General features: G+C 33.1%; 2 protein-coding genes across 2 annotated transcripts; one reads left to right on the top strand and one right to left on the bottom strand.

Annotated features, from left to right (window-relative positions):
* Positions 1-8666: 8666 nt before the first annotated feature.
* LOC140444937 (uncharacterized) lies at positions 8667-27808 on the bottom strand. Its single transcript, XM_072536644.1, has 6 exons — positions 27655-27808; positions 27401-27521; positions 25915-26212; positions 20036-20494; positions 11822-12218; positions 8667-8937 (listed from the first exon to the last, which is right to left on the bottom strand). Exons 3-6 carry the CDS (start codon positions 26011-26013, stop codon positions 8858-8860), a joined length of 1035 nt encoding a protein of 344 aa, XP_072392745.1. The 5' UTR covers positions 26014-26212; positions 27401-27521; positions 27655-27808; the 3' UTR covers positions 8667-8857.
* Positions 27809-28137: 329 nt separating this feature from the next.
* On the top strand, positions 28138-55432 carry LOC140446174 (WSCD family member CG9164). The gene is made up of 5 exons (XM_072538707.1): positions 28138-28350; positions 37852-38090; positions 46393-46600; positions 51136-51387; positions 54654-55432. The coding sequence occupies exons 2-5, from the start codon at positions 37980-37982 to the stop codon at positions 54989-54991; spliced, it is 909 nt and encodes a 302-aa protein (XP_072394808.1). The 5' UTR covers positions 28138-28350; positions 37852-37979; the 3' UTR covers positions 54992-55432.
* The last annotated feature ends 877 nt before the right edge of the window (positions 55433-56309 follow it).

Raw genomic sequence — 56309 nt, 5'->3', positions numbered from 1 at the left:
AGTTGGACTTTAGATATAATTTTTCTATGATAGACGTTCGTCGAATATCATACAAAGAAAATTTATATGTGAAGTAAAGGTTAGTTTCTGGTTAAGTTTTATTCATAAGTGGGTTTTTAACAGCAATATTTTAAACAAAATATCAACCATTTTATTTTTGCAGACGAAACATGGAAATTTTCAAAATGAAGGAGATTTGGCAAAAAGGTCAAATTAAAATTTTCTTGCTAAAAACAAAGAAGCTGAATACCATGATATCATGAATAAAACTGTATAAAAACAATTATTCTGTGCTTCTACTAAATAACTTCCGTTATTGTTTTTGATAATTCTCAACATCATTCAGGACAAATTAACAAAATGTTCACAATTAATTTAATATAATTAATAAGGATTGAAGCATTTGTAAAAACTGTTGTAACAGTATAAAAATATGATGAGTATTACTATATCACTTCAGGATATATTTGAATGAACGGTATATCTTATTTCGTTTTTCAATTATAGAATACGTAAAATTATTTATGCGATTCACCTACTAAACAAACAAAACTAGGTCAAATGAATATGCATGCAATTTTTCAAAAGGCTAATTATCAAGAGCCATTATTGATAATAAGTTTGTAATAAAAAAATTAAATTCCAATTTTTGATAAACATTTATTGTCACACGCAATTAAAAATTACAAAAATGCATTTACAGATTTAATTTATTTTTGAATCATACTATAGTAAAATTCATTAACCGATGCAGGAAGATGTAAACATTACCACGTGTAGGCCTGCAACAGGGCCGCATTTGGGATTATCTTTTTGTTTAGTCAGAATATATATTATTTTATAAAATACGAAATTTATATTTTAATTTTGCAAAAGTGCTCGACAAAGAACCTGATTGTTTTAGTCGATATCCGATAATAGGAACCATTTATACAGGGCGAAAAACCCAAGAATTTATTTTTTTTTGTCAACAATTTTATGTACAGAGTGCCTGCAAAAAATATAAGTTTTATTTCTAATTTTTACTATACTTAGTTGTTTGTACAATTCTAAAAAGTTTCATAATAATAATAACAAAAAAAAAATATTCATTACTGAATTATGTTGAAATAATATATATACATATATATATATATATATATATATATATATATATATATATATATATATATATATATATTATATATATATATATATATATATATATATATATATATATATATATATATTATATATATATATATATATATATATATATATATATATTTATATATATATATATATATATATTTATATATATATATATATATATATATATATATATATACATAATTATATATAATTATTAATATGTCGTGACTCACTGTTAAATTATCTAAATCTGAAAATTTTGGGGAATGCATATGTAGGTACTATAAATATGTCATCAGAACAAAACGTAAAGTCTATAAGCTCTCATCTTTTGAAGATATTCTCTTCGCCACATCACAATGTCGTCTCTATCTAGTAAAAGAGCGTTTCTTCCCCTACGTTTGTATTGAAAATTGGGTTTTTCAATATTCGGTAAAATGTGGTTTTCGAAAAATTTGGCAAATCAGGGTCATAGTTCACCTTCTTTAAAACCTTATCAACGGTGGGTATTTCGTTGGTCATAAAAAAATTATGAACCAGTCTTCTAATTTTGGCATTTTTGTCAAAATCATCAATTTTGTCAAACTTCTTTTTCCGGGTCAGATATACTTTTGGTCCAGCGAACTGATGATTCGTTTTGTATTCCTTTATCACCGTAAACACACTTCTATCACAAACTCCAACTTTATTAGCCACTTTTTTCACAATATCTTCAACCACTAACCCAGGATTTTCTTGTCTTTCACATTTAAAATTATTTCTTTTACTTCAACGCTAAGAGGGCTTCTTTTACTTCGTTTTCGAGGAGGACTCCATATATTTTCAACCAACTCATCAGCAGAATCAGTGAATAACATTTTTGGTTTAAATATCAGTTATTGAAATACGTGGTTATTGTTAAAGTAATCACAATTACGTATAGATAGGGTCGTTATACAAATAAAAATATATACTTAAATAGTTTTAAATTGCACAACAAATAATTGCTAATTCAACATTAACAGCATAAAAAAATTGATTGTCCTTTGACCATCAAGATGACTAAAAATATACTCACAAATCGATTCAAATTACAAAATTTCAATACCGAAATATAATACCTACTTAAATCGTGTCCGAACCTGTATGAGTTCCGATGACGTCGGCAGTAACGAAATAAAGATGGACATTTCGGTTAGTTTTTAAATATTCTTGAAGAACTGTTACTTGCATGTATGCATAAAACATTCAATAATTTTATAAATCGGATTATTTTTTTACTTACTATGTATTCAGTGATAAAAATAATTTATATACTATGCAATAAATACTAATAGTTGGGAAAATAAAAAAAATAATAAAGTGTCATAAGTATACTGTTACTTATCGGAACGAGTAGACTCATTTGGAACATCTTTAACAATCATCTGTTAAATTTATCTTTGTTTATACGCCCTGCATCGCTTAATGAAAGTAGGTATAGTAATGCATGCCCTAAAAGCTTTGGCATAAAATTCATTGGCTTTAATATTAACAAAAACAAAATAATATCAAGTTGCCTTTGGAAACAAAAGTTTGTTTACTTTGTTCACTCTCACTTGAGATTTATTTATTTTGAAGTTTTCGCTTTAAGATGTACCTATTAGAGATAAAGTATCGACAAGTTGATTGGGCGGGTACTCAAAAGCGGACATGTGTCGAATATTCCAGAATAAAAACCATTTATAGTACAATAACCGAATGCGAACAGGAAATATTAGTTGTTAGGAACAGGAGGAACAGGAAAGCAGTTGTTAGATACCTACATCAACGAGTCTGGGAAAATCTTTAGTTCCCTGGTCAGGGCAACAACACCATTTTTTGTAAAAGTTGCTTCATCTGCCCAATGAATTCTCAAAGGAACATAAAATGGAAAATAATAATCTCCATTAAGTAATTCTTCTCGTAATCATTGTTATCTTTTATCTCGTAATAATAAAAACAATCGCTGGACTTTTTTAACACATATATTTTTTAAACAACTGTACAAAAATCTTATCAACTACCTAGATATTTTCATAAAAAACTAACTTTTCACTGAAAAAATATATTTTATTTAATGTAACAAAAACGTTCATAAAACAATACATGAATAAAACAACTTTCACATGTATATACTATAAATATGATAAATCCAATGTTTATAAAATGTAGTCATTTTAAAAATTTAGTTTGTTTTCGATCCAATCGTTTTTGGAGAACTGTATTATACAAAAAGCATAATATGTACGAGCCCCTTCCCTTATCAGTTGGCTCACCTATGGAATTTGCAGTTTAAGTCGATTACTGGATTACCATAAACAAATTATACTCTGCATGTTTTTGTAAGTTCCCATATTAATTAATATGGCATTTTTATTAATATTTATTAAAAACATTACTCTTATGGTTTTTTATTTATTTTTAACAATAAAAAAAAATTCACTAAACCCTGGCCATGCATTCGATTATGTCAACATTCGTTGATTTTTTCATAATTACGTTAAATCCAGAGGTAGCTATGGAAAAATGACATCAAAACAATAATATTGTCAGTTGTATTTTGTAGTATTGTAAAGCTGTCAACATGTCACCGAGAGGCCCACAAATTAGGATTTGGTACTTACAAAGTAAGTTTCATAATTGAAAAAAATTGTACGAATTGTTTTTAATAAATGTCATTTTCTTTTAGGCTAAGGAAAAGCCACTTTTAACATTACAACAAAAGAAAAATACACTAAGATGGTTAAAAGAGCATAAAGATTGGACTCAGTCGCAATGTGATTCAATACAATGGAGTGCTGAGTCCAAATTTGAAGTGTGTTGGAGACAGTAGGAGTTGTGTCATTCGCAGGAAAAATGAAGCTTTTCATTCCGACTGTCTTAAGAGAAAAGTCAAATTTTCTGCATCTGTCATGATCTGGGGCAGCATGTCGTCTAAAGATGTGAGAAAGTTACATTTTATCCTTTAATCGATGGGATTATATACACGGACAAATATTTTATTATTTTAGAAGAATCTCTTTTACCGATTAAGGAACACCTAATAATATCAGCGGAAGATTTTGTCTTCTAACAGGACGCCGCAGGTTGTCATATGTCAAAAAAGAGTTTAAAATGGATTGCAGACCATGGCATACCACTTCTGGAATGGGCTTCTAACAGTCCCGTTTGTCCCCGATAGAGACTTTGTAACGCGAAATGAAAAAAGCTTTGAGAAAACATCCTGCCAGGTCAGTCAACGAATTGAAGGAATCATTGCAAGAAATTTGGGATTTGTTTACATTAGAATCTTGTCAGAGCTTGGTAAAAACTATGCCTCGAAGAGTTGTGGATGTCATTAAAAAGGAAATTCAAAAATGTTCGATGCATTAAAACTTCTAAAATTTACGCTGCGCTTTTATTTTTGTTCTCTAAAATTTAATTTTCTTATCAATCTAACGTTGGGCCAACTGATATGGGAAGGGGCTCGTATGAGTAGAGTCTATATGGGCGAAAGTGCGTTTTAGAGTGATGTTTGATAGACATATTAAAATCAAATTTTTGTGTAGATAAACCTCAAAATCTACAGAAGTTGTAGGACTGAATTAGAAAGAAAGTTAATAGAATTACCCCGGAAGTTATTGATAATGTGTAAAGATGAATATGAATTAAAGGGAACACTAACGAACGAACGAATTTGTATGTGTTCGCTTGGTCATTCCGTCCGCAATATCGGATACAGATGAAGATGTAATCATTAGCGCTGCCAGTTTTATAGTTATTGCAGGACTTTTCGAAAAAAAAAAAAAAACGAAGAAGGGAGTGTGATGTTCAATTTTTGTACAAAAGAGAGAAAAAAAGAGGAGATGATGCCTTGTTAATTGATTTAACACTGACAATTTAGGTCCAGTGATGCCAGAAGCGAAGGAATCTTTTACTTCAGAGACATAACAATTCATATCAGTAGGAATTTTGTTCCAGGCATCAGTTTTTTTGTTTATTTTATACAATTTCGACTTCGTTTCTATATAATTTGATTATTTGAAGGACCTTTTCATTCGTATATTCCATATTGCAAAATTATTTACGCAAACAAGTTCTCAGGACTACACAACAAATAACACTCCCAAACTAATTTGTGAATAAATTAGTATTAAAAACAGTACTTCCCAACGAATTCGTTCGCTACGTTCTATTCACTGTTCACACTGAACACCGATTCCTTTTAATGATTCTCTGATTTACCGAAATCGATTGGGACATGTCCGAACTCGAATGACTTCGTTCGGTTGTGTTTGAATCGCTGTTTAAATACAATAATTTTAACGAACGAGTTTGAGAACCTTGTTGATAGACATGTTTCCTAAGAATAAAAATCCAATCATGTAGTCATAAAATATGCCAGGATAATAATATATTCTTCATAACAACTCATAGTCTAGGCGGGATCTGTTTTGAATTGGACATTTTCCATAGGAAGCTATTTTTTTGCTGGAATCCCTTCAGGATGTGCCCAATATCGATAATCACGATATGCGCCAGTCGCAAACCCTGTGCTAAATTTTTTATTTAACAAAATCTGAAAACAATTGAAAATTTCTCATTTTTTTACTCCTATTTTCGTTTATAATTCGGAAAATATTGATCCCAGAGAAAAAATTATAAGAAGTTAAAAGTTTTGTTATTCAATTTTACACAATATTTCGTTAGCTAGAAATTGAAAATTTAATGTTTATTGTTGAAAACATAGCAATAATTGGAAAAAAAATTACAAAAAAATGAAGTTAATTCTTTAAATGTTTTCGACTTTCTAAACTTGACTTACAAGCTCCATATTCCGCCTAAAAAAACCTTTTAATATGTTTAAAACGTGTGCTAAATTTTGTTAAGATCGGTCGGATAGGTTTTTGCATAAAAATTTTGCAATCCAGCCTACTGGAAAAAAATCACAAATTTTCAAATTTATAGTAGGCCCTAAATAAGGCCCTCAGATAGTTGCAAATTTTTTTACACATAAAGGAAGGCTCAAACTTTCAAACGCTTTTTGTAAAATTCAAAACGGTTCACTAGGAGAGCCTAGAAATTTTTTTAAAGTTTTAAACATATTTAAACATATTTTAAATATATTAGGCTTATAAACAAATTGAATAACTTTACGAGCTTTAAACATATCAATTTCAAAATTTACACATTTAAAGAAAATGAAAAGAAGCTTCTTAAAAAAAAGATACATTCGGCTTACTGGTTGCCGAGATATTGAAGGTCAAAGTTGGCATACATTTGCCGTGTAACCATAAGTGATAGAGGGCTCGTTTTTAAACAAATACCCTCGTCTTGTCAAGTACTTTTTATATGAAAAGTTTTACGTAATGCGCTTCGTGCCAACATTCATAAAAAAGACAAATAAAAAACCGTTTTCGCGTAAACTGTCGCTCGGAATGCATGAGAGGTGGTGGTGGGGGACATTCACTCGAAATGTGAATCGGCGAGTTCAAAATCATAGCGCGCGCTAAAAATTGCATTATCTTGGCTTCTTGTTAACCAATTTTGCTCTTTTTTTTTGAATTGATGTCTCGGACGACAAGGATTTCAAATATCATATTTTCAAATAACATTTTTAATTGCAAATTGCGAAATTTGCAATAAACACTTATATGTTAAACAAGTAATTGCATTTTTTCTTCATGCATTTTTTTTGAGCTTGCAATTTATACATTGAAGTAAATTGTTACTTTTAGTAAACAAATATGTATTTATAAATTGTTAATAAATAATTTAAGTTGTTAAAACAAAGGCGAACGAAAAAAAAATAAACTTTTTTTTTTCATAAATATACTTTATTTTGACTAAATCTTCAATAATTTTTTTTAGTCTTTTTCTTTTTTTGGAAGGATATGTTTAAAGCTATAAAGTTATTCAATTTGTTTATAAGCCTAAAAAATATTTAGAACTTTAAAAAATTTTCTAGGCTCTCCTAGTGAACCGATTTGAATTTTACAAAAAGCGTTTGAAAGTTTGAGCCTTCCTTTATATGTAAAAAAATTTGCAACTATCTGAGAGCCTTATTTAGGGCCTACTATAAATTTGCGATTTTTTTCCAGTAGGCTGGATTGCAAAATTATTATGCAAAACCTATCCGACCGATCTTAACAAAATTTAGCACACGTTTTAAACATATTAAAAAGTTTTTCTAGGCGGTATATGGAGCTGGTAAGCCAAGTTTAGAAAGTCGAAAACATTTAAAGGATTAACTTCATTTTTTGTACTTTTTTTTTCCAATAATTGCTATTTTTTCAACAATAAACATTAAATTTTCAATTTCTAGCTAACGAAATATTGTGTAAAATTGAATAACGAAACTTTTAACTTCTTATAATTTTTTCTCTGGGATCAATATTTTCCGAATTATAAACGAAAATAGGAGCAAAAAAACGAGAAATTTTCAATTGTTTTCAGATTTTGTTAAATAAAAAATTTAGCACAGGGTTTGCGACTGGCGCATATCGTGATTATCGATATTGGGCACATCCTGAAGGGATTTCGGCAAAAAAATAGCTTCCTATGGAAAATGTCCATTATGGTCTGAATTTCTACAGATCCCGCCTAATCTATCAGCAGTTTGTATAAACTAACGTGTTTTTAATGTGTATTAAGTAATTACTTACTGACGCAGGTTACTGATGTTACTGACGCAGTTCAAAGGATTACAACATTGAAATGGAACTGGGCGGGGCATGTTGCCAGATTAAAAATGGAAGGTGGACGAAGAAAATTCTGGAATGGAGACCTAGACACGATGCTTATCGTAATCGAGGACGTCCTCGAACAAGGTGGTCAGATGACATCAACGCATTCAGCACAACTGGATTCAGGGTGCTCAAGATAGAATGCATTGGAATTATTTACGGGAGGCCTATGTCCAGCAGTGGACTCAAAACAACTGATGATGATTAAGTAATTAGTATTATTATATCATTGAAAACACAAATGCGCCCTATATTAGAAATGTTACTAAAAGTCCATGCAAAAAAAGGGTGTACATTAGGACTGGTTCAAAATAAATTAGGTTATACAGATTATGGCAAATCAAGTTTATAAAAAGTCTTACCAAAACTGCTGCTACACACACACTCGTGGTATTTCCAGGCTTTCACTTGCGGTTGTTTTTCGTACGGGGAAGCTGTCTTACCGGTTCCTAAACGGTTAGCCGCAGTCAAGCCGCGGGAGATAACGGATGATGTGCGTACCGCAACACAGGTACTACGGGGAGGGTGGAGCCCCGTGTTACTTTATGTAATCACGCCACCCTCAAACGGTGTCAGACTCGTAGGGGTAATGGTTAGCTAACGGTCGTATGCCGAAAGGCCAGGTAGACCAGGGTCCACCTGATGTTTAGTCATTAGAGGGTGCACGAATTCGTCCATGTCTGTATTTCTAATGGAGTGGGGTTGAAATGTGAATAGGAAGGGTCGGAGAATGCGAAATAATTGTAAAATTGTGGTAGAATGATGAAAATAAAAAGCTTTTATCTCACAACATTGATAATAAATGCAAAATTTGATTAAGAAAATAGTTTTTATTAATATAATTCGGTACAAAATAAAGATAACAACTATAACGTTATAAGATTATCTGGGATATAATACAAAAAAAAGTTCAACATTTAAAACAAAATTATTTATATGGTAATTTAAATAATTTAAAGACCACATACAAAAATTGAGAGAAAGATAATATGCCTGATACCTTAACAGTTGGTTGAATCAGTACTGGAATTTGACTCTGCTACTTTAGGACTATCTTCTTTTGTATGAAGGATTTCTTCTGCTGTTAAAAAAATTATAAAATTAATGAATTTGTTTGGCAGTTGCATTAACAGTTTAAATTACAATATATAATATCACAGTTAGGATTCAAAACTTGAAATTACTTATAATATACAATCAATATATATATATATATATATATATATATATATATATATCCAATGGGTTGTGAATACCATAGGTTGTTCTGTGGAAAGGAATATTGAAAACATTGTGGTAAAACATTGTAGTGCTTGATGGGGAACATTAAAGTTAATCTAGCTTAACAGGTTTGGACAATCAATAAATCCATGTATAATCCTATATATAAATATAGCTCCCGACATATCACGACGGTTCTTGAGTGAGGGTAAAGATAATTAATATCTCAAAAATTTATGCTGGACTCTTTCTATGGTATCAATATTGTTCTGAAAATAGGGTGACCAAATAACTGAACAGTATTTCAAAATAGTTCTACTAAGCAACAATACACTAATCTTGTTGAATAAATGTAGAAATACTTGCAATTCCTAGTAACGAAACGATGAAGTTTAGATGCCTTTATTGAAATAGAGTTTATGTAGTCACAGAAAGTAAGCTTCTCATCGAAAATAACACCCAAATCCCGAATAGAAACATAGGCAAGAAACATAGAAGAAACATAATTCAGTGGCTGATTATTATTAGTATAGTTTGTTCCAATTCTATTGACTTTACGAAAAAAACTTATAAAACAACATTTTTTTACATTTAAGTGTTGTGATTGCACCAATTTTGTAGTCTGTCTAAGTCATTTTGTAGCAAGCCTTGATATTTTAAGCTATTTATAACTTTCCAAATTTTAAGTCATCTGCCAACATTAGACATTTGCTATTTAGGAAACAGGAAGTGATGTCGTTAACGAAGATATTAAAAATAAAAGGAGAAGTGTGTCCTCCTTAAGGAACTCCAGATGTTACTGAGGTACTATCAGACAGATGACAATATATCTTGACCCTTTGACTTCTCCCAGATGTAGAGTTTTTAATCCATTCAACAAACCTGACATGAAAGCCTACATTAATTAATTTACCAAAAAGTATTTGGTTATCTACACGATCAAATGCTTTGGAAAATCTGTGTATACTGCATCCACCTGTTTACGGTCTTTCGTATTCAGATATCAGATTTATAGCAAACCAAATTTGTTGCAGTGGATGTTCTGCTATGAAAACCATGTTTTGAGAGATTTATTAAACAATATCACAAATGACATTACAAGGGTACAGACACACTTTTTTAATAAAAATTTCGACACTCCACCTGGGCTAGCAGTAAGCTTATTGGGCAGCTCATTTATGCAATTAAAAATGTCAGTCATGGTAATCTTAGAAGGACAAATATTTGTACTAAAGTTGCTATTTAATGGATGGATAGGCACGTAAAGGTTGTTGTTATTTGGTGAATACACAGTTTGGAAGAAGTTCATAAATAAATTAGCTATGTCTTGATCATTTGTTACAGATTGGACTTAATAAAATAAGGAATTATAAAAGGTTATGACTAGATCGCTTATCATTGATGTACTTCCAAAATGACTGGATCATTTCTTAGGCCAGTATCTATACCTTTAATATAGCTGCTGAAGCAAATTTCAGGCAGTTGTTTACATTCAGCTCTTAGGTGGGAAAATCTAATATAGTCATCATCAGAACGATTATTAACATAAATATAGTGAGCATGTTTTTTCTCCAGAGTCAGTCTTCTAAGATCAGTATAGAACCACTTGGGAAAAGTTGAAGTTCTATAGTTCTTCAATGGCACAAAGTAAGCAATTCCTATAGAGAGAACTTCATAGAATAATTTTGTAGCAACATTAACCAAACATACCTGCCAGTCTATGGAAGCAAGGAAGTTGTTAAGCGCAATGTAATCCCCATTCCGAAAATCATAAAACAACTAATCATAAACCAACTTTTTGCTATTTGCTTCTTTCACATCGAGGTTTAAGCAACATTCATAATCCACATAATGGATGCTAGGATCTACAAGGGGATCACTTGCTTTTAAGATATTTAACTCCCTAGCATTAGAAAAAACTGAATCGGTGAGCCCAAAAAAGTACAGTAAAAAAGTGATAGAGGAAATGTGCCAAATATGGAATATGTCCTCATTATGGTAATATCCAAAAATTAAACAAACTAAAAGTGATAACAGCGGACTAGCTAGTTACGTTAATCAAATTAACACTTTAATTTAATTAACGAAAAAAAAAGAAGGCCTGTAAGGTACTACAGTTCTTCTCAGAGCTCTTTCAGTGCGTCACAGTTTTTCGATTTCTTTCTAACGCATTAAGTTGGATATGACAAAAAAAGTCGTAGTTCCGTGATTAAACACAAAAATATTGTAGCAGTATATACATAAGCAGTCTATTTGCAACCTACGTTTGATTCGTTGTTATGCAATCGATTACGCGAATTATGAACATTTGACGTAAAACTTCCATGTTGGTCATCCTTTTGAAGTGTCAAAGAGTGAAGTGATCGTTTTCGTTCAGGTCAGTATTTTGTGTTTTGGATTATTTATTTTTTCATTAATATATTTTAAAAATGCCAAGATATACGAAAAAGAAACAAGTACAGATAATATAATGACTATGAAGAAGTTTAACTTAATGGATATTGTAAAGAAGCATGTATCAGATTGGACAGACTGGCTCTTCAATCTGTTTTACAGGTGAGATAGACTGGCCCTTTAGTTTGATCATCGTGTCTTGAGATGCCTTCATATCATTGGCGTTGACGAATTATCTTAAAACCAGACCTTAAGGTTTTGTTTCCACTGACATTTAATTGGCAGCTTATTACTTAATAGTAATTCAAAAATAAGTAAATAGAAAGTATTTTGATCAAATATATACTTACAACCATAACTGAAACAGTCAGACGGAACATCACAATCGTCGTCCTCAGACATGGTAAAAATAGAAGGACTGCGTGAGGCTTCAGGTTCACCTAGTACTACATTATAATCATAATAATCATCCTCAGACATGGTGTACATAGAAAGACTGCGTGACTCATCAGGATCGTCTAGTTCTACATTATAGTCATATTCATCTTCAGACATGCTGTATATGATGGAAGGACTTTGTGACTCTTCATGTTCATCTACTGGTGGATTAGAGTCTGTTTCTTCTTCGACCTCAAGGTATTCTTCTTCACCGAAGTCGAACTCGTCATTTGAACCTAAATAGTACCCGTCGTCATCGTCGTCGTTCACGTGCCTTACATCAGTTATAATAAATCCAAATTCCCTACCCTGTAATTCAATGTATTGAATCATAAATAAAATGACGATATTAATGAAGCATTTATATTTTACATTGATATATAACACACAAAAACTTAAAACACATTTTGATTGAATTATTGACATGCATCACAGACATGCTCGACAGTTTCGTCTTCTCGTTCGCACTTCCTGCTTAGAAGTATGTCTACTAGACCCAGTGTGTGGAGGTGTTTGTTCAGTTGACAATGACCATTTAAAAAACCAACTGTCAAGTGTAGGTTTTTCCCGATAATTTTTCATTCCCGAGTACTTCCTTGATTTTAACTTTTCAAGGTTCCTTAGTGTTACCCTAGTAAGTCTACATCCTTGCTCTTCTTCGCATCTTTTCACGGTTTGCGTGTGAGTGACATTTGACAATTTCCGCGATGATTGTAGACCAAGCAAAAAGATCACCCGGTCCTAAGAGATTAAGGATGATGTTACCATCTTAGGCTTGAATTAGTGACTTATGACACTCCATTGCTAACCCTGATGTGACACGTTGTCTATATAGGTTAGTAGCGCTTGTCTGCTGACCGTGTAGATTATTATGGTTTTACCGGCTATACCTTTTCGGGTTATCTCTTTTCCGGCTATGAAAATACCAGCCAGTTCTATGCAATACGCATTTGCCACGTTTGACTCCATATGCTGTTTTGTTTCGATTTTGTACGGTCTGTCGAAAACAAACTTAGGTTTAATTGAATCGCAACCTGACTGTAGAAGTGGTAGCGAGCGCATCAAGCTCTCCCCGTTAGAAACGACATCTCAATTGTCGTATTCCTATATCAAAGTTTGCACCCGCTAAGAGCAATCTCATTATTCTCAACAACGCCACCTCCATGCCCGGGTATCTCTTATGGGAGTGACAGTCCTCTAAAATTTGTATTTCGTAAGGACACCAGAGGGCGTAGCATTCGTATTCGTAGCAAAGCTTCGTGACTGCGCAATACCGCAACCAACAAAACAAGTACGCCATTTTTATTGTGGTTTCGACACAGTGTTTCGAGTTGTATTATTTGCGATTAAATAATTGTTTGCTTTTTTGCCATCATATTTAAATATTTATGGTTTTTAACTGTGGCGTTAATGATTGTAATAATTACAATAAGGATGCTCAAATGCATATTTTTCCAAAAGATAGGGCGGTAAGTAGAAAATGCTGATATAAGATTTTATTTATTTTTTAATAATTGCCTTAAAATGTTCGATGTTGTCCCAAACTTCTTTGCTTTCACGTTATGATGTGTATTAGAATTGTTGCCGATATAGAATTAGGTAAAAGTTTTATACAGTGTGACCCATTTAGATTGGAAACACGTCTATAAAATTTGAAGTTGTTAACTGATTTTAATCAAATTTTTTTTTAATGTCATGTAATAAAATGTCTATTGCGGGACAAAATATGAAATATTTAGTTAAATTTTCAGGGCATTCTACGATACTTTTTCTTCGTCGAAAATGGAGAATTTGTATTAGCGATTTTTTTATTAAAAAAATTTCTACGCCACTGGATTTAGAGTGGCTTCAAATAGCTATTACAAAAATTTCATTAATATATATTAATTAATAACAACAATAATTATGACAACTTAAAATTTTAAAACTCACTAAGAAAAAACACTCTGTATTAACGTTAAAAAAAAACACTCTGTATTAACAGAAACATGGAAACATAATTTTAGTTTAAATCCTAGTTGCCTCTACCAATCCACCATCTAATTGGATACATTTGTCGTAGCGTTTATGAATATTTCTAATTACATTTCTTAGTTGTTGGGGAGTAATTTCTGCACATGCCTGTCGAATTCTTGCACGAAGTTCTTTTACGTCTCTTGGACGGGTTTGGTAAACTTTTTGTTTGATAACTCCCCAGAGAAAGAAGTCTAAAATTGTGAGATCTGGAGATCTGGGTGGCCAATCTATCAACGGACTACCCCGGCCTATCCAACGGTTCGGAAAATTTTTATTTAGCCAGTGCTTCACGGTTCTGGCGTAATGAACAGAACAACCATCTAACTGAATATACAAATTTAATCGTTCATTAATTGGGAGCTCATGAATAGCATCCCACAAGTCGGTGTTTAAAAATTCTAAAAAGTTCTGTGAGTTCAAGTTTTCTTCAAAAAAGAAAGGACCAATAACTCGCTCGTTCAGTATACCACACCAGACATTGATTTTTTGAGAACACTGGCTTTTACAGTTTATTACCCAATGGGGATTATCTGCTGTCCAATAGCGACAATTCTGTGATGATACTACTCCATTTGTAGTGAAAGTGGCTTCGTCGGTAAACAACACGTTTTTTAGAAAATTTATATTGTTTAAATATTCCCCTTGGGCCCATAAACAATATTCTAAACGTTTTGCTTCGTCGCCTTCTTGTAATGTGTGTAAGAATTTTGGTTTTAAAGGTTTAATATTATTTACCTTAAGACATCGCCGAGTACTCTCTCGAGGCACATTCAAATATAAACTGGCATTCCTTAAACTGGCATTAGGGTTATTTCTGAAATGATCTAAAATGATTTGATCATTTCCTCTTCTTCTTTGTAACGGGTTATTTTTTAAAATTAGTTTTGATACTGCACCATATTCATTAAATATTCTATTTATTTTGTTTACCGTACCGCAGCTAATATTAGGACGATCCACATGTCTGTCATTAAATATTGTACAAACTTCCCTGGCACTTCTATCGTTATCTCCCAAAAGACGTATAATTTCAATTTTTTCTCTCAAACTTAATCTTGCAGCCATGACACAAAATATTATTAAAAGAATTTGAAGTAAATATTGTTGCAGATATTATGCATACATTTATGCTAGCACTGAAATTTGTATGACACAAATAATGTCAAACAGTAATATCGTTGTCATGGCAACTGAGATTTAAGTTGTAGCATATAAGGTTAATAATAATATAAGTGCGTTACTTAAATTATGTGCATTAAATTTTTATGCTATTTTAAACATTTTTTGGCTAGTAGTGGTTTATTATTAAAATTATTTGAAAAATAATTAGTTTTATGGTTATCTGTTGATACAGGGTGTTCTTTTTTGACTCATAGCTTAGTGAGTTTTAAAATTTTAAGTTGTCATAACTTCGTTATTAATAAATATATTTAAATGAAATTTTTGTCATAACTATTTGAAGCCACTCTAAATCCAGTGGCGTAGAAATTTTTTTAATAAAAAAATCGCTAATACAAATTCTCCATTTTCGACGAAGAAAAAGTATCGTAGAATGCCCTGAAAATTTAACTAAATATTTCATATTTTGTCCCGCAATAGACATTTTATTACATGACATTAAAAAAAAATTTGATTAAAATCAGTTAACAACTTCAAATTTTATAGACGTGTTTCCAATCTAAATGGGTCACACTGTAGGAAGTAAAATTATCGTCATTAAAAATTTGGTTATTCTTCAATGTTTTAAGAACTTTTTCTACAACACTTTTGTTTATTTGTCCTTTTGTAAAGCACCTCTAGAAACATACTGTGTAACATTATTTCACAGAAAATATTAAAAACAAACTATTTATTTTTTAGCTTTATGATATTTGGATTAATAAAATTGGCAGAGAAGACTTGAAGGTGAAGCCTATGGACAGGGTCCGAAAGTCATACCGCATTTGCACAATTCATTTTGGACCAGAAGCCCGCTATGTTGGATCGAGATATAAGTCCACCTTGAAATGTGATGCTATTCCTTCTCTGTTTCCCAATACTGCTTGCAGGAGGGAAGGTGGGTTTTATTAGTTATGTCATAAATTATATCTTCATAGAAATCTGGATGTTTTCATAGTGTTACCAAGAAATGTAAATAATAGGTATTAAGTACATGTTTTTTTACAGCTTCTTCTGCTAAAGTGTATAAGTCCCCTACAGAGAATTCTAGAACGGAGCAAAGAGAATTAAGAGAAACTGAACAGGTTAGCATTGTTATGCCATCAACTTCTCAATCAATATGTGAAGAAATTTTACCACTTTGTTCTACATCTACACCGACGATATTAATAGAAAATTTTTGATAATGTATTAGATATAATTTATAGAAACTACAGAATAGCCACTGTTTAACCAACTACATTTAAATAGATGTAATTAATGTTTATAAAAAAAAAATAAAGTAGAAAAAGAACCAACGTTTGTTTTATTTTTGTAGTCAAACCCTCAAAATTAATCTTTATATTTGAAGAATTACGAGAAGATTTTTTAAAAAGATGTTGCTTTCCTAAGGCCGCCAGATGGCGCATTGTCCAGAAATAACCTACACAGTTTCCTATCTATTCAGTAATATATATTCTTTACGTTATATTTAGCAAGCCATCCGCTGAATATGGTTTAACCTGTTGATCGCTGTTGCCTATAGCACTTTTGGTACCAAAGCAAAAGCAACAGTAGTGCAGATCCAGGCGATCACCCTGGGCGAAAGGCCCCAGGTGCTTCTGACCGTTCGTCGACGCTGCTTATAGGCAATATATGCTCTTTTAGCTCTAACATCTAGAAGAGAGTTCGATGTTAACTTCCTGTCCAGGGTAATACCAAGGTGTTTCACCTCTTCAGAAAAGTTTATATCGTCAGTTTAGAATCCTTGGGTGTATTAAGCCCGAGATTCTTCTTTTTCTGATGATGAGAACTGGGGATGTCTTCTTCAGATTTATAGATAGTGAGTGTTTCTTACACCATGTTTCTATTAGTCTGAGAGCAACTTGTAATCTCTCACATAGTTTGTTCTCAAAGGACGAATAGATTCTTTATTATCCAACGATCTTTCAAATCTTCCCACTATTTGATGCAGTGCAGAATTGGTAGATCTTCTCAAAGTATATGCATGTTGATTTGGGTGAAGTGGGTTATGAACCAGAACTGCATCCTTTATGCACCTCTTGCATAACTTTTCCTTCGTTTTCAAGAAAAACGGTGTTAGGCTAATTGGTCGGAAAGCCTTTGGTAGGGTGTATTCTATCCTATCTGGTATGAACATCTCTCTCCACTTTCTAGGAATATATCTTACAGACAAGGAGGCTCTGAAGATTTCCACAAGGTGCGACAGAAAGATATCAAGTCCCCATCGTAGTAAGGCTGGATATACGCCGTTAGGCTCTGGTGACTTAAAAGGGGTGAAGCTTCATATGGCCCATTTTACCTTTTCCTCACTAATCATTCTTCTGGCGAGATGCCAGTCATTCAGTGAGAGCATGATTGTTTATTCCGTCCAGTTCGGTGCTGTTGAGGCGCTAGAACCGGGGAAGTGTGTTTTCATCAGGACCTCAGCACTTTCACAAAGGTTGGCAGTTATGCTTCCATCTTCCTTCTTTTACATTCCGATGTGAATATTTTGAGAGCGCTTTTTGTAGCTTGGAAACCCACGGATAATCTTCGACTTCCTCACAGTAAGCTCTCCAAGCAGCTCTTTGTTTTTGTCTGCAGACTTTCTTAAACTCTCTGAGGTTTGATTGATAAGAATCGCAAGCATCTTTGAGTTTGGTGCATTTTGCTCTATTAAAAGCTGCTCTTACTGTCTTCCTAAGGTGTTTCAGTTCAGTGCAACACCAAGAGTTGGTTTTGCGACTTTCCTGGACCATATTTATCGGACAAGTTTTTTTATAAGCATAGTTTATGGTTTGGACAGATACTTTGAAGAGTCGGTTATAGAGTTCTAGATCCTTCCTCCTAGCGATGGTCAGACATAGAGATGTCCCTGATACCTGCCAGTTCTGAATTTTATTCAATATTTCAACTGTTGCTAGAGTGATATCTATGACTGTTTGGCTACGAACAATAATAAAGGTAAAATCCGTGTCCTTATTTAAGATATACAAATCTTTTCTAATATAGTCATAAAGAGACTTACCTCGAGCGTCTATACCTCTGATGTACTAGTCTAGATAATGAGAGTTCGAATTGCAGCTGATAATGAGTTCTACCTTGTGACTGAGACAATGGTCTACCAGATCTTCTTTCTTTTCTGTTGGTGGCAGGGTAGCTGCATCTGAGGGGAGGTAGACCGACACTAGTATCAATTCTCTATTTTTGCCCTTTCACCATGGGCATTTAACTTTAACCTCAGTTACGTCTGAGGTGCAAAACTGCGCTATAGGATAGGGTTTGATTTTCCTGGGAACATATATGGCTGTTCCCGGTTGTTAGTTGCTTGGTAAGCTGAAAATTTGACCATTTATTTTGGTCTTACATTATCCAAGGTTCTTAGATTAATGCTATAGGATCGGAAAGGCTGATACAGATGAATGCCGATACTGTGGATACTCCGACACTGTGACACATACGATGTTAGATTGCAGCAGATGGATAGTGGAAAGAAACAGAATGGAGAGAGAGACAGGTGTGAATTTTGTTACAGTGAGAGAAATGATTGAGAGAATAATTGAAAATAAAATAAGTTGGACTAACATACACAGCTATATCCGTGCAGTAATCAAGAAAAAGGAAGGGGAAGAAAGACAGCTGGACCAACGCTAAAGGTAAGAGTGAATGATGCTGAAAGATGAAGCTAGAAAAGTGGGTTACACTGTATGAGTTAGAATGCGTGAGTTAGACTGTGGGGAAGGAGGAAATGCCCATCTGGGAATGATGCCGAACTAGGAGCGATGAGTGTCTTCTACGCGCTACCTGGAACGAGACAGAGAGCCTCCTTGCTGATGAATAGAGTGTGGATGTGTATTAATGGAGAATTAATGAATAAAGGTAGTGCTTCGGAAGTGATGCCGGCCTTACAGCGGCCATTCCGCTTCCGGATCGCTGGATGACAGAGGAGGGTCTGGTTTAGCAGGTAGGCGTTCGGCGTAGACTCGGCGACGAGACGGCATTTTAAAGTAACTCGGGAACTATCGCCGGGAGTACGAAGAACGAATCCTGCACTAAAGTTAGTCAGGCGGCGTTCTGGACTGAGATGTCTTTTTATTTTTAAGATTTCAGACCCCCCTCTACAAAGACGAAAAAAAAAAGATTAATGCTATTGCATCCTCCGTTATATCAACGCGGCGGTATAGTGTCGCCGTTGCCACCTTTTTGTGTTGGAGGTTGCATTGAATAATACGGCTTAGGTGTCGTTCTGCTTCTTTTTAGGCATCCATTGCCTCCTCGGTTGAGGAAGGGACAGCCTTAGCCGTTTCGGTGCCTCCTCTGCAGCGTTCGTCGACCACCATCTGATCGTCTCCCTCCAATGGGACCATGGATGCATCAGTCGCAGTGGCCGACTTCGGCTGCCGACTGTCTGAGGTCCCTGGTTCCGACGAGGAACCCTCCTCTTCGTTGGAGCTTGCTTTTAGAGTCAATGAGGTGAACGCGTAGCTCAGCCTCATTTCTCTTTTCCTAAGGACAGCCATGTCCTCGCCTCCGATTCCGAAGACGAACAGGTGTCCATTAGGATCTCTTTTTACTTTATTGTGGAAGGTGCACCATCTCGCAATTGTCATGTCAGGATTTTGCCCCGTTAGCCTCTGCAGCACTCGTTCTGAGTCATCAGCAGTGGTAGTACCATCCTCCGGGATCCATAGAGAGGCTTTGGTAAGCTTCGGGAGCTTATCCTGACTGACAACTGCCAGTGACGCATCCTCCCACGGTTTGAGTTTAGCAATAACGTTTTGCAGCCATGCAAGCGCCCCATCGTCATCACAGATTACTCTGATGATCTCACCAGAGTAAGTCCACGAGTTAAATGTGGGCGCTTTTACATGGCTGCTGGAGGTGGACAAGATTGTTCTGTCCACTTCCTCCACCAGGCTGCATTTGATAAGGTTTGCCTGGTCAGCAGTGACCTTGCAATATGGGTTTACCTTATCTATAACAGCGACCTCAAGGTGCCTTGAGGCGGCTTCCGCGAAGCTTTGGGAAGGGCTATTCGATTCTTCAGGTTCATCTAGTACTAAGTTATAATCATAATTATCATCCTCAGACAAGGTGTAGATAGAAAGACTGGGTGACTTATTAGGATCATCTATTTCTACAATATAGTCACGTTTATCCTCAGACATCGTGTAGATAGAAATACTGAGTGACTCATTAGGATCATCTACTTCTACAAAAAATTCACATTCATGCTCACACATGCTGTAGATAACGGGAGGACTGTGTGACTCTTCGTGTCCATCTAGTGCTAGATTAGAGTCTGTTTCTTCTTCAACTTCAAAGAATTCTTCTTCCCCGAACTCGTCATTTGAACCTACAGAGTATCCGTCGTCATCGTCTTCATTAATGTGCATTCCATCAGGTACAATGAATCCAAATTCCCTACCCTACAATTCAATGTAATGAACCATAAATAAAAGTATGAAATTCATGATGAAGCTTCATTTTAAATCGAGAGATAATATACAATAACTTTAAACAAATTTTGATTGAATAATGAAAGCGCATATGACAATATAAACCGAGAATTCATAATAAAAGCAATGAAAGAATTTAATATACCAACACAACTAATAGAACTGATAAAAGAATCTCTAAAAGTAGAAAGTAGAATCCGGATACAAAATGAATTAACGGAAACAATAGATGTGAAAAAGGGACTACGCCAGGGAGACGCTCTATCATGCATCTTGTTCAACATCGTACTCGAGAAAATACTAAGGGACACAACAGTCAATACACGAAGAACAATCATTAATAAAAGCGTGCAAATACTAGCATTTGCAGATGATGTTGACATAATCGCAAGGTCAAGAAGAGAAATGATAGAGGCATACAACCAAATAGAACGAGCTGCACAAAATAGTGGTCTTAAAATCAATCAGACCAAAACAAAATATATACAGGTAAGTCAAAACGCAGAAATAAGGCAGCCACAAAATATAACAATATGAGAATATAACATTGAGGAGGTAAAAACTTTATATACTTGGGATCCCTAGTCACGTTTGATAAAAACGTTGCGGAGGAAGCTAAGAGGCCAGTATTTATTGCAAATAAATGTTACCATGGCTTAATTAGCCAACTAAGATCAGATAACGTCGCAAGACAAACAAAATGCCAAATATATAAAACCTTAATAAGACCGGTACTCACATACGGCTCAGAAACCTGGACACTCACTAAAAGAGAGGAACGTTGTTAGCCACCTTCGAAAGAAAAATCTTGCGACACATATATAAGGGCACAAAAGAAAACGGAATATGGCGAAGAAGATACAACTCTGAACTATACAAAATATACCAGGATCCGGATATTATAATATTCATTAAAATAGGACGACTGCGTTGGATAGGACATGTAGAAAGAATGGAAGAAGGCGAAATACCAAACAAAATATTCAAACAGATGCCAATAGGAAAAAGAACAAGAGGAAGACCGAAGCTGAGATACTTAGAACAAATAGAAAATGATATAACAACCTTAAAAAAAAACTGGAGACAAAAAGCACGAAACAGATCAGAATGGAGAAGAATCCTGGAACAGACCAAGACCCAAAAAGAATTATCGAGCCAGTGATGATGATGATGATGGACAAGCATCACAGACATGCTCGACAGAAATGATGGAAATATATAATTCAGTTAATATAGCACATTATTACTCTATATTTTTGAAATAGTAAAACTACTGAAAAATATTACTATAAGACAACCGAACACAGGGTGAGAATGATTTGAAGATCAAGTACTTTAATGGGGTACCCACAATCATTGTCAGTAAATCCAATAATTCAAAAACCGATCATTGAGCTTATATTTTCAGAATGTTGGCGGTATGTGCAGTAAACTTCAGAATTTCAGACATGCTGTGAGTCCCTCTAGTTATGATGTTATTATTATTATTGAAACATGGCTTACACCTAGAATCTTAGATGCTGAATTGGAATTGAGTGACTTTAATGTGTATAGACATGACAGGGACCCTCAAACTAGTTTAAAGGCTCAGGGTGGTGGTGTTCTTATTGTTGTCCACAAGCGCCTCGATTCAATGTTGGTTAGACCTATCGATTCCTCTGTGGAACACGTTTTTACACAGGTAATGTGTGGCACAAAAAAGTTAGTCATTGGTGCAGTGTACTTTCCTCCACGTTCATCTGGGTCAGTATATGAGGAGCATTCCACCTGTATGTTGGACTTAGCGGATAGATTCAGTGATTGTAAATTCTGTATTTGTGGCCATTACAACCTACCTGAAGCATCCTGAGATAATCTTAGTAATGGTGTTACAGTTGAGTGTCCGCATCACTCTCCAGCAAATATTATTTGTACTTGCACAATTTTCACAATGTCTCAAGTAAATTCTTTGCCTAACCTTAATAATAAATTTTTAGATCTAGTTTTCTGTACTCAGAGGGATGCAGTTGTGTCGATTTCAACTGATATTCCATTGAATAATTCGCAACATCATTCAGCTTATACTATATTGTTACATGCAGAAAATTTAAATTTGTTTCTTAAATATGATGTCTTGTATCATGATTTAAAAAAATGTAATTATCAAGGTTTAAATGAATATTTAGCCTCAATTCCTTGGAACAAAGTATAAGATGAATCAGATATAAATTGCTGCTTAGAAAATTTTTACCATATTTTATATGATGCCATCAATATGTTTGTTCCTATCACACAGTTTAAATCATTAAACTTTCCAGTTTGGTTTTCGCGAGAATTAATTGAGCTTGTCATACAGAAAAAATAGCTCACAGGAATTTTAAAGCATCAGGCAACTCATATGAGGAATTTTCGGTGTTAATGGAAAGATGTAAATCATTACAAGCAGTATGTTATAAGAACTATTTAGAGAATATTCAAGCAAATCTTTCAAGTAATCCCCACTCTTTTTGGAGGTATGTTAGTACTACACGTGGGTCTAGTGCTTATCCTAATGTAATGTCTATTAAAGGTGGGGATGTAATAGCTCAGAATGGTGATGAAATAGTTAATCTTTTTGCCAGTTATTTTTCAGGTACATATAATGATAGTGAGTATAATGTACCTAATTTTAAATTGGACTATAGTGTGGATTTTCAGACTCTGAAGTTTAGTTTGACTGATGTTTTCGAGGGGATTATAAGTTTAAAAACTACATATTCTTCAGGGTCTGATGGTATACCTGCAGCACTTATTAAGAACTGTATTTTTTCCCTTTGTAAACTTTTCAGCAAATTTTCAATTTATCATTGTCATCATGTGTATTTCCACAATATTTAAAAAATAGTTTTCTTACACCTATCTATAACTCTGACAATCGCGAGTGTGTTAACAATTATAGAGGTATAACTATTCAATCAGCAATCCCGAAACTTCTTGATAAATTGGTATCGATAAATCTCACCTGGGCTTAACATAATTATTGATGAACAACATGGATTTTCTAACGGGAAGTCAACAGTAACAAACCTTGTCAATTACCAACAATACTTGTTGCCTGCATTTGAGAATAAAATTTTACGACAGCGTTTACACTGATTTCTCAAAGGCCTTTGACCAAGTTAATCATAATCTTGTGGTCCACAAACTTCATGCACCTGGCTTTGGTGACCCCATTGTTAATTGGATTAAAAGTTTTCTGATGGGACGTACACAGCAAGTTCGTATTAACAATTATATTTCAAAAGAATTTCATTTTTCCCTTGCTTTTTAACTTGTTCATTAACGATATTGTTAAGGCTATCAAAAACTCAGGCTTCCTGCTATTTGCTGATGATCTTAAGTTATTTCATTGTATACGTAATAAATCAAATAGAGATCTCCTGCAAGATAATGTAAATAATATATGTTTATGGTCAAAACAAAATGGTTTAAGCTTAAATCCAACTAAATGTTCTTGTATTTCTTTTGGTCATATAAATAATCTAATAGCTAATAGATATGTTCTTAACAATGTACTCTTGGATTCAGTTACTGAGATAATAGATTTGGGTGTATTATTGGATTGTGCATTGATATTTAGAAGCCATTTTCTTAAAATTAAGGAAACACGATTTCGTAATCTTGGTTTTATTTATCGTAACAGTCATGATCTCTCACCTATTGTATGCAAAATATTGTATTGCTCTCTGGTACGCTCAGGTCTTGAATACTGCTCTGTTGTTTGGTCCCCATTTCATCAAGTATACATTGAAGGATTGGAGAGCGTTCAGAGGAAGTTTCTAAGATCTTTAGCTTTTAGATAGATTATTCTATAAGAATGTCTCAATTTAACATTGCTACATTGAAAAACCGCAGGTTGAGAGCTGATAATATGTTATTTTTGTTTAAAATTCTAAACAATGTTATTAATTGTCCCCCGTTATTAGCCAATGTATACTCAAACACAATACATAGAACTCGACACACTGCACTCTTTTATATTCCTTTTATAGGACTGATTATGCTCGTCATTTTCCCTTGTCGAGAATGCTCATCTCTTGCAATGACCTCCTATTGGATCCTTTCTGGCCAAACATTAATACTTTCAAAAGGCAACTTAAGAATCTAATTATTAATTTACATATGTGATATTTTGTTTTTATATATATTTTTTTAACTTTTGTGATTTGATATACTGTTTTAATGTACAAATTTTAACTGTTTACTTGTTTCTGTGTAAATGGTTCTACAGTTGAAATAAATAAATAAATAAAAATGAAACCCAATGAATGCCCACAAATATTACCAAATTGTTTTGGGGATATTTTTTCTTGCACAAGTGTAACGAGACATTTAGTGTGCCAACATCCAACTGGTGATGAATGAGTGTCATCTTACAGTCAGTTACCTCTTTTTTGCATCCATGATTGAAATTTGAACTACCAAATTTCTGCTGAGTGTTGCACACTAGTCCACAAAATAAACCACTTATCAACTCATTTTTACAAAGTTTCACCAATTTCCTCTCTCTATTAAGAGTAACCTTTAACTGGTAAAGTTCACACAGTTAAGTTATGAGTCAAATGTGAATGGCGCTTCATTCCAGTCTAGAGTCCAGATTTTGAGTCACTGTGCAGTTAGGAATAATAATTCTACCATTTTGTTTCAGATATAAATTAACAAATAACCACAAAGCATATTAAATCTAACATGTCTTCTGTTGAAACATATGATATATTAGATTTATTTATTTATTTAGTACACGGGATAACTCCATTTAAAAGTTTAAATTACAATATACAATATCACAGTTAGGATTAAAAGAGAACATTTAATAGCCCCATGTATCTATCCAATGGGTTGTGGATACCATAGGTTGTTCTGTGGAAAGGAATATTAAAAACATTGTGGTAACATAGAGCTTGATGTAAAACATTTAAGTTAATCTGGCTTAACAGGTTTGGACAATCAATAAATCCATATATCTAGCCCTGACATATCACGACGATTCTTGAGTGAGGATAAAGATAATTGTTGTTTTATATGGGAATAATCATGATTTTCAATAGTAGTGTCGACATTGTAAGCACAATATCTCAAAAATTTATGCTGGACTCTTTCTAAAAGTAGAGTGACCAAATATGTGAACATAATTCCAAAATAGTTCTAACTAAGCAACAATGCTTTAATCTTTTTGAATTAATGGAGAAATACTTGCAATACCTAGTAACAAAACTAAGAAGTTTAGATGTCTTTATTGAAATAGAGTTTATGTGGTCACAGAAAGTAAGCTTCTCATCAAAATAACACTCAAATCCCAAATAGAAGAAACATGATTTGTTTATAGATAAAACGGCTTTCAGATAAAACATTGAATAAAATTATTAACTCACCGCTTCATTATTAAATGAAATCCAATCATCATCTACATCAAAGTCATCAGGTCCCCACTCACCCTGGTCAAAAGGATTACCTAAAAATTGGGGAGGCATACTTTGCTTACTTCAACAAACTCTCCAAAGAACTTGTGGAGTAGTCTGTTGGCTTCTTCTCTTTCTTTTGTTTGTTACCCTGTTTGTATAGTTTAATTTTGATGAGCTTGTTCTCTATCTTTTTCTTTTTTAAAATGGATAAGGCTTCGTTTAATTTTTCTGTATTCTCAAAGTCAACTATACACCAATTTCCAGATTTCTAAAAATAAATAATATCAATATTTCACGATTTCAAATTTTAGCTGATAAAAATTCATTTTATAAACACCAAATTGACAATCAATCATTTACTGCATCAAAGTACAGAAAACTAGCTAATTTTCCCATAAGTTTTGTTGCTAACATTATATAATGTGAGGAGGTAGTTTTGTGTTTTTGTTGATTCCAGTTTTATGAAAATTAGTCAAATAATAAAAATAAAAAATAAACAATCCAAAATATTTTGTTATAGTAATACTTGCTCTAAATGTTGTTTACTTAGGTAAAAAGTAAAACGTAAAAGCTGTACACAAGAAATATTTAGTATTAAAAATAATATATGTTTTAGTTCAGATTGGGGAGAGATTTGATCAGTATACAAATTTTCCTTTGGGAACTTCTATCGTTCAGCTTAAGTGCAAATTATTCCATTTATTAAAAATAATTTCACAACATTTTCTAATCGATTATGGCATCACAGGCTTTGCTACTGCTGGACATGTTCATTCATTACTATACCAAACAAAAATAATTAAACCAAAGCTTACAATTTAGATTAATGAGGGATACAAATACTATATTTAAAGTAGCATTGAAAATAGCACACCAATAAAATTTTAATGTGATGAGCACTACTAAAGCACTACCTAGTGTACAGTTTTTTGTACAAATATGCTAGTTTGAATTTCTTTAACATTGACCACCTTTAAATTTAAGACAAATACCATACTTTGTTAAAAGATTGAAAAATAGTGAATAGTACTGGATAAACAACGAATACACCCTAAAAAGCTTCTATATTTTTGTTGGTATTACACAACAAATATAAACTCACATTCCAGATAAAGTATTGGAATGTGAAGGTATCTGGAAACATTAAATATGTATTAAGGGTATTCCATAGAATCATTAATTTCAGTCCAATAAACTTTCCTGTTATTTAGAATAGCCATCAAAAAAGGCTAACAAAGAATTAAAAATTGGCCATGTTGAAGGAACATCAAAGTTATAATTATTTTAATAAGAAATTACTGTTTTTAAAATTAATGCTACAAGTCAATTGAAAAAAAAATACAACACTAGTATAGAAGTATTGCTTCAAAAAGTCTTGTACTATTTTCCTTTTCCAGGAACTAGAAAAATAAAAATATAAATTCCTTGTAATAAAATTATAACAATTTTCACTTACTTGTCTGGGAAGATGGACTTGAATTATATTTGGATGCAAGTCTCGAATGATAAATTCGTCTACGTCTCGTCTTTTAACTGGTAGACGAATATATAATTTTTTCACTTCAGAATCCTCTATGCTAAAAAGAGAAAAACCATATTATGAAACATTTGAAAATCATAATCTCATAACCTTAATGTACAAAACTGCTTGATTTTCAAGAAACAATAATTTATTTCTGACAAATATTTTAAACAAAGGTGCATATTTACCCCATAATTTATATAGTTTACTTCTAGAAAACATGTGCTGTTTTTAGAACTTTTCCAAATGGAAATTTTAATCTAGAAATGTCAGAATTATTGGACATACCTGTCAATTAACAAATATTTTTATAATTCGCGAATAGGTGTCGTTTTTAAAATGGTAATACAAATTTTTAAATATAAATTAAACAAAAACAAAAACAAAACAGATTGGTCATAATTTACTTGACATAAATTCATATAATCCTTGGGTTAAAGATTTAAAAAATTGAATAATACTAGAATATAAATCTACTATATAATATGATAACTTTTGGTATTGTAGTAAAAGTTACCTGTTTTCGAAGTACCATCGTATTGCGATAGATGTCCAGCGTAAGGTTTTCTACATCCTCATATTTTATCCATTTTATTTCAAAACTTTTGGATTCTGATCGGTTGCCGTCGACATACCGTCTCGACGCCTGGAAGTGGCACAGACGACGCCCTTAAAATAGGCGGTTTGTACATTATGCAGTGATCTCGATGCATTTCGCCGATATAAGCGGGAAAAGGGACGTCAGTACAGCACAGAATCGCGATCATTATTTACGTTCATTAAGTCTAAGAGAAGTATGTAGGTTCAAAACGATGTGAAATATGTATAGACAATAGTAAAAATGTTTTACTACCATTTGGCATCTTTTTTTTGTTGATTACAAGGTAAGAAACTGGCAAAAGGTTTATGCAACTATGTAATATTTAATTAGCATGTTTATCATTCGTACCTATCTATTATTTAGGTAAAATTTTGGATTGGGCAGTACCTACGTATAGGTATCTATTTGACAAAAGCGAAGTTTCAATAAATCTATTTCTGTTTTTAAAATGTAGGCTGTATCTATTTTTTGAATTCGAGATGATAACTATATTAAAATGGTAGCAAAGCACGATTTTAATTATATGATAAAAGGGGAAGGTGAAATTTATTAATCAATCTATATTACTTAATTTTAATACTGAGTTAAGTAATAATATTAATCTTAATACTAAAAAACCCAAATTTACTTGGTTAAAATTTATCGAAACCAATAGTTGACAGCTTAACACAACTAATTCTCTACCACTTACCTATACCTAAATACATATCTACAGACTGTTTCAAGTTAAGAATTCACAACTGAACAGATAGGCCAGTGCATTTCTTACGGGCGTATGTTGCCAATAGTTCACGGGACTATGCAGGGCCGGCCGAAATAACCCATTCTTTATTTATATTCAAATTTTTATTTATATTTTCCAATGTTAATCAAATTTATTTTAAAAAGATAGGTACGTATCTATTTAATAAGCTTAACGACTACAATTACTTATAAATATGGTTACATTTTCAGGGAAGTGATTTTAAAGATTATTAGAAAAATGTCTTTATTAGTGGTTAAAATATTAGGTTTTACGCAATTGGTTAATTATTATGGCACAGGTAATTCTGACAGCTTAGGTGTCAACTCTCAAAATTATTTATAAAATATTACTTTCACAATAGTTAATAAATAGAAAGCAATAATAATTAAGATATTGTGCTTAAACTTCCATTATCGGGCAAGCCGGGCTAACAGGCCCTAACAGTAAACAATATTGATTACTTTATAATTGACTATTAATAGTTTTCTAATTCTCTTTATGTACTTAGTCATTCCAAACAATAGTGTCATTTGGAAAGCACATTTGGAAAGCAGACAGATTTATGAGTTATAGATAAATGAGCGGTATGTTTTTCAAAATAGTGTAATTAGGTGAAGTGGAGATTATATGTTTGTCTGTATACATAAGCCCAAACTGCCCGATTACGTTTTTAAATTCTTCTGCCCGGACAAGGGTTAAGGCATAACCATCGCGCACTCAAATCTCAAGTGTAAAAAATTATATTGTTAAAATGGATCCAGTTTTGCCGTTTAAAAGTGGTCAAATTTTACATCTGAGTGCTAAAAAAGTGATCTTAAACGTAGTGAGATACCACATTAATTTGCTTCGAGATGAAAGTCAACGTATTGTATTCGACAAAGTATCCGCGATGACAGGAGTGTCAGTTCGTACGATTCAAAAAATCGTACAGGAAGACAAAGAAGGTGAGCTTTCTGAGGTAAAAACAAACAGAAAAAGAACCCGTTGCCGAAACAACTCCAGAGACTATACTTACGATGAAGGTGTTCGTATCGGCGTTCGTCGAACAGTGCATAGTTTTTTTTTTGAAAACATTCCTCCTACTTTGAATCGTCTTCTGCCAAAAGTGAACCAAGACGAAAACTTGCCAAATTTTACCCGCAGTACAATGTACAGGTTGTTAAAAGACATGAACTTTGTTTATGCAAAACGTGATAAAAGTGCCGTGCTAATAGAACGTCCTGATATAATTGCATGGAGGCATGGATATTTAAGGGCCATTAAACAATATCGGGCTGAGGGCTATGACATTGTGTATTTGGATGAGTCATGGGTCAATGTGGGGCACTCGGTTTCCAGAGAATGGAAAGACAAAACCGTCACCTCGGCAAGAGATGCGTTCATAAAAGGGCTAAGTACTGGACTAAAGCATCCCACTCAGCGTGGACCACGTTTCATCCTTGTCCATGCCGGAAGTGAAAATGGTTTTGTAAACGGTGCTGAAATGTTTTTCCTTGCAAAAAAAAACAGCGCTGATTATCACGACGAAATGGACGGTCCGTGTTTTGAGAACTGGTTTGAAAACAAACTGTTGCCCAACTTAGTTCGAAAAACGGTTATTGTTATGGACAATTCTCCATATCATAGTGTAAAAACCGAGTTGTTGCCTAACCAATCGTGGAATAAGAATAACATTATGGACTGGTTAAGACAAAAAGACATATTTTTTGAAGAAAATTATCTGAAGTGCGAGCTTTTGGAGGTAGTCGCGCAATTTAAACAAAATTTTGATAATTACAAAATTGAAGAACTTTGTAAACAACAAAATAATGTCAAAGTGCTTCGTTTGCCTCCATACCATTGCGAATTAAATCCAATTGAAATGGTATGGAGCCAAGTAAAAAGGCATGTGGCCGTAAATAACAGCACCTTCAAAGCGAAGGATATGGAGGACCTCATAAAAAAAGCGTTTTCAAATGTTACGTCTGATAACTGGAAAAACTATATTCAACATGTAATGACTCTGGAGAAAAAATTTTGGGAAGTGGACGGTCTAATGGAAGACGTAACTCCCATAGTTATAGATTTATATGATAGTAGTGACAATTCCGATTTGGATATGGACGAAGAATGTACATAGTTTTTGATAATTGTAATATTGTAAATATATAAATGTCAAACTAAAAAACCAAATAATTTGTTACATTTCTATGGTTCTGTTGTATTTTTTTTAAAATATACAGAAGTTTTTATTGTTTTTTTATGTTTTTTACTGACACTAATAATATCTACCACAATACTCACTCAATTTGTTCATTAAACAATTAAGAATATTTTTAAGAGTCTGATGATGACCTAAGCCGAAATTTAATAAATAACTGTTGTGAGAAAAAGACATGTCTTTAATTTTTATTTTTCAAAAAAACAAAAAAAATTTAAAGTTACCTAAGTGAAAAAACGTCTAATGTGCAATATAACATGCAGTTCGGCCCTGCTTTTTCGCTGCAACTCCACTACTCTCGCCTATCTCAGTCTATCGGTAGTTCTGGCATCACCGCTTCCCATAAGGCTCCTTTATGAATTCTTAACTTGACACAGACAGTAGTAAACATGTTTTAAAAAAATATTTGATAAACTCGTACTCTGTCGTCAGTTTAATAGTATCTATATTTTATTTAATACTATTTTAAAAAGTATCTTTTATTCATCAATTCGTGGTTAGTAAATGTAAATGTAAAAAAGTAGATTGAGACTTCTCTTGAGTTTGATATATCATTTGAGTTCAGGGTTGTAGGTCATTATCATCATTGGTGCTACAGCCCTATAAAAGAGCTTCGACCTTCCTAAGTCTATTACGCCAGTCAGTTCTATCCATTGTCAACTGTTTCCAGTTTGCTGCGCCTATTTTTTACCATCCTCATCTACACCCTCCCTCCATCTGAGTTTTGGCCTACCCCTACTTCTACTTCTCACTGGTTGTGACATAAGAATTCTTCTAGGAGGGTTGTTCTGCTGTGATCTTGCCAGATGTCTTTCCTATCTTAGTCTTCATATTTTTGTAAGGAATACTACGTCTTTACCAACAAATATATGTTTATATCTATGATATACCTATCTCGTAGTTGTACCTCCTTCTCCAAACACCATTTTCACAGATGCCACCAAATATTCTTCTCAGGTTCCTTCGTTCAAATATAAGCAGGAGATTTTCATCTGCCTTGGAAATGGTCCATGTCTCCGACCCATATGTCAACACTGGTTGTATAAGGGTTTTGTATATGGTTATTTTTGTTTTTTGGCTTAAGTTTCTACTTCTCATATGTCTACTCAGTCCAAAATAGTATTTCTTGGCTAGGATTATTCTTTGCTTGATTTCGTCATGACGTTCTCCTTGGTGATCATGGAGCCTAAGTATATGAATTTGTCCACCACTTCAAAGGTAGAGCTATCAACCGTGAATTGGTGGCCGATGTTTTTGGCTCTATTGTTGGGTGTTGATGTTGATGCCATTATATTAGTTTTCTTCTCATTTACTTGCAGGCCCATATTTTTTGAGGCGTTTGACAAGGTGGTATACATTTCTTCTTGCTTGCGTGTTGGCGGGCAACTAGGTCACCATCATCTACATATGCCAAAATTTGGGATGATTTATTAAAAATGTTTCCTCTGTTTGGGCATCTCTGACCGCCTTTTCCAGAGCTATGTTGAAAAGGAGACACGCCAGCGCATCTCCCTGTCGCAGTCCAACATGCGTTTCAAATGCCTATGATTGTTCGCCTTGTATTTCGACTTTGCAAACAACTTTACACATTGTAGCCTTAACCAATCTTATCAGTTTATCGGGGATGTGGAATTCATCCATGGCTTCATACAATTTATTTCTTAGGACACTATCATAGGCCGATTTAAAATATACGAAAAGATGGTATGTGTCGATATTGAATTCATTGGGTTTTTCCAGTATTTGCCTTAGCACAAAGATCTGGTCTGTTGTTGATCGACCAGGCCTAAAACCACTTTGATATTCGCCAAGAAGCTCCTCTGAATATGCACTCAGGTGACCATATAAAATACTCGAAAATATTTTGTATGCTGTATTAAGGAGGGTTATCCCCCTATAGTTTTTACATTCCAATTGATCACCCTTTTTGTGTAGCGGGCAAACGATCTCAATACACCACTCTTTTGGGATTTGTTCCTCATTCCAGGCTCTCAGTATGATTTTATATATATATATATATATATATATATATATATATATATATATATATATATATATATATATATATATATATATATATATATGATTAGTCAGACTAGCACCTCCACATTTAATAAGTTCCACGGGTATACAAACGAAATTTTTCCGAACAGGTGGATTGGAAGACGTGGACATATTCAATGGCCAGCGAGGTCGCCAGACCTCAATGCTTTGGATTATTTTATGTGGTGTCATTCCAAGAATGTTGTTTATAAAATGAAACCTGCAAATACTGAAGACTTAAATAATTCGTAAAGAAATAAACAATATTTCTCAAGAAACCATAAAAAAGGATCTACAAGAATTTGTACAACGTCTGGGTTACTGTCAAATACAACAAGGGCTACAATTCGAACATTTAAGATAAAGTCATGTGTTAATTACTGGATTACTTTTAAGTTATTTATTATAATTTATTTATAATTTATTAGTATTAGAAATCAATAGGTAAATATAATTTTCTAAGCGCATATCTTTCAAATTATATCCGTTAGACCCCCAGAATTATACTTTTTTGGAATCGGCTTATTTTTATCGATCCAAAAATGTCCTAAATTACAGGGTGTTATATTTAAAAAAAAAATCCAAAAACAAATGATCCACCTTAATGTGTATCACTTTGTATAATGAAATTTTGTTATAAAATGTAAAACATTAACTTAAAAATCGGCGTATTTTAGATTTTTTGTAAAAAGGCTTTTCATTTAGAAAATATGGAATTTATTCCATACTTTCCGGACACACTGTAAATACTTGACTAACGTCTCAACTTTAACGTACGAAACGCATTGTTTATTTCTTATCCACAAGCTGAATGTTATTTTAATCGAAGGAAAATGGCGCTGCAATATTACAGTAAAAAGTTTATCCAAAGTTTATCACGCGAACCTCCTTATTATAAACGAAACAATAACTTGTTGTCAAATAAAAATGAAATTTTTTATTTGTTGAAAAACTGTTATAATAAATAAACAGCTTCCCGTGGTAAAATTTGGCTAAACTTTTTACTGTAATATTGCAGCATCATACTATTTCGATTAAAATAACATTCAGCTTGTGGATAAGAAATAAACAATGCGTTTCGTACGTTAAAGTTGAGACGTTCGTCAAGTACATAAATCACAAAACGCAACAGTATATCAATTTGTTTCTGTATATTTTAAACTGACTTATGTCATAAAATTAAAATGAACTTTCACATTTTGAAACTAATAATGGATTTAACATAATATTTTTTGTTTTCTAAATTGATATTCAATCTGTTGAAAAATGGCCTTGAAATACGTTAAAATTTGCTCTCTTTCGGCATTTTGAATTGTTTATATACATTTTACATTTCTATTAAGTATTTTACGAAAAACACACCGTAATAGACCAATAGTATTATTAGAAATAATTGAATAGGATAGTTTGTTTTTTTCATAAAATCTATTATAAATAAATTATTTACGACGTTTATTGAAGAAGTATGTATTAATCATAAATAGTTATGTTTTACAAAAAAAATTAAGTATCTTAAATCATACTAAAAAAAAATCTAAATTAAAAAAACTATTTTAAACAAATTAGATGGTTTATTTAACAATTTATTTAATTAAATAATGTACATATATTCATAATGTACGCAAAAAGTATATAAAAATTAAAAAAAAGGATGAATGTGTTGCTTGTGTGAGTCCATTTCAAAAGGTAAAAGAAATAATAAATTAGACTTACTCACAATCAATTTAATTTAACTATCAAACGACCGGTTTCGCTTTCTACAATATGCAAAGCATCTTCAGGTCACAATACAAAGTTAATTAAATGCTGAAAATAATAAACCCATATTAGGGTGTTGTCTAATAAAGGTAAAACAAAGATAGGTGATATAAATTATATAAATTACAGTAATTATGCCAATATTACATGTCTGTGGTTTTTAAAATGAATAAAATGTTTAAGCAGACAAGGTAAGACCCACAAATTGGTGAAATAGTCTATTAAACTGTAATGAATTAATAAATAAACAAATAAATAAAACATGAGACAATCATTGTCTCCAAGTAAGAGATGTAGTTCTTTTAAAATCCTCCCCCTTTTTAAATTTAATGTCTGTTTCGTCCCCCCGTTTTTTAAGTGTTTTCTGTGTGTCTTAAAGTGTCTCAATTTTAAATTTTAACTTTATAATTTGGACTTTACAACAATTTGCCACATATTGTAACATAACTTTATCAAAGAAATTTGATAATTACAAGCTGATCTAATTGCACACCCACACAATTTGTACATCTATTCTTATTCATTGTCTCACAACTGTCACCTTCCAAAACAAAAATAAAAATCTCAATAAATAACACACATTTCATAAATATATCTCCAGAATAAATATAAATAACTTTAAAGAACTTAATGGTATAGAACATTACTTTCATCAAACAAACAATTACATTTACCTATCTCTACTTCATTGGATGAAATCTGTCTCCTCAAGAACTTCCCCGTTTACTGTTAAACAATTACAATAGTTGACTTGAGTTCTCCAATCAACAATATAAGATAGTTTGAACCATGTTCTTTCAACCATCAATTAATAGAGTACCGGCATGTAAGTAATGTTTTATTTATTTGTTTATTTATTAATTCATTACAGTTTGATAGACTATTTTACCAATTTGTGGGTCTTACCTTGTCTGCTTAAACATTTTATTCATTTTAAAAACCACAGACATGTAATATTGGCATAATTACTGTAATTTATATAATTTATATCACCTATCTTTGTTTTACCTTTATTAGACAACACCCTAATATGGGTTTATTATTTTCAGCATTTAATTAACTTTGTATCGTGACCTGAAGATGCTTTGCATATTGTAGAAAGCGAAACCGGTCGTCTGATAGTTAAATTAAATTGATTGTGAGTAAGTCTAATTTATTATTTCTTTTACCTTTAAAAAAAAAGGAATGTCGAAATCCGTAAACAAGAACCAGATATACAGTTAACAGATCATTTGCCCTCCAGGGCTCCAAGTTTCAAAACCGTTCGATTTTTAGGACCATATTTTAAAGCTTTGTGGACGATTCCATTAAAAAGCAATTTTTTCGAATTTTGCACAATAAAAGTTTAAAGTATTTTGTTTCAAATTACGCTAATTCGATATCTTAATTGTTGGAAACAAAGCTGCTGTCAATTAAAACAAAAATGGACTAACTTCGTCCCAAATTGTACTAAGATAACTTTTTTTTTATATTTGTAAAAAAATGCAAGCTTTAAAAACATAAAAAAAATAATTTTTCTGCAGGTAACAGTATAAAAGTTATTGCTATTGTTTATAAGCAAAAAATTGATATGTTTAATATTGATTGATATTGATTTTGATATGTTGCAAAATGATTCTGCAATATTTAAAATCACTTTTATTATTTTTTTTTATAAAGTTGATTGAATGATGCTTCTTCTTTCATACGCTATCCATAGTTTTTGGTTTAGAATAATATTTCTATATTTTATATTTCAACAATGCGTTGTAGTCGCAGAAAAATTATAGTGCAGAATTCGCAAGTAACGTTCAGATTTTTCATTTGTATGAAATGCTGCACTCGCCTACTATTTACTCAATACTTGTCGCCAAAGTAACCAATCACTACAAAGATTGTTACTTTGGCCGGCCAACCGCAGCGCATGTTATTAACTGCGCTGTAATTGGCCTCTCGGCGGAAGATTGCTGCATATTCTCAAACACGATGTGTATAAAAGAGCAGCACATCTTCCGATCGGGATCCAGTCGTCATAAACTACTAGCCTCGTTAGACCATGTTGGCTCGGTGTGCTACCACGCTACTTTGAGTTTTATTATTTAACCAATATCCTGCTATCGTCGAAGACGTCGAAACCCAAGAATAGTTATCCAATTTAGAAGTTAAATTATCAAGAGTACGAGAACCGGCGTGTCGACTACAAAACACTTCCTGGCTGTAGAACACGACTTTCTGAGATAGAAAAGACATTGGTCTTAGAACTATTTCAAATTGTGTCGAACTGACCACAGCGTTATTTGGACCTGTCACGGTAAAGAGCGGAAGAAAGCCCCTACGGGGACTTGTAATTGCTTTTCCGATCAGGTTGAGCTGCAATAACACTTCGTCTCCAGAAACCTTATGCAAATAGTAACTATAAGAATTACTGTTAGCGAAAGGTAGCAGCATGAAGCGACTGGCAGCAGGAAGAGTCGACATTGCCGGCATTCTTCTGCCTCTCTCGAGGAGAGGGAACGCGGCTACATGAAGTGAAAAGGCCGACATCTCTGTGGAATTTGAGGTATACAGTACGCATCAGAATTCTAAAACAAATTAAGTCATTGTAAGAATATTGTCTATAAGAAAGCTCGAACGTTTAGAGAATTCTGATTGCCGGTGGCCCCTCACCTACCACAAAGGCTCGGCGGAACTTCTCGCCCGTAGAGGCCGGTATCCCAATTTAACTCCTTAAAACGAAGATGGACTCTCGAAACTCGAGATCCTCTTCGAGAGCGGCGGTCGTAGATCGTCCAGAAATCCCTGAAAACCAGGAGGACACTACGGCCGTACGACATACTATTAAAACAAAATTAAAAAAAAATGTAAACAAACCTAATAAGAAGAGTAGTTTTATCAAAGTCATGTAGTTTTAAATCACTCGTTAGCTAAGCTTTTATCCCGGTTTTTCTGGTTTGGTTTGGTAAAATTTTTTGATATTGTTATTTTCTCTAACTGATAACGTACGAATATCTGCAGATCACGTTCAAATGAGGATTGTAACACTTTTTTATTAATTTTAGGACTAAATAATGGCGTCATCTGCTGTAACAATTTCTTCCAAGGAGAAAAGACTAGGAAGTAGGTGGTTCTTTAATGCTCAAATACCAAGAATCTTCCAAGACAGCTAAACAAATTACGACATGGCCAAATGCTTTTCAAGAAAATCAGATTTTGGAGTGTGATTTTATTGCTCATTTTGTACATAGTTGGAATACTGGTATTAACAGTAATATCCTTACACGATACTAGAAGTGTTAGGGTAAGTATAAGGAGTGTGTAATTTAATCAAAAATACGAACAGTACAGAAGTGCGAAAATCATATATGTCATAAATAAAAAAATTAAATACCTATGCATCTTTGCGTGAAAAAGGTAAAATGCCAAAAAGAGACTCATATATAGAGCTCAAAAGATCATGGTCATATCGACTCATCCAGTGGAGGCTCTTCTAATTTATTCTTTTAAGTTTTCGAATAAAGCAAGATAAAGTTTTGATTAATGCAAAAAATCGGGGGTTCCTATCAATTTTGTTTCTTTATCTGGTTTTTGAATGAGTTAGTACAATATTCGCTGTACAATATATACCATCGTTCTGTAAAACTGTTTTTATGATTAAAGTCAACATAGAAGTTAAATTATAAAACAAACATTATTGCAGTTCTTTGTCGACACCAGTAGCGCACTTAGAATTTGCCTCTGCGGGGGGGGGGGGGGTTTAGTTGGCCACGGAAATTTTTTTATGTTACCTCCATTTTGAGTCCTTAAAATGTGTGAACATTTTGAGAACTTATTAACAGAGAGAAGAGAAAGGTTTAAACAGACAAATGAACAAGTGGAAGTAGAAGAAAGAATCGAAATATCAATCGAACAAGTGAAAGAAGCAATTAAGGGAATGAAATTAAAAAAATCTCCAGGCCCAGGCCGAATACATCCAGAGGTGATTAGGTATGGATCATCAAAATTGTTTGAGATGATCCGAAAATTATTCGAAAGATGCTTAAACAGAGAAGAAGTTCCAGAAGAATGGAGACAATCGTATATCTCTCCAATACACAAGAAAGACACAAAGATGGATCCTAAAAACTATAGAGGGATCGCAGTGATTGCTACTATAGGCCGACTATACTCAAAAGTACTACGAAACCTGATAGAAAATGATATTAAAAACAAACAACACGAAGAACAAGCGAGATTTAGGGCCGGACGCTCCACTATGGACAATATTTTCACATTAAAAATTGCAATGGAAAAACGAGTGCAGAGAAATAGAGAAACTCATATAGCTTTAATAGATTTGGAAAAAGCATATGACAGTGTACCGATCTCCCAACTATGGATAGAAATGGATATAAACCATTTCTTGAAAATAAACCCAATTCTTATTAACACCACTTAAAAATATTACGAACAAAACTTTGCAAGAATTAAAATGGGACAAGAAATCACCTCTCCTTTTCAAACAACAAAAGGACTAAGACAAGGCTGCTGCCTGCCACCCACCTTATTTAAAATCTATTTAGACAGATCCTTAGTGAAATGGGTAAAAAAATGTAGAAACATGGGAATAACGGTGGAAGAAAACAAGCTATATACACTTTTCTTTGCGGATGACCAGGTAGTAATTGCCAAAGACAGCTACGATCTTAGCTATATGGTAAGAAAACTGCAAGAAGAATATGAGGTGGCAGGTCTAAACATGAATATGACAAAATGTGAATATCTCTCAGTGCGAACAGATGAAATATGTGACTTAGTCTTGGAAGACGACAAAATCAAAGGCGTACAATCCTGCAAATATTTGGGTGTCATTTTCAACAAGAAGGGAAATAGCGCAGATGAAATCAGGGAAAGAATAAACAAGGGCAGAGCAGCGACCCGTGCCTTAAACCCTCTTCTCTAGCAAAAAACAATTCGACGACAAACCAAAAAACACATTACGGTAGTATAGTCCAAAGTATTACACTTTACGGTTCGGAAGTATGGGACGTCACCAAAGCTAATAGAAACAAACTTATGACGACAGAAATGGATTATCTGAGACGAAGCTGCGGTAGATCGAAACTGGAGAGAGTTAGAAACGAACAAATACGAAACGAAATGAAAATGGAGCGAAATATGAATGATGACATAAAAAGAAAACAATTAATCTGTTTCGGACATGTTAAAAGAATGCCAGAGTACAGATGGCCTAGAAGAGTAGTGGATTGGATCCCTCCTAAAAAAAGAAAGAGAGGACGACCACGGAGAAGTTGGCGCAACGATATTGATGAAGCAATGGCGGCAAGAGACTTAGAAGAGGCAACTGCATATGACAAAAAAAGATGGAAATTGGGGGCGGACAAGCGGCGACAGCTGTAATAAATCCGTTATTATATATAAAATGTGTGAGTAACAGTGTCGGAATAGGGTCCTGGGGGGCAGTTTAACCCTCAAAACCCACCCCCTGAGTGCGCCACTGGTATCATAAAATTTTTTATGATATACCACAATGTAGAGTTCTATAGAATCCATGGTACACAGTAGGAATTTTTCCAGTATCACAAAGCCACAATAACCCAGTTAACTTCTTCGTATCTATTAGCAAAAGATTTGTGTATACTTTAGATAGAAATTTGTCGATACGAGATAGACGTCCCCTTTTTGCTTTTCTTAGATCACACATGTTAGAATCGGAACCTAAATCATACTTAAAAAAAAAACAACATTTGGTGTATTATACGAAGTACTGATTTCCTTTATTTGACTGATTTTGATCATTTCTTTTCCATTGTCAGTTTTCCAATTTTTGTTGCCAACAAGGCTTTTGAAATCTATGAAATGGTGACATTTCTGTTACATTATATTATACTATTCCGATAGCTTTGGCCATTCTTGTCAAAGTAATCCGTTGTTCAGGAACATACAAGACCAACTGATGTTTTTTCGCGTTTTCAATTACAGCATGCGTGCTGTCTCCCTTATTTTGGGTGTGATTTTTCTTTAAAAACCTAAGAGTAATACTAACTTGGAAATAGATAGCTGCATAAGCAAACATTGAAAATATGGTGTGGTTTCTGTTTTGCCCACCACAGTTATCCGAATAGAAGATAAGTGATTAATTCCCTTCTTTTTTTTTGGGTCTCTATTCTCTATAAACTTCCACAAACAACTAGCAATTCCGTTTGAATCTCATTTAGCAATGTGTTCACGCTATACAAGCAGAAACCATAATTGTTGATCAGTGTAGTAGTGTTTGTTGGGTTGGGAGACTGAGACCTCGGAATCTTATGAAGACATCAAAGAGGATGTCGAAAACTCGGCGCAATGATAATCGACGCGGTTCAACCCGGAAGACTGTTCAGTTGAATATTAATTCCTGTAATAGTATTAATCGTAGCTCTAAGTTTAATTATTAAACCTAGAGCTAAGATTAATACTATTAAAAAAATTAATATTAAACTCACCAGTCTTCCGGGTCGAACCGCGTCGATATCTATTGGGCCGAGCTTTCGACATCCTCTCTGATGCCTTCTTCAGGGCTTCCGAGGTCTCAGTCTCCCGAGCCCCCAGACACTACTACACTCACTAGTCACTTCACTACTACGGCTGGGACCAGGGGACGGTTCATTTCTACCGTCGATGGTGACGTGGCCTAGGTGGAGGTTAGGCTGGGGATTGGCGCGAAAGGTAACCGTATGGCGTCATCTCTTGTATTAAGACAATTTGGTCTTTTTTCTATTTCTATGGCTTCTCGGATAATTCTTGGTTTATAGAAGCGGATGGGGGCTATGGTTTTGGAGTTTTCAAAATCAATTTTGTGACATGTATGAAGATGGTGTTGACCGAGAGCTGAAATTGAATCGGAATTGCGAACAGAAATGGAATGTTCGTAAATCCTATTTCGAATTCTACGATTTGTTTGGCCTATATAGGATCGGGGACAGTCTGCACAAGGAATTTCATAAACTCCGTGCTGTTTTTTTTCTTTTTGGGGAGAAAAATAAAAATCGACGGTAACCACTCTTTGGGTAATACGCCTGAACTATAAATTTGGTTTAAGAGTGTCACTAAAACATCAATGTGCTTCTCATCTAGAATTTTTAGGATTTCTATAGGAAGGATGTGAGGTTTAGGGCTTTTCCACTCTTCGTTGTTTTTAATGCGTGTAACATTTCTTCTTTGTACTAACAGTATTGTACTAACTGTAAGTTGTCGATATGTAAAAATAGCACGCTGATTTAACAAATTTTTCTTACCACCGTTGCCTAGAAGATGAAGAAATCTAATTTTATGCGTAATGCTTACATTTTTTGCAATAAATCCCCTTATTGTTTCCCCCTAAATATGTTTTGTTCTTGGGTGCTACCTATATATTTTTTAGTTTAGTAGTATTTTTCCAGTTTTGTCTAAAAAATGCAACTTTATCGTTTTTTGCGAGTTAATAGCCAATAAACTTAACCAATAAATACTAATGACTCATTTATTTCACCTATACGAGTGCGAGTAACCTATACTATTAGTGATGATGGAGCCTATCTCGTATTGTCTGACCATCTCGTATCCTGCCATGATTTTTTCCCTTGGTTTGGTTGTTTCTGCTTCTATCGATGACCATTAGTTTGTCCTCAGAATCAATATTCAAAATTAAATTACTTCTAATATTCCTCCCAAAATAAATTAAAATATCAAAGAAGCAGTCAATGACTTTTTATTAATCATAAAGATATTTAAAAAAATAATCTTTACTCTGCGATAATATAAAAAACTTTTCCAATATCCTATGAACACATTTACAATAATTAATGCACAGCACAAAAAGATCATAAAAGCCTCTTATCCTTATTAAAAACTGAATTGAGCATTCTCATCTTAATATGCTGACAAAAGATATCATTATCTTTCGGCGTATAATAAAGCCCAAAGTCAGTTTTCCCTCAATTACTGCAGGAAAATATTGATTCAAACGCCAACATGGATTTTGCGTGTAAATATAGGTTATGCAAAATTATGCAAGATTTATGGAGAGTCAGCTGAAAAAATTATAGGAGTATTTCTTAAAAATGACTTTTACTTATATGTAGGAGAATGTGTGTTCGATATTTTGAAATAACCTATTCGCCCTTGCTGAATATATAAAATGTATGGATTTATAGAATGGAAGATTTTTAATGCTGTATACAACACTGGGAGCGATTTTTTCAAATTAACCCTGATCTACATTTATCGTAATTCTTAAGCACATCATGGGCGCCCATAGGGGGGGGCAAGGGGGGGCAGTTGCCCCCCCCCCCCTATCATTAGTAATATTATTTAAAAAATCAGTATGTATGTAAGTATATTTAAAAAAAAAAATACATTATTAATGCATATTGTGGCGAGAAACTTGTAACAATACCTCAAAACAGCAAACAACCGGAAACTAATCTAGCGAAATACCGAGAAATGCGGTAGGTACTTCCTTAACAATGCCTCGAATGTAGCTACCTACCATAATAATATTGTACAATGCAAAGAGGGATTTTGAGATGTCGTAGGTATCAAGCCTTAATTGGTAGAAAGTGTACCTGTACCAACAATTTTAAACTTTATTTCATCCCATGTCAAATGCAAAATTTACTCTCACAAAAAAATATCCGCTTAATAAATGCTACACGTTTTTACTTGTTTGACTTAAATATTTAGTATAGTGGCCTAGTAAATTTTATTGAAATCAAAAATGTTTTAGAAACAATAATAGCAGATAACAAATTTAATTGCTCAACAAGATCAAGAGCATAGCAGCTTTCATGTGCCACATCTCATTCCACTTTTATAATTTCCCTAAATTTGATTTCCAAATATTCTTCTTTCTTAGAACCCATAGTAAATATTTTACAAACTAAATCAATAGATATGCTGGCAGTTAAAAATCATATACAGTTATTTCTTGATATGATAACAAAGCACAGACAAGAAGAGGAAACAACTTTTAAACCAATTTTTGAAAAGAGTACAAATGATGCCGAATCTCTAAGTATTACCCTTGAAAAACCACGAATCGCTCCTAGAAAGCAAACTCAACGGTCAAACCATGCGGTTAATTCCGCTGAAGACTTTTTTAGAGTGTCATTATTTATTCCGTACCTAGATTCTTTAATTAGTTCTCTTGGTGTCAGATTTTCAGAAGACAATGATCCTGGTATGTTATTGTATAACTTGCATCCCAAAAACATAATAAAATTAACTGAAGAAGACCTTGCCAAAATAATAGAAATCAAAAATAATTTATACAAAATTACTAATCTAAAAGAACAGGCATCATTGTGGCTCTATTATTGGAAAAATCAAACCAATTTAGATGTAGAAGATATTTCAATGATAGAGCTACTAGACCATTGCTTATTTTACACAGCTATAGCCCAAGCTATAGAAATTTCTCTGTGCCTTCCTCCCACTACATGCACGATTGAAAGATCATTTTCAACTCTTCGAAGGGTTAAAACCTGGATTAGGTCCACTATAAGTAAACAAAAATTAGATGGACTATGTATGATGAGCGTTCATAGAAATAAAATAGAAAACAATCGAAATAATTTTATTAAAAAAGTAATAGATGAGTTTGGACAAAAGCCCAGAAACCTTCAGTTTTTATTTTCACAAGATACAGAGCACTAGCCTTCAATATCAAGTTTACTTTTTACGTTTTGTTGGGTTTAACATTTTACCATTTTAGATTCTATTGGGAAATTATTCGTTTCAATAAATTATAATACATACAATACTAACTGAAAAAAAATGTTAATTTTTTTATAATAAATTATAACAAATAAATTTTTAATTAAATTTCTTCAATTGTTTACAACATAGTATAAATTTTTAATGTCAAATATAAATAAGTTGGCACCCAGCGAAGTATTTGAAGATTGCACACATTTGACTATTTATGCAATTTCGGCTAAGCATGGTAGTAGAAGGGTGTACTGTACACCCTACCCTAACCCTTTCAACGTAGTACAGTTTTGAATATTTGTTTTAATTTCCTAGTAAAAGAAATTTTTCAATTCAGATATTATGTTACTTACATATTATTTAAACTACACTATTGCTTGTGTTGCATTTCGTATCTCAGAGTACCTGCTTTTTTTATTACTATTTTTTAACATCCTTGCTTAAAATTGATTTTTTTATTCCTACATAAAAAATTTTGTATAATAAAATTTGTATGTATAAAGTCATATCATAAAATATGTTGTTAATAATTTTTTGTTTAAGATTACTTTTACTTTTCTGGTATTTCTTTACTGTTTGTAAATCATGTTTATATTTTTGCATTTTTGCAATCGGCTATTTTAGTTTGTTGTATGGATCAAAATAAAAATTTGAGTTGACTTGTCCCCCCCTGGATTTTGATATATGGGCGCCCATGAGCACAATATTTTATATATTGTATATAATTAGTATTGGAAAATTCTCGAGAATGAAATATCGGAGAATATTCTCGAGAATATTCTCAATATGAGAAATTTTCTAAAAATGAACCCTATGACGAGCTTAGGGATATTGTTAAAGATGAAACAGGGTATTAAGAATCATAAAATTATATACAAAATTATGAGACGAAACAACAGTGTTCTTTATATATAAAAAAAAATACAAAAACAACAGAAAACATAAAATTTATTTGATACAAAAATTAAATTTTCTTCTTAACAGACTCAGATTCAGAATCAATTTCTATCATTAGCTCATCCTGATCATCTACATTGTGAATTTCCATATACTGATGAGAAGTTGTGGGATTTCTTACCAGGCCGATCAGCAGTAAGCCGGTTCCTTTTAGAGGAGTGGATAAAACCATAAGTACTGAAACTTCTTTCAGTCGCTGCACTGGATGAAGGCATGCTTAATATATCCACAGCTATTTTAGTTAATTTTGTTCCGATACATGTACCTTTCCTCTATATGATTGGATCTAGTTTTTCAATTAAGTTTACAACACATAGTTTCCAAAAAAATCCTTCCTTAGACCGATAAAGTGCCAAATCTGCCATTATTTCAGCCGAGTCATTACCATATTTTAAAGTGGCTAAATTATCTATAAACTCAGTTCTCTCAACTTACTCTTCTCTGCTTAAATGACCACCATTAAACTTAGGATCCAATATATTCGCTGCCAAATGAATTTATTATACTGCCTTTGTTCATTTCCTTTTAGAGATAAACATTGTTTATTGCTTTTTATTCTTGTTTCCGTAATGGACTTGAACATAGTTATTTGTTCATATGATTTTTTAAGTTAAAAAACACTCAGTTATCTGACTTAGTCGAGGTTTATCTGATTCTAACTTAGAAATATAGTCAACAGTAGGATTTATGAGATGATTTAATTTTGATACTCTTACCCAAAATACGTCCTCATCCAAAATCAACTTTACAACTCGTTACAAACTCAGAGAAACTGTTTTTACTAACCTCCTATTGTAGTTCCATCTGGTGGGAAGTATTCGCGGAAACCTTTTTTGAAAAACCTTCACAAACAAAAAAACTGCCACCTATGTATAAAAGTTGTAGACTTTCAATCAGATCAAAAAATATTGTTTTAGGGCAGCTCAAATATCAACAGCAGATACCTTTCAAAATCTAAAAGCTTTGAATATGGTCTTCCAGGATTTCGACCTAATTTGCGTAGGTCAAAAATAAATTGGTGTTCAGAACTGAGCTATCTAAAGCACCCCGGAAAAGCTATTGCTTTGGCCTCATTTCCTGGAAGCGGTAACACATGGTTAAGATACTTGTTGCAACAAGCTACAGGTAAGGATTATCTTAAATATATTAACAATTTTGTTAGTACTTAGATGGGTACCTTTTTGTATACATGGAAGGGTGGACAGTTGAAAACTATTCTTTCTTACGTAAAATTTTTTTAAATAAATTTTCAAATTTTAATATTTTGATTTATAACCAGTCCCATTGTAAGGTATAGATAAAATACATTAAAAATGCAGACATGTTATATATAAACAGTTTATAGTCTAAAAGTTATTAATAATTTTATAAGAAATCAAAGATTTAGCCTAACGTTGACCCGTCATAACTTTTTACATGGTGAAAGTTTGTATCTATTTTCGTCGCTCCGTCATAACTGCGCTATTAACTTATTTGGCGCATCACTGATTAAAGGATTAACTTCATTTACTTCTTCCCAGTCTGTCCGGGAGGATTCACAAATTTCCAAAATCTTTCTACTGACTTATTGGAGGCAATATAGCGTAATATAATGACCAAGAACTATTGTACCATGTAAGAACCATAGAAGAACTAAAAACCATGTAAAAAGAACTAGCGACAGCAGATGGATAAAGAGAATAACCGAATGGAGACGACGCCATGAGTAAGAGAGGCCTAAACGATGGAGAATGGGACAACAGAGAGAGAGATGGAAACGGTTGAGCGAGGGAAGGCAGTGAATACTGTAGAATCCCTGAATATATATATATATATATATATATATATATATATATATATATATATATATATATATATATTAAGGTGATATTAAAAGTCAGAGATGCGCCAAGCAATTAATTAGCTAATTAATTAATTAATTAAACTTATTTAAATGATGCAATTATGATTTTATCACACTATTTAATTCTCTTATCTCAGGGTTATATTCGTGCTTCAATATCTATGCTTTACATATGATAGGTAAGGTCTGAGGAATACCGGAATAATAAACATATATGATACAAAATTATATATTGAAATAAAATTCACACTCAGATATCTTAAACAAAAAATATCTCATACAATTATTATCAAACTTTTGTTCTACGTACGTGAACCTTCAAAAATTAATGTTATATACTATATCAATTAAAATTTCAAATCAAAATTGTTGTTCTATATCTCCTGATAAATATTTCTATCTTTTCTGAAGCAATTAAAAAAAAAACTTTGTTGATAAAGGAAAACTGACGAATGAAAAAAAAAACTATCTCTCTGATGATGAGTTGTCCAATTCTTTGTTCCTTGTAGCCTACACTATCTATTCTTAGCAGTTCCCTAGGTAATCAGCAATCTTACAACAAATTATTGCGAGCCTCTCGTCTTCAATGATCTCTTTCAGATGCACGTATCGTTCAAAAGATAAACTTCTTCTCCTCTCGATAAACTGAATCTCTCGTTTCGGCCTGAACAGTGACTCTTGGAATATATAAGTAGAAAAGTATAACTTACAATATTTTACTGGATCAACTTCCGTCAGGAGACACTTAGTCCACGAAAAATCACAAACATTCACTTCTAATGCTTTCTATCATTTGGGAACCGCCAAAGAACTACGACTGTTCGCCTTGCACCCTTGGAACACAACTGATGATCTTTTTTTCCTCTAAAATCTAGCTAAACTCTCATTCATCTATCTCTCAAACTTTTTTTCACTCTTTGCCAATCAAAGTTCGTCATATTTATCCCCATTTAGATAACAAACAACAATTTTGATTTGAAATTTTAATTTATATAGTATATAACATTAATTTTTGAAGGTTCACGTACGTAGAACAAAAGTTTGATAATCATTGTATGAGATATTTTTTGTTTAAGATATTTGAGTGTGAATTTTATTTCATATATGTTTATTATTCCGGTATTCCTTAGACCTGACCTATCATATGTAAAGCATAGATATTGAAGCACGAATATAACCCTGAGATAAGAGAATTAAATAGTGTGATAAAATCATAATTGCATCATTTAAATAAGTTTAATTAATTAATTAATTAGCTAATTAATTGCTTGGCGCATCTCTGAATCTCTATTGAATTATTTGATTTTTATTTTCGTTACCAAACATACATTTGAAATTTATTTTGAATTATTTGAATTTTACTGATTGCATATTTGATATTTGTCGTGAAAATTTATTAAATTTGGGGAGAAATATTTGTCGTGTTTTGCAACATAGAGAGTGTTGTAAAATTTCACATTTGGGGGGGACAAAAAACAGTAACAAAAAGAAACAACATGTCGACCACAAGGAGTCAAAGCAAAATGAAAGAAAGAAACGAGGATAACAGATTAGAAGAAACAATTGTTGAAGAAGGATCGGATAATGAAGGAAATGCTACAATAATGGAGGAAAGAAAAGAAACAGGGATGTTAGAAAAATTATTAGCAATGATGCAAATACAGACACAAACAATAGAGAAAAACCAAAAAAAGATCATGAGTTGTTTTCCAAGGGTGCAAGGCGAACAGTCGTTATTCTTTGGCGGTTCCCAAGTGATATTAAGCATTAGAAGTGAATGTTTGTGAGTTTTCGTGGACTAAGTGTATCCTGACGGAAGCTGATCCAGTAAAATATTGTAAGTCATACTTTTCTACTTATATATTCCAAGAGCCTTCTCGTTCAGGCCGGAACGAGAGATTCAGTTTATCGAGAGGAGAAGAGACTGGCATCTGTTGAACGACACGTGCATCTGAAGGAGATCATTGAAGACGAGAGGCTCGCAATAATTTGTTGTAAGATTGCTGATTAACTAGGGAACTGCTAAGAATCGATAGTGTAGGCTACAAGGAACAAGGATTTGGACAACTCATCATCAGAGAGATAATTATTTTCCATTCGTCAATATTTTTTTATCAACAAGTTTTTTTTCTTATTGCTTTAGAAAGGATAGAAATATTTATCAGGAGATATAGAACAACAATTTTGATTTGAAATTTTAATTTATATAGTGTATAACATTAAATTTTGAAGGTTCACGTACGTAGAACAAAGTTTTGATAATCCTTATATGAGATATTTTTTGTTTAAGATATTTGAGTGTGAATTTTATTTCAATATATAATATTATATATAATTGTGTATCATATATGACTATTATTCCGATATTCCTTAGACCTTACCTATCATATGTAAAGCATAGATATTGAAGCACGAATATAACCCTGAGATAAGAGAATTAAATAGTGTGATAAAATCATAATTGCATCATTTAAATAAGTTTAATTAATTGATTAATTAGTTAATTAATTTCTTAGCGCACCTCTGACTTTTAATATCACATTAATATATATAATGACTAACTGAAATTCGGTAGCGACATCTGTAGTTTCATCGATAATAACAGCTATATAATTTGATTTGTTAATTTCTTTAGTCATCTCATCATGATAAACGCCAAGCATAGTCAAATAGTTCATTTTGTATATTTTTAGAGGTCTCTTTAAATACTGTTGCTTTATTAAAATGATCCTTTAAATCTTTATCTTATTGAGAACTAGAAATCTATTAATTCCCGAAAAACTTATTTATTTGTTGATTCTTCCGTTTTATCATGACCTCGCAATGCTAATTCTAATGCACCACAGAATCTTATATAGTTTATAATTTTGTTTAAAATATACCTGATTTTATCAACTTGTTCGCTCTGCATAAAAACATTTTGTCTATTAGCCGAACTTAACTGAATCATTATATTTGATTTTCCGAGCACAGAGAAACTAAAAATATTATTTATATGTTCCTTGCTACTTTCATGAATTTTTATTTTCTTGTAAATATGTACTACATCAATGATAACAAGTGTTGCCCATGTAGAATCGCCCCCAACAAAACACATACGAAACAGAAAAATGTATTTTGGTTATCACATCCACAAATCTAGCTATTTTTTAAATATATATTTCTATTAAACTTCCTTACACAGCCTTTAAAATTTAAAGAGGTAGATGTTGAAGCTTTCTGCGTAATTGTTATATTAAAATATGGAAGTGGTCAAGTTCCTTAGTTTGAATTGTCTCCTCAAGCGAGCTTTCACTAACAAATAGTTTTCCTCAACATCTAAAATTTAGCAGCATTTAAAAAACAGCGAACACTTCAAATGCAACTAAAACATTATAGATAAGCAAAAACCTTTCCAATACCCTACCAAAGTCACATTCTAAAATACACTTGGGCCGAAGTTTGTCGGGCTCCGAAATATTCCATTTTTCATATTGTTACATAATCTGTTTTCCTATGTGTTTGAAGTCAAATCTCGAACTATACTGAAATAGACTCGGGTAGTCAACTCGCTTAAATTATTTGTTTTTTCGTAGAGATTAAATATTGTATGTAGATAATGCATTGATATTACAAAAAGCACAGTAAAAACAAAAGTATTTTTAGTGATTAATATACTTTCCGATCAATATATTTTTCAGAGCCAGTACCATGGCCCCGTAGCTCTGTAATACTAGCCGCCACTGGTTTTATTCAGTTAAATCATTACATCAAACGTGTAGTGTATTAGCACTTACCATTTTTGATATAATTAGTTACTTATATTTACGTATTGCAGGATATCACACAGGATCGGTCTATAAAGATTACGGCCTTTTAAAAAATGGTTTTCCAGCCGAGAGTGTATATAACAGTTCCGTATTGGTAGTGAAAACACATGAGTGGGGACCATCCGCCAGAAGTCAGTTTTCCAAGGCCATTTTGCTTGTCAGAACTCCAGCCGCTTCTATTCAAGCGGAATTCAATAGACAGAGCGGCGGGCATATTGGTTTTGCTGCTCCGGATAGATACAAAAGGATGAGGGGACGTTGTAAGTATAATTTACGGGACTTCCAACATAATTTTGCCATGACTCTAAGGATCCTAATATACGAGCGCCAATGTCATCGCGTTAGCAGTGCTGCATTAGCGTCGGTTCAACCGGACAGTGGCACTACCATGAAGTAAATTGTACAAACGGCAATGTCGTTCATATAAATACAACGACATTGTCAGCGTGAAGAAGACATTGTCATGTGAAAAAAACCTTCACATAATTTTTTTAATTTGTGATGAGGAAAAATTATAATTTAGTGTACCAATTAATTTAGCTCCTCTGATTTTTCAATATTTTATTTAATTTTTAATTTGGTTAGAAGATCACAGTTTTAGATTTAGTTCTTAAGTTTCTTTCCCTAAGAAATGGTAGTATGTATATATATTCAGGGATTCTACAGTATTCACCGCCTTCTCTCGCTCAAACGTTTCCATCTTTCTCTGTTGTACCATTCTCCATCGTTTGGCCCCTCTTACTCATGGCGTCGTCTACTTCGTTCCTCCAGGATCTTCGGGGTCGTCCTCTTTTCCTTCTTCCTATGGGGCTCCATTCGGTTATTCTCTTTATCCATCTGCTATCGCTAGTTCTTTTTACATGTCCATACCACTTTAGTCTTTTTTGTTCATTATATGTTAGTATGTCTGTTTCTATTGATGTTCTTTGCTTTATCTCGTCATTACTTCTCTTATCCATTCTTGTTACTCTGTAGCATCTTCGCAGGCATTCCATCTCGGATGCTACTATCTTATTGCTGTTTTTCTTGTTTATAATCCAATTTTCAGCCTCATATTATGTCATAATACTTCGCAATAATGTTTTATAAATCGGTGTTTTTGTCTTCATATTTAGGTGTCTATCACATCATACTGAGTTAAGTTGTCAAATTGCTGTTCTTGTTTGTCCTAATGCTTAATTTCTTCCTCTGTTGTTGCCTTTTTCGTGATTATAAACCCCAAGTATTTGAATTTATCCTTTCCTTTGATTGTTACTTTGTCGTCAATCTGTAGATCTTCTATGTCTTCTTCACTTGTATATAGGTACTCTGTTTTCGCGAGGTTAATAACTAGGCCAGCCTTGGTATATTCTACTTGTAGTTTCTTCATCATGTAACTGAGGTCCTCTTAGTTTTGTGCAATCACTACTTGATCGTCTGCAAAGCTCAAAGTATATAGGTATTCGTTCCGTACCGGTACTCCCATGCCTTCGCATTTTCTTTTCCAAGTAGTCAAGGCTTTCTTTAATTATATTTTGAATAGGGTTGGAGATGTGGAACAACCCTGCAGGAGCCCCTTTCTTGTGGTGAAGTCTCCTATGATTCTTGTTCTCATTTTATTTTCTTTATACAGGGCTTTTGTAGCTTCTATGAGTTCCGTTTGTATTTCTAATTTGTACATTGCCTCCATAGTTCTGACCTTGGTAGAGAATCATACGCCTTTCTCAGTCTCACAAATGCCAAATGTATATCTCTATTTATTGTTTTTTTCTTTTCCAACCTTTCTTTTTCTGCCGTGAAGCCTGCCTGATTCTCACAGATTTTGCCTTTTAAGGCTTGCTATATCTTTTCTCGCAGTATCTTCAATACTTTTGCACGTTTGCAAAATGTGTATGTAGCTGGTTACCAAATTTAAAATCACTTCTGTTTTGTTTGAAGTTATCTGTATACCGCCCGTCACGCAACACTTTGAAGTGGTAACATTTTGACTGCGCCATGTATGTTGTGCCATCCGTAAAGTTATTTGCCATTTACTTTCGTTAAAACTGAGTTTAATTTCTAACCTTCTGTTTGTTAGATAGTCGTAGTTGTTGATAAGTCGCAGGTGGCTATTACATCACTCGCAACAAATAGGCGTCACCTATGTGGTATGCGATGAATTATGGTTTTTGTTACATCAGTTAATGACTTAGCTGTTGAACTTATGTCATGTTTTTAATTAATCCGCGGGTATTTACTTTAGTATACCTTATTCATGCTTGTCCCTATGCTCTATATATTCATAGCATGTTCCCTATTACTTGTGTTAAGTTTCCAACCCAGTCTATCCTTTGTGGAGTACTGGCGATTCAGATTAATTGTCTTGTAATGTAAACATAGCAAGGAAATAAAGAAGGAAAAATTAAGGGGTAATTAGCCTAGAAAAAAGTAATAATTATTTAAGTAATTATTACATATTCCAAATTGATTAAAGAACAAATAAATTTATAGCTAGTAAGTAACATATTTAATGTAAACATTTTACATTAAACAAAGATTGAAAACTCGACCTAGTTTAAGTGTAGTACACGAGTCTCAAATATCAGGTCGCCACGGTTGTTTAAAAGAAAAAAATCACGTTTAAAAACATAGACCTTCGCTGGAAAATAACACGGGGACTCAGTCAGCAAAAAAAATAATAACTCGACCTTAATACTACGATCGGAAATTGAGAATACGGGCTCATAAAAAATAGAAAGAAGATGGCAAGCGGAGAATAGAGGGAAGGAGGTAATGGAGAGCGCCCCACGCAAGAAGTACGAGCGACCGAGACAATACGCAGCCAGTGAGCGCTCTATTTTAACTCGACGGGGTAGTGTGACGTAGAAGTGCCGGTATCTGGAGATTCGAAAGTTCGGGATAGCACGCCGTTCTTCAACTGACGGATTTTGAATTCCTGTAGGACTGGAGGCGTATTCATTAGCTAGAGCCTAAATAAGCGAAGGTAACTAAGATCTATATACTAACCCAAGGTATATCTAATAATACGGAATTGTCCGCCCTTTAATTCCTTGCTTTGTCTCTTCTCGTCTCCCTTCGCGCCTGATCGAAACATTATTGGTCATAACTGATATTTTGTTATCTTAGTTGTAGTATACAATCTATTTAATGCATTGTAAACTCAAAATTTGATTTGATTGTTCTTCCCGGCCGTTACAGGTAGAGACTAGAAGAGATACACATTTTTCGCTTATGCAGTGCTCCGGATTCTAACGTAAGCCCATAGCCTCTCACTCTTTACAGGACCTGAGACCGAGAAGTCCTTAATCATCTTCCTCCCAAAATCTCCCTACCCTCTTGTAAATCCGCGAGGGCGAAACCAGTCAGTCCAGACTAGTGGAACCAGTAAGCCTGACAATTTATTAGAGTCTTAAACCGGCACGAAATATCAATTTTAGTATGTAAGCAGGATTTTAATAAATGTGGTGAAAGAGATGGGGATATAATTAGTTAATCAATTAATTATTAATTAACTTATTAATTTTCTATTTTTAAAATCCTGTTTTAGATTGGCAACAATTTGTGACCGAAAAACTACGTGGATGGCAAAACATGAATCTGGATTGGCTGTACAACTTCACAGGGCCTACACACGTAATCTTCTACGAGCAGTTGGTAGATAACGTAGAGCATACCTTACGATCCGTCATAGAATTCATAGACATCCCCTTAAACAAAGAGTTGTTCGATTGTGCCATAGAGAGAAAGGAAGGGATATACAGAAGGAAAAAGAGGGTTTTAACCTTCGACCCATATACCGAAAAAATGAAGATTATGATTAAAGATGTACAGAAAAAAGTTTTTGATGCAATATATAATTTCGCAGCTCCCGCTGATTCTAGGTGATCAAAGAAGATTGTTAAAGGTTTGTACGCTGTTATGACGAGTGTGTGAATAATGAGTATTTTATACTAAAAAGTGCTATTCCAACTTACGAGCACATTTAAATAAGATCAGTGACTGGCCTGTTGTTTTATAGTTATTTCAAAAAATATTTTCTGTTATTTTCCAAAAAATATTTGTTAAACAGTGCATTTAATTATATACAATACATACAACAACTATATCCCATATCAGTGGCGGCTCGTATCACTTTAAGAAGGTACCTAGTGCCAAAATTTGGGCAACTGCCTTAATTTTTAGTGACGAGTTCATGATACTGTCAAAAAAGCTATAAAATAAAAAATAAAAAAAAAATGGGCGCAGATACTTTTATCTTAATATATGTATCTACTACTTCTGGGATGCCAAGAAATTGACCAAAATTTATCAAAACAGTTCCGTAAATTAATTAATAATAAAGAAAACTCAACTAACCACTAATATTTACTGCTGATGTACTTGAAGTTTGTTATTACGATTTAGTCTCTACAATCTATTTACAAAATTATAAAAATAACACTACTCCAGTATTTATAAACACGCACAAAGTTGTTTAATATCACTTTTAAAATTTCCGATATACACTCTGGGCCAAAATTAACCGGCCACCTTAAAAATGGGTAATTTTTGATGTCTTATATCTCCTAAAACTGTTGTCCGATTTAAGTGATTGTTTTAATATGTTATAGCCTTATTCCTTGATAATATAGTTGTAACATTTTTTTTTATTAATATATTAAATTAAATTTAATTCCTTTTACCCATGTGGATGATACGCTGATGGTCGTGTTTACGATCAGAAATTTTTATTGGGAAACTACCGAAATATGACTGAATAATCTACCTAAGTATTTATTTAAAGACACCGATTTGGCGAATCCTTAGTTAATCCTTTTCCGGGTTCTGTTTCATAAATGCGGTAATTGTCGTCGAACGCCCGTTGTAATGTTTTTCGGGAAAAACCTAATCTAGGAGATTTGATATTTCATCACGTTTGTAGGTAGAAGGATACCGTTATGTTCAATGTTAATTAGAACTTTTTACCTTCTCAGAAATATTGTACTTCTTTTCGAGGCACGTCCTTCGAATCGTTTGAAGGGTATATAAAAAAAAATGTATCCTTAGCTTTTGATCGGAAACCGTTTTCTTTCTCCTTCTTCACCAGTTTCCTCTCTTGGGAGGGGGCTGTGTAACATTTTTTTTATTAATATATTAAATTAAATTTAATTCCTTTTACCCATGTGGATGATACGCCGATGGTCGTGTTTACGATCAGAAATTT

Source organism: Diabrotica undecimpunctata, chromosome 7, assembly GCF_040954645.1.
Source record: "Diabrotica undecimpunctata isolate CICGRU chromosome 7, icDiaUnde3, whole genome shotgun sequence".
NCBI classification, from domain to species: domain Eukaryota; kingdom Metazoa; phylum Arthropoda; class Insecta; order Coleoptera; family Chrysomelidae; genus Diabrotica; species Diabrotica undecimpunctata.
The sequence above is the reverse complement of the archived record's forward strand: the minus strand, read 5'-3'. Positions and strand labels throughout refer to the sequence as shown.

Coding starts and splice junctions, on each gene's coding strand:
- LOC140444937 (XM_072536644.1), bottom strand. CDS start 26,013: ATGCCTCCCCAATTTTTAGGTAATCCTTTTGACCAGGGTGAGTGGGGA. Junction 20,495..25,914: donor TTTCATTTAATAATGAAGCG/GTGAGTTAATAA, acceptor ATTGAATTGTAG/GGTAGGGAATTTGGATTCAT. Junction 8,938..11,821: donor TGACTGTTTCAGTTATGGTT/GTAAGTATATAT, acceptor TTTTTTTAACAG/CAGAAGAAATCCTTCATACA.
- LOC140446174 (XM_072538707.1), top strand. CDS start 37,980: ATGCTTTTCAAGAAAATCAGATTTTGGAGTGTGATTTTATTGCTCATT. Junction 46,601..51,135: donor CTTGTTGCAACAAGCTACAG/GTAAGGATTATC, acceptor TACGTATTGCAG/GATATCACACAGGATCGGTC. Junction 51,388..54,653: donor CAAAAGGATGAGGGGACGTT/GTAAGTATAATT, acceptor ATCCTGTTTTAG/ATTGGCAACAATTTGTGACC.